The 60,948-nt window shown below is 40.7% G+C and overlaps 1 protein-coding gene across 1 annotated transcript; it reads right to left on the reverse strand.

The window, feature by feature from the left end:
- Positions 1 to 25,237: 25,237 nt before the first annotated feature.
- cerk (ceramide kinase) lies at positions 25,238 to 60,347 on the reverse strand. The gene is made up of 13 exons (XM_033039756.1): positions 59,972 to 60,347; positions 51,649 to 51,780; positions 50,563 to 50,685; positions 47,286 to 47,411; positions 45,649 to 45,712; positions 44,493 to 44,638; positions 42,553 to 42,627; positions 40,729 to 40,881; positions 37,545 to 37,650; positions 34,574 to 34,641; positions 32,302 to 32,507; positions 30,998 to 31,206; positions 25,238 to 26,601 (listed from the first exon to the last, which is right to left on the reverse strand). Exons 1-13 carry the CDS (start codon positions 60,165 to 60,167, stop codon positions 26,517 to 26,519), a joined length of 1,689 nt encoding a protein of 562 aa, XP_032895647.1. The 5' UTR covers positions 60,168 to 60,347; the 3' UTR covers positions 25,238 to 26,516.
- Positions 60,348 to 60,948: the final 601 nt, after the last annotated feature.

Here is a 60,948-nt window from a genome sequence, read left to right on the forward strand (position 1 = left end):
ATTTGAACGTCCGTTTGTGCACGTCGAGTTGATTGCATTAGTCGAAACAGGGCGGACCACGTGAAGGTTGCAATCATCCACCCCACTAGAGGCTGCTGACTACAGTTATCTCCAATGCCTTGATTTGAGCTACATTAACAATTGATTTATCTTTTAAGGATGTAACGTGGAGAGTTGATGAGGGAAGTGTGTTTTGAAATAGTTTATATGGGTTTTAGCAAGGCTTTTGACAAGGCCACACGTAACAGATGGATTGAAACAAAGCCTAAGGGTTCCAAGAGAATGGCAAATTGGTGTCAAAATGAACTCAGAACCAGGAAGAAAAGAGCATTAGCGGGTAAGTATTTCTTTAACTAGAAAGTTGGCACCAGTGGGATTCCACAGGGGTCAGAGCTCAGCTCTTTGGCCTTGTTGCACAGACTAATGATTTTGACCCGAAGGAGACACAATGAGATGGTTTGCTAATCATGCAGAAATGAGTTGACAGGAAAGTGCAAAGGATCAGAGTTCATGGAGAGAAGGATGATCTGGTCATCTGTGCAGGAGGTACGAAATGCCGAAAGTATGAGGTACACAATTAGGGAGGTGCAACAAGGTAAAGAAAGTTACTGGGTGGTGTTGGAAAATAAAATGAAGATGTCGGTTGATGCAACAGGCAATTTCCTCATGTAGAAATCACAAGGTGCTATCCATCACGTGATTATAATCTCTTTCATATCGGAGAGGTTTTATAACAGAGATATAAAGACAAGGCGTGGTTATTTTAGTTAGCATGGGAAGGATGTTGTGTTATGTTTATACTTTTCCTTTTTGATGAATACTACCTGTGCATCTTTGGAGTGTGGGAGGAATCTGAAGGTCTTGGAGAAAACCCACACAGGCCACGGGGAGAACATACAAACTCCATACAGACAAGCACCCATAGTCAGGATCGAACCCGGGTCTCTGGCGCTGTCAGGCAGTTGCTCTACCACTACGCCTCCGTGCTGCCCTCTTTTTTTTTGTGATCCCATTAACATTTTACCATTCAGTTCCTTTACCTCTCCACATTCTCCTTAGTATGTTCAACAATAATGAGGCAAGATAACAAAATGAATGATTTCTAGGAGGAATGCAATACCAGAGTAGGGATGTTGTGCTTTGGTTATATAGGATATTGTGAGAGGATATCTGGAGTATTGTGCATAGTACTGGCTTCCTGACCTAAGGAAGGATATTAATGTTATACACTCATTGAGTCATACAGCATGGAAACATGCCCTTTGGCTCAACTCATCCATGCTGACCAAGATGCCCCATCTAAGCAAGACTCATTTGCCCATGTGTGGCTCATATCCCTCAAAAGCTTTCCTGTATACTGTTGGAAGAAATTCATGGATGGTTTACTCAATGTACATAATACTTGTACATGAATAAAGAGGATTATAAAGAAAGCAACCAGATATCCCTGTGTCCTTTATATAAGAGAAAACATTCATGTTTGTTAATAAATCGACTATGATAACAGATAAAAGTATCAGAGGGAGATTGTGTAAATCAGATTAAGCGTTTGGGAAATCATTGCCTATTACCAAACTAAAATAGCCCTGTTGATACATGTACATTATCAAAAGACAAAAGACATAATTCTCATTTGTACACCGTTAAATCTCTAAATTCTGTACAGTTTGCTTCTGGTGAACATATATTGCACAATCTTTATAGCTTTCGTTTTTTATTTAATGCGATGTCTACAACAGCACCAACATTCTAGCTGAGACCTGATAAATGTTATGTATGATTCCATTTATATCTTGTTACCTCTATAGATACAACCTCTCTCTTTTATGTTCCTTTTACTCTGCACCTTGGTTTTGTGCAGATAGGAAGAGAGGAAAGCTAAGATGAGAAATCTGCCATCCATTAACGTTAGCTGAATGGTAATCTCCCTCATTCAGAACAAGTCGGGATCAAAGGCTAAATGAGATTTTAAAATGTTAGAGAATCATTTAAGGTGTTTTTTAATTCACACTCTGTTCTTATAGAAATAATTATGCCCAATTCATTTGTCATTTTTCTGCAGTTTTATAGCCTTTGAATATCATAATTTTTCTATTGAAGATTAATCATTGTAAAATAAATATTTTCATGAAGTTTGCACTAATTAAATACAAATTATCCTGACCTGGGCCACACCAGAGAAATGTGGGCCACATCAGAGACATCTCTCCTGGTCTCAGAACACTGATGCAATTATAAAGAAAGCACATCAGCGCCTCTACTTCCTAAGAAGGTTACGGAGAGTGGGTATGTCAAGGAGGATTCTCTCGAACGTCTACAGGTGCACAGTAGAGAGCATGTTGACCGGTTGCATCGTGGCTTGGTTCGGCAACTTGAGCGTCCAGGAGCAGAAAAGGCTGCAAAAAATCGTAACCACTGCCCAGTCCATCATCGGTTCTGACCTCCCTACCATCGAGGGGATCTATCGCAGTCGCTGCCTCAAAAAGGCTGCCAACATCATCAAGGACCCACACCATCCTGGCCACACACTCATCTCCCCGCTGCCATCGGGTAGAAGGTACCGGAGCCTGAAATCTGCAACATCCAGATTCAGGAATAGCTACTTCCCCACAGCCATCAGACTATTAAACACAACTTCAAACTGCTCCTGGACGCTACAGGTCTCTCCGTTGCCGGACCAGCAGGTCCAGGAACAGCTTCTTCCCTGCGGCTGTCACACTACTCAACAATGTACCTCGGTGACTGCCAATCACCCCCCCCCCCCCGGACACTCCTCCCACAGGAAAAACACTATGACTGTATGCATGTAAATAGATTTATTTATTGAAATCATATTCTACGTCGCTCTTCCAGGGAGATGCTAACTGCATTTCGTTGTCTCTGTACTGTACACTGACAATGACAATTAAAGTTGAATCTGAATCTGAAACAAACTATGAACTATACCAACCTATTGCACTTTATCTGTTTACTGATGTGTGTATATATATATTCTATGGTGTATGGACACACTGATCTGATCTGTATTTATGACTACAATATCCTGTTGTGCTGCAGCAATGCAAGAATTTCATTGTCCTATCTGGGACACATGACAATAAACTCTCTTGATTTGTCTTGACAGAGAAATGCTCTTCTGCACTATTTAAGTATTGCAGTAAATCGGAGATGTTCAGTATGTTTCTATTTTTACATGTATGTTTTAGTTTAGAGATACAGCGCGGAAACAGGCCCATCAGCCCAACCGAGTCCGCACCGATCAGTGATCCCCGAACACTAACACTATCCTCAACACACACACACGGGACAATTTACACTTATACTAAGCCAATTAACCCCCCAAATCTGTACGTCTTTAGAGTGTGTGAAGAAACCAAAGATCTCTGATATAACCCATGCGGTTACAGGGAGAACATACAAACTCCGTACAGACAAGCATCTGGAGTTGGGATCGAACCCGGGTCTCCGGCACTGTAAAAGCTGTAAGGCAGCAACTCTACCGCTGTGCCACCGTGCCGCCTGTAAACAAAACAATGTAAAAACAAATGTCAATTAACTGAAATCTTTTTTTCCACGGAGAAGATTTGTGAAATGGTTGGGAGGTTCCAGTGTACGCTAGCCCTTGATAAGTCCTAGTTAGAAGGGAAGGAGATGTTTCTTTAGATTAATGTGATCAATGTGTTTATTCCTTAAATGCAAATTACCTCACATTAATCATGCATCCTGTGGCTCAAAAATATCCTGGTGAGCGTGGCAGAACTACAGAGATGAATCATTGAATGCAGGGAACGGCATCATTTATGTTGCCTCGTACAGACTGTCTAAAGCTTTCAGAAGTAAAAGATACTTTGCATCTAGTATAATACTTCCCATGTACTGTTGAAGAATTAGCACTATTAATCCAGATACAACAATTCCACTCTTAACATGTATACATTGTGAATGTATTTAATGGATTTTACTCTTTTTATTTTAGATTAACGATAGGTATTACAATATTTTTTTCTGCATAACTGTTAAAAACATTTTGATGAGGCTGTGATGACATTACAGAGCAAAGAAAGGGGCACTAGCTGATGAGAGGAGGAGAGAACATGAACACCATCGATGCACTTTGATTCCCGCAACAGTATTCTCAACTGGGGGTGACAGATAGACATAGACTGAAATCACCATGACATGCCACTGATCTCTCAAAACTCTCCACAAATGGGGGGGGGGGATAGGAATTTCAAACATCTCTTTCAAAGGATTTAAATTTAACCTCTACCAGCAAGTTGGCTCCAAATTCATTGCCTGTAACATTCACATATCAGTCCAGGCCTGGCGAATATAAAACACTGTGTTGACAAGAAGCCATTGCATTTATAGAATGCTGTTTTACAATGAGTTGCAAAATGAGATGCTTTTTAAAGGATTTACATTTCCTTGATTTTTTATTAAAGTGTCCCTTTGAGCTGACATTGCGAAGAATATTTATGTTGCACTTTGCTGCCACGTTGATGTATATAGCTGAGACTATTAATGAAGTCACCACAGCGTGAGAAACAGCTGTTGCAACACAATCTGCACAAATGTTTTATTGTACAGTAATATTCCAGAATCACAATCATTTGTACAGGTTATTTTTTTCTCTTTCAGTTAAATACTCCACCTAACAAACTGAAGTCAACACACTTTCCAAATATAAAACTACTAATGCACAAAAACAAAACAAGGTGAAATACATAGCAGGTCACTCAACATCTGTAAGAAGAGGATTAATTAACACAGCAGATGTGACCTGCATCGGCTTCTCTGTAAGATACTGGAGACTAGCCAGATGAGTTAAACTATTAAAGAGCTTGATTATGCAAACTACTTACTGAAAGCGTTTCTCTCCCTGTGCACCTACTACCAGACAAAGACCGGTTCAAATCTGTTCAACAATGAACATAGTAAAATTTTAGAAAGGTACTTTGACCAATACACATTCATGCAGTGGACAAAATGGTGCTGATATACATGTAATAGCTCATACAAAGGTATTGGCTGTTGTACATCTTTGTTTTTGACTTTGTAGAAGTTTTCCCCAAAGAATGGCATTCATAGTGACTGTTCCTTTGGTTCAGGTTCAGGTTCAGACACAATCTCTTCTGCTAAATACAATGGCCCGGAATTTGTTTGACTCTTCTCTAGCAGTAGTGAATTGGAACTCTATCAAAAGTATAAAAATGTACTGGAAGGAGAATTATTTTGCCAGCACGAACAAACTCAATAAATCAACGTGTCTCTAAAAGGCTAATTAAACAAATTAAAAGTGCAGTTAAGAAGATACCTTGTGCCCTATACAGAAATAAGGGAGAAGGGATTCAATAAAATGAGCCAACATATAAAAAAGGAGACCAGAAAAGGGGAATAGTAACAAATACAAACTATGCTCATGTACTAATAGTTGGATTGTACTGGTACGTCATGTGCAGTATGTGAAGAGACTGAACCAGTTTTAATAAAATCCTTGTTTCATTTGCTCGTCATAAATTTCCATCTTGACACCTACGGCCACATTGGTCTCTCAAGGCAAAATAAATACCCTGGTGGATTTGTAAAGCTCAATTAAATGGTTATTCTTCCAGCAATAAGCATGGCTTTTCCGAAACAGAGCAGACCAGTATAGCTGGTAGATCCACTGCAGTCACTCAGTAGGGTATCTACGATTCAAATTATTACAAACAGCTGGAAGCTCATTCTCCAGATATTTTTGACATTTGTTTAGACCTTGAACTGCAGCCTTTAGAGAAGCGGTGGTAGCATCTGTGCAAAATCTAAACCGCGGAGTAATTCCCACTAGGCTTGAAAAACAACCTTTAATACAGTAAGAAGTCAATTGAAATGATAGGTTAAATGTACAAAAGGGACGGCAGATTGCTGGATTTTCAGAGGTCAGACCATTTGCCCTTCAATCAAGTACTTTGTCATCATTCAAGGAAGTTCCTTCAGAGCAGTTCATGGACTTACAAACCAATCAAAAAAAGCTGCAAGGGAAGGTTTATTATAATGGCCAGTTAACGCTGCAGCCCCTCTGGTGTAACTGTAGAACAGCAATGGAAGAGGTGTCTCGTTGCCTTCTGTAGAGAACTATCACAGCTGCTTTATTAGAATCACACAATTATTACAGCTCATCCATCCCATTGTTCTATTACGTATGATTAGTTTTGAGCTTTTTCTACTTCTTCTTCTTGCGTATGGCGTGCACAGCCTAACAAAACACTACATCTATTTTGAACCAGTACATACACACAGCAGAGAAAGGATTAATCAGGCTGTTTGGTCTGTTAAGAGCTTGAATAAGTACAATTCATTGTAACATAAACGTAAAGGTGTGGCAGATCACACAGATCAGTGAATGTCTGTCAACTCCCATTGTTCTCCCAAGCACATTTCATGGAGAAAGACAATCAATGTGATGGGCATCAGGTTAAGGCAGCAAATCAAAGAAAAACGTGCTGCATTAGGGCAAAGACATGTTCAGAAGCAGCACGGATGAGACAAGTGCATTGTCATCTGGATTGGAAAGCATATCATGAATACAGTAGACTGTATAAATAAGAGCTTGGACCAAAAACATTAGCTGTTTTTCCCTCCACTGATGCAGCCTGACTTGCTGGGTCTTTTCAGCATTTACTGTTTTATTTCAGATTTCCACTGTTTGAAGGTTTAAAAAATATATATATTTGTATTTTAATTTCTATACATATGTAACTATCCCTCCCATCCCCATACTGACCTTTCTATCCTGGGCCTTCAGAGTGAGGCCCAACGCAAATTGGAGGAACAGCACCTCATATTTCGCTTGGACATCTTACTGCCCAATGGTATGAATATTGACCTCTAACTTCAAGCGCTTTCCCTTCCTCTCCATCCCCTCCCTCATCCTAGTTCTCCGACTCGTTTCACTATCCTCCTGATTAAATGTTTCTGATTGTAAGCCTCGTTGTCACCTTCCCCATAGCTAACAATGATCCATTCTACATTTTTCTTTACCTTCGTCCCCTTTGATATCTCGTTTTCACACCGTACCCTTCCATATCTCTATGTCTCCCTCTCCTCTTACTTTCAGTCCGAAGAAGGGTCCCGACTCAAAACGTCACCCATTCATTCTCTCCCGAGGTGTTGCCTGACCCGTTGAGTTATTCCATCATTTTGCGTCTATCCTTGGTGTAATTTTATAAATGATTAGCTGCTCATTTGTGAGCAGAGATTTAAAAAAAAAACAGAAAATGCTTGAAGCATTCAGCAGAACAGGCTGCATCTGTGGGAAGAAAAATAGAGCTAACATTTCAACATTTCAGGTCAAAGACCTTCACCAGAGCAGTTTTAATAAAGGGTCTTCAACATGAGACGTTACATCTGTGTCTCTCCGCACAGATGTGGCATGACCTGCTGACTATTTCCAGCATTTTTTATTTTTTATTTCAGATTTCCTGCATGTACAGCAGTTTTTGATTTACACTTTGTAATCAGTGATTGTCTAAAAATGCGTTCATCATTCATTCTATGATCAATATGTTTCATTGTATTTTTTTGTCGTGATTGATTGATAACTGTGCTCTTAAATATGCTTGACGAAACAAACACTGGAAATCCGTATCTATATATTTAGTTCATTTCATTGAGTAGAGTTTAAAGTATTTTTTGGGGGGATTTGAATCAGAGGAGGTGGAGGGAGCATATAACTGATGTGTACAAAATTCTGTCAGCCCTAAATAAAGCAAATGGAACGGATGTACTATCATCCTTAATAAAGGGGTGATAAACAGGTGGCCATTTCAATCAGTAGTAAACTAACCTGCACCCCATGCTCAATTTTCCCACAGGTAAATGAGAGTGGCCCCTTATTTGCAGTGTTCTAGATGTACAAATTAAACATACATTTAGATATCTTATGTAGACAAAAATGCTGGAGAAACTCAGCGGGTGAGGCAGTATCTATGGAGCGAAGGAATATGTGACGTTTTGGGTCGAGACCCTTCTTCAGACTGACATGGGGGTGGGGGGGGGGGGGGGGGGTTGGCGGGAAGAAGAAAGGAAGAAACGGAGACAGTGGGCTGTGGGAGAGCTGGGAAGGGGAGGGGAAGGAGGGAGAAAGCAAGGAATTAGAGAAGTCAATGCTCATACCGCTGGGATGTAAACAACCCAAGCGAAATATGAGGTGTTGCTCCTCCATTTTGCGGTGGGACTCACTCTGGCCATGGAGGAGGCCCAGGACAGAAAGGTCGGATTCGGGATGGGAGGTGGAGTTGAAGAGCTGAGCCACCGGGAGATCAGATTGGTTAATGCGAATTGTGCGGAGGTGTTGGGAAAAGCGATCGTCAAGCCTGCGCTTGGTCTCACCGATGTAGAGCAGTTGACACCTAGAGCAGCGGATGCAATAGATGAGGTTGGAGGAGGTGCAGGTGAACCTCTGCCTCACCTGGAAAGACTGCTTAGGTCCTTGGATGGAGTCAAGGGGGGAGGTAAAGTGACATGTGTAGCATTTCCTGCGGTTGCAAGGGAAAGTACCAGGGGAGGGGGTGGTTTGGGTGGGAAGGGACGAATTGGCCAGAGAGTTACGGAGGGAGCGGTCTCAGCGGAAAACTGAAAGGGGAGGAGATGGGAAGATGTAGCCAGTTTAGATATCTTATAGTGTAAAGCAGGATTGTAGCCCTTTGCCAAAGATAGACATAAAAAGCTGGAGTAACTCAACGAGTCAGGCAGCATTTCTGGAGAAAAGAAATAGGTGACGTTTCAGGTTGAGACCCTTCTTCAGACTCTGTTCGAAACGTCACCTATTACTTTGCTCCAGAGATGCTGCCTGACCCGCTGAGTTACTCCAGCATTTTGTGCCTATCTTCTGTTTAAACTGTAATTCCTTCCTAATCATTGCAGTCCTGGCCTAATCATTTCCATTGAGAAACCAGATGCTGCTAAGTGGTACAAATGTCAAACCAATAACATCAGATAAATCAAATTTATATACATTTTTCTTAGAATCCCATCTTCGAAGAGAGCAGGTGAAAGAAAACATAAAAACAAATAGCTATAAAAATATAAAACAGAATGTGGCAACATTAATGATAGCCAGTGAGACCGAAAGAGTTTAAATGTTCTCTTTGGTAGCAGATTGCTCACAACACTGTGAAAACAGGTACGGTAGTTCCACATCATGTCCAGTCCACCCTGATGTTTTCAACATTTTACTTGTTGGTGCTTAAGTTGAAATTTTATTTTTCTCGAACAGTAAATATTTCTTTAAACAAAGACTTTTATAGCTTTAACAATAGATTTTCTATGGTAAGTATTTTGCTTGGAGTAAATTAGAATGTGTCATGTTTATGTAATTCTCATCAAAGATACCAGTAGAAACGTATTATGGACAGTAGGTTAGCACTGGCAGACAAGATCTGCATATGTCTGCAATTAAATTTATCACGCAAATGAACAAAATTCAATTTAGCAACAATTTCAATGTAGCTAGAATCTGATTTTATCAATTTACATATACTCTGTGGATTTTGGCAAATATTTCAATGTAATGTTACACCCTGGGTGAAAATTACTTGCCCATAAGAAATAGCAAATGATTTCTTAATTGATAGGATTATATTTAACTGGAGATAGTGAATTATTTTCCGAACAAATTGATTTGATGTCCGATCTGCAGAAAATGAAACTTTCAGATGCAGATAGACGTCTGGCGATGGTTGCCTTCTCTGGCAGTCAGATGTACTTTGTAAGCATGAAAACCAGAAGGAAAATGAAGATGAAAGGCTCATCTAGAGCCCTAATTGGATTGTCTCCTGGAATTGGAATGTTTATTCATCTTGCAGTGTGAGGTGGCTTTACTTGGATTTCATACCCCCGCTGCAATAAATCACCATGCACAACCATCAGCTCCCATTGCGTAAGAAATAGTGATTTTGAAGATAAACAGAAGAACAAAAGCACGTTTTATATGTCAAGAGCATCCATTGCTGATTGCTTTGATTCAAGGAACATTTTACAACAAAAGGAACAAAATAATGAAGATCGATTAGCGGGCTGCATCTAATGCTTGAAATATTCCAACCATCACTAAAGTACTGCAGTTAATAAAAGTATTTTATTGTACAGCAGATGCCAAAAATTGCTATTATTAACTGGTGCAGTTAGGCATAACTGTCTATAACTATGCTTCTAAAAATATTATAGGGCAATTATTCACAGTCAAATTGCTCAGGATAAGTTTGATGATACTTTTTATTTAATATTCACAGTCTTACTTGCATCTTTTGCAGTACTTGCATTGGGATTGAATAGTTAAATGATGACAATCTCCATAATTGGAATAGACAATAGACAATAGACAATAGGTGCAGGAGTAGGCCATTCGGCCGTTCGAGCCTGCACCGCCATTCACTGTGATCATGGCTGATCATCCCCAATCAGTATCCCGTTCCTGCCTTCTCACCATATCCCCTAACTCCGCTATCTTTAAGAGCTCTATCTAACTCTCTCTTGAAAGCATCCAGAGAATTGGTCTCCACTGCCTTCTGAGGCAGAGAATTCTACACATTCACAACTCTATGGGTGAAAATGTTTAAGATAATGTGTAGTAGATAGAGGGTGGGGGTCATGACAAGAATGTTCAGCCCATGAAATACGAGTTTCCACACAGCATCTCGCTGGGGGTACTGCTGTGCTGTGCTTTGCTATTGAATGATACAACTGCCAACATGGCACTAGGCAATGGCACTAGTGGCACCAAGGCGGTCCATTTGAACAGAGATCAGCTATGAGTGTCGAACCCCTCGGCACAGGAGTGGTTCAGTCCGGAGGCGGCCCTTAGCCGGAGGCTTTAAAGGCAGGGGTTTGGGTGCCATCTTCCTCTCGTTTGGTCTTCCCTACAACCGGGAGGAGCTGAATAAAAAGTGTCTCTCAAAACACGACTTCGTGCTTAATTCCGAGACCCACGCACTACAACATTTTATTTTTGATTTAACTTTTTGATTATTTGTCTATGTCAAATAAATTTACAAACATGCAATTTCTTTGATGGTTTTGCCAACCAGTAAGCCTGGAAGAGAGGCGTCAATGCATTTTTCATGGTGCTTGGCGTTGGAACTTAAAAGCCCTATGCTAAACAGGGCTTTGTCACCCCTTATTTGTGGAAGTTTTCACTTGCCACACTTATTCCTGCGATCTGGTCCAGGTATGAATGGTTTGGGGCGGCACGCTGGCGCAGCAGTAGAGTTGCTGCCTTACAGTGCCGGAGTCCCGGGTTCAATCGTGACTACAGGTGCTGTCTGTACGGAGTTGTATTTTCTTTCTGTGACTGCGTGGGTTTTCTCCGAGTGCTCCGATTTCCTCCCAAGCGCCAAAGATGTTCAGTTCAGTTTAGTTCGTTGTCACCTGTACTGACGTACAATGAAAAGCTTTTGTTGTATGCTGACTTATCGGGTTGTAGGTTAATTGGCTTAGATTGTAAAATTGCCCCTAGTGTATAGTATTGTATTAGTGTATGGGGAGATCACTGGTCGGCATGTACTTGGTGGGCCAAATGGCCTGTTTCCATGGTGTAACTTAAGTCTCAAGTATCTTTAAAGAATGAGTTTAGCAGACAGGTGATCTACAGTAACACCTCTATGTCAGGGCCAGATGTTGGGGAAGTCCAGAACAAGGGATCACAGTTTAAGGATAAGGGGGAAATCTTTTAGGACCGAGATGAGAATAACATTTTTCACACAGAGAGTGGTGAATCTCTGGAATTCTCTGCCACAGAAGGTAGTTGAGGCCAGTTCATTGGCTATATTTAAGAGGGTTAGATGTGGCCCTTGTGGCTAAAGGTATCAGGGGGTATGGAGAGAAGGCAGGTACAGGATACTGAGTTGGATGATCAGCCATGATCATATTGAATGGTGGTGCAAGCTCGAAGGGCCGAACGGCCTACTCCTGCACCTATTTTCTATGTTTCTATGTTTACCACAGTAGTTTTGAAATTCACATTAACTTCATATTAAACCAAGTTAATGGGAGATGATGGTACGAGCAAGTTGAAACTAGTCGAAAGCAAACTTATGACTGAATTTCTGCTTCATACAAAAGATAGACACACATTTTATGACGATTTTGTAGAAATTGATTGCTGGAATCATGTAAAAAACAGCTATATGCTGTCATGTGAACTATAGAGTCTTATTGAATGGATCACAAAAAATAAGCAACATGCTTGCTTTCAAATGCATTTTTAAATATGAACAGTGCAGTCTTGCAGTGGTAATTAATAAGTTGCCAATGTTCCACATTATTTTTATTATTTTCCATATTCCAGTAGGTTTCCATCAATGACTATTGTTCCTATTTGGTCCTTAGTAAATTTTAACTCAGAATTTTAAATAGGAGAGAAAATATTTCCTGTACAACTATCAAAATCAAGACGAAGAGAAGAATATGTCATTCCTTTGGTGCGTGGAAAATGAACAGATGGTCTTATTAAATATTATGTACCATATTTTGACAGATTGTTAGGTTTTTACTGTCTCTCAAGTCAGATGAGAAAACATTTCACTACAGTAATAAGGAATGTCATCGTAGACATGAGGTTATCTGTCTTGTACAACTGCCTTGGTATAGAAAATAGTGAGAAATTATTGAGTGAATGTCTGAGAAGAATATGAATTGAAGGCCAGTCAATGCTAACTGTTGGGACAGATAGCCTTGCCATATTCTAAAACATCACTGTTAGAGAACTGGCTGCAATAGTTGTTTTATGAATGACATGATTTAATATTTTAAAGCAGCTTCCAAGAATTGAAAAAGGTTTACAATTTAATGTCTGTCATAGCCTGTTACAGAAATTACTAAATGTGTCCTTCTCAAAGCAGGAAGAGGCATTTGTCTGCACTGCTTACACTTAACCTGCATCACTCAAAAGGCAAGATGCTATCTGTCTGGAGCAGATGCTGTAGGAAATGGATGGCCAGGGAAACTGAAGAATCAGAGATCATGGGAGAGAGTGGGTGACATTTTGAGACACCATTTATGCCCTTGTTAGAGAGGATGCAGAGCAGAAGAGAAATCCACCATTAGGCAGAATGCCCCCCCCCCCCCCCCCCCCCCCCCCCCCCCCCCACCCCACCCCCAGATACCCACTAGCAAGCAATAGGAGCAGATGTCCCAGTTCAGTGTTGCAAGGTCTAATGATCTCATGTATGGTCAAGGTCAGGTGTGGCATCTCCCAATGTCAAATCCTACCATGAGACACAAATACTCATGCCAACAATAACTCATATCGAATCTTCATTTGCTTCACTTCACCCTCCCATACATTGTGGTGTTGTGACCTCATTGCTTATTGCCTCAATGCAGGCATCTGAACCAGACGATGGGACACAGGGGGCAAGTTCCAATAAACTGCATGAGAATAAGGTGTTGATTTTTGTTTGCAATGCAGCATAATTTCATTGACAAATTTGGCTTGGATTTGATGGCATTCTTCGTAGAACTCCATCTTGGTAGTAAGAATTATTGCCTCAGAATGGGGGACACAGTACATCATGCAGCAAACTTCTACAAACTTCTAGTAAACACTTTAACTGGCACTCCTCCAGAGCGGCCAAACAATACAAGTGTTGTTTCAGGTGATCACTGTTGGCGCAGTTTCAGAATGCTCGCTCACATTCTGTGAGGCAGTTTGCCCAGTGCACCACTGCCAAATCCAGAAGGCAGCACAATTTAAATTCAATCTGGAGTAGGAGTGAATGGGTCCTTTTCAGAATGGCAGGCAGTGGCGAGTGGAGTGCCGCAAGGCTCGGTGTTGGGGCCGCAACCGTTTACCTTCTATATTAATGATTTGGAAGAGGGAATTAGGAGCAACACTAGCAAGTTTGTGGATGACTCAAAGCTGTCTGGCAGTGTGAACTGTGAAGAGGATGTTCGGAGGTTGCAGGGTGACCTGGACAGGTTGAGTGAGTGGGCAGATGCGTGGCAGATGCAGTATAATATAGATGTGAGGTTATCCACTTACGCGACAAAAATAAGGGGGAAGATTATTATCTCAATGGGGTTAGGTTAGGCAAGGGGGAGGTGCAGCGAGACCTGGGCGTCCTTGTACACCAGTCACTGAAAGTTGGCGTGCAGGTACAGCAGGCAGTGAAGAAAGCTAATGGAATGTTGGCCTTCATAACAAGAGGATTTCAGTATAGGAGTAAAGAGGTTCTTCTGCAGTTGTATAGGACTCTGGTGAGACCACATCTGGAGTATTGTGTCCAGTTTTGGTCTCCGAATTTGAGGAAGGACATACTTGTGATTGAGGCAGTGCAGAGTAAGTTCACAAGATTGATCCTTGGGATGGCGGGACTGTCATATGAGGAAAGATTGAAAAGACTAGGCTTGTATTCACTGGAGTTTAGAAGGATGAGGGGGATCTTATAGAAACATATTAAATTATAAAAGGACTGGACAAGCTAGATGCAGGAAAAATGTTCCCAATGTTGGGCGAGTCCAGAACCAGGGGCCACAGTCTTAGAATAAAGGGGAAGCCATTTAAGACTGAGGTGAGAAAAAACATTTTCATCCAATGAGTTGGGAATTTGTGGAATTCCCTGCCACAGAGGGCAGTGGAGGCCATCACTGGATTGATTTAAGAGAGAGTTAGATAGAGCTCTAGGGGCTAGTGGAGTCAAGGGATATGGGGAGAAGGCAGGCACGGGTTATTGATTGGGGACGATCAGCCATGATCAAAATGATTGGCGGTGTTGGCTCACAGGGCCGAATGGCGTCCTCCTGCACCTATTTTCTATGTTTACAACAACAGGTTTGGAGGGATATTGACCAAACGAGGGCAGGTAGGACTGGTGTAGCTGGGACATTGTTGGCTTGTGTGGACAAGTTGGGCCGAAGGGTCTGATTTCACACTGTATCACTCAATTACTATGACTCCAACAAAAAAAAGTCTAGGTAATGATAACTGCTGAACAATCAGATTGTCATAAAGCTTTGTGGGTCTAGTGTACAGTAGCTGGGACATGTTGGCCTGTGTGCAAGTTGGGCCAAAGGGCCTGTTTCCACACTGTATCACTTCTGTTCTGAAGACTAGATGGACAGACAATAAATGCTGGCTGAGCCAACAATGCCAAAACCACGAAAACTAAATCAGGCAGTCACTTTCTTCATATCACAATCACAATCACAATAATACTTTATTAGCCAAGTATGTTTTGCAACATACGAGGAATTTCATTTGCCAAGACAGTCATACAAATAAAAGGCAACAGAACACACAAAACACATTTTAACATAAACATCCACCACAGAGACTTCACATTCCTCACTGTGATGAAAGGCAGTCGGGGGCCTCGAGCCCTCCGTGGATGGGATGATCTTCACTCCCGTAGCCGGCGGCGTTTTGGGCCCGCCGTGTCGGGGCGATCCAGCTCCTGCATCGGGGGGATGTCAGCTCCCCCGCGCCGGGCGATCGGACCCTGCCTCGGGGCTGGTCGAGCCTATGCATTCGTCGGAGCTCCCGACTAGCCTCTCCCGAGACTGCGAGTTCTTGATGGTAAGTCCGCAGGCCGTGGTTGGACTGTTCCCAGGCAAGGGATCTCCTACTGCAGATCACCTACCATAGCACCAGAATCAGGTTAACAATGATTGTTCCAAAAGTAAAAACTGATAACTCGACAAAGTGTGAAATGAGTGCCATTTTAATTAGAAAAATATTAAGATTCAGGTCCTAAACCTTTACCTTTACCTTTATACCTTTATTGTCATTTCGTATAAAATTTCGTATAAAATATACAAATGAGCTCCTGGAATCACCTGCTGATGTAATTTTGAATAAAAACCTAAAGTAAATGTTAAAGCAACTTTAATCAAATGTACATCCTTCTTCATTGGTATTGTCAAATATGACAACGCAATTATATTGCCATCTGTAGTTTTACTTTGTGAATGTTGGTTCTCAGTACAATACTCTTATTCTGCAACTGTTTATGTTGCTACCATTGAAGACTGAAACCAATGCTCAGGAACAAAAATGTATTCAGACAATGTTTGATTGATTGATTGATGGACACAGCATGGAAACAGGCCCTTCAGCCCACCATGCACCCCATTGATCCACACTAGTTCTATGTTATCCCGGTTTTGCATCCACTTCCTACACACCATGGGTAATTTGTAGAGGCCAATTAACCTACAAATCTGCACAACTTTGGGATGTGGGAGGAAACCATAGCACCTGGAAGAAACTCATGTGATTTAAGAGAACATGCAAACTCCACATATACAGCACCCAAGAATCAAACCTGGGTTTATAATAGACACAAAATGCGGTGTCATCCAGCATCTCTGGGGAGAAGGAATGGGTGATGTTTTGGGTCGAAACCCTTCTTCAGACTGGGTTGATAATAATCTGGCACTGTGGGACAGCAGGCATACCAGCTGGTAGAGACTTGAATGAAATACATAATCAAGAAGAGTTATAGAAAAATACAGAATGTAAGGTAGACACAAAATGCTGAAGTAACTCAGTGAGAGTCCTTCTCTCCAGAGATCCTGTTGAGTTACTCCAACATGTTGCGCCCATCTTTGGTGTAAACCAGCATCTACAGTTCCTTCCTACAGAATATAAGATGATGAAATTCATAATTGTTCAGGAAAATATTCAGCTTTTGAAAAATGTTGCTATTCTGTATTCATTCTACAATGATTTATTATCATTTCATGGTTGTTTTAAACACTATAAATAAAGGGACACTTGCAATTATTCATCTCTCTTGTGGTCTGGACATTTTCTACATTCTTTGTAAAGTGATGCATATCCGTAGGAAACTATTAATGATGCTAACTAATAATGACTTTGGTAAAAGTCACTGACTGCCAGAATAAGATCATTTTTCATTTACTCCCCTAAACAAATGGCACTTATATTACCAGGGTCCTTGGAATAAATGACCAGTAACAGAATTTTAAGTAGAACATAAAACATTGTTAATCCTTGCTCACATCTACCAATATTGTTCACTGTTCCATGAATGTCTTGGAATGCAAGAATCCCACCTTAGAGTCATGGAGTCATACAGCACCAACTTGTCCATGCTGCCCAAGATGCCCATTTCAACTAGTCCCATTTGCCTGCCTTTGACCCATACCCCTCTAAACCTTTCCTATCCATGAACCTGTCCAAATGTCTTGTAAATGCTATCATTACCTTGCTGGTCAAAGAAAATCAGATATTACCCTGTTGAAAATAGTCTAAGACCTGTGTATTGTAGGCATTGGATTTAAAAGATCTGATCAGATGATATTAAGAGGAGCAAGGGGCTTCTCCTATGTCCTGGCAAGAATATTCCAGTTTGAATTTAAAGAATCCAAAATGAATATCCTTACATTTCTCTGCATTCTTAACCATTCACCAAATCTGTCTACATTGCAAGCAGACGTGGTCATAATAAAAACCATTCCGTAATCTAATTCATAATGTATAATCATGAGTTTGGTCCTTCCATACTTCACCATTCGTACACACAACTCCTGCACCTTTTGTCCTTAACCAGTACATGATAATTAACCATTATAAACTTGCATATTAAACCAGGCAAATAACAGCTCACATTTACCTCATCAGCATCTAGTTTTCATCTTTTCAATGTTCTTTGTTAAATGTTCTATTTTCTCCCAATGTGGTTTTAATTCAATCCTGTATAATTTCAGTTATTCTGAAGCTAGCAACATTTAGCTGAAGTTTACTTGGGAAATATTTCCTGCTCCTTTGAGTTGGTTTAAAAATGCAATCAATCAACTTACTGAGCTAACTAAAGCCTAACAGGCGATAATACAATCTCTATCTCTCAAAAAGCAAAGAGACTACTCTGATGTTGCAATGACTAATGGTATTCATTTATCACAGCTATACTGCAGAGAAGTTAATGCAGCTGATGCAGCTAAAGTATGGCGATGATTAAGGCTGTCAGATGGTACCACAAATAGAGCCTGATGTCCTATTCCATGAAATCAGGAGGATAATCAAAGAGCAGAGCAAATTCCGAGCTGACAAATATCCACGGCTTTCAAATGCAGCACAGTGATTATTCACCAACAGTTATGGACCTGCATAAACAAATTGATAACAATTCTGTTGGTACAACATTTCTATTTTACCCAGTACATGGAGAATTTGAGGTATTTGATATTTTAGCAAATATATAGAAATTGGGTGAAACAATATAACATTGTCCATACCTGCTATATTAGAACGTAAATCAAAATTAATCAAAACAGCTTGGTTGTCAAAAGATGTGGAACTATTTGAGAAGCAATCGTAGATAGCCATACCAATGATCCTGAAATTGATCAATTGTAATAAAATAACAACCCAACAATGTTCTTAAGGGAGGGAAAACTATCTTCCTGGAAGGTGAAAAGATTGGGAAGCAGCAGGAAGTGTTAAGCTGCAGATTCCTATTTTAAATACGTGATGCAGATAGAGGCTGAACTTGAGCACATTTGCCAAATTACAGACACCAGCTGCTGACACTGAGAAAACAGTTGTATATGGAGGAACTGCAGATGCTGGTTTAAACCGAAGATAGACACAAAACACTGGAGCAACTCAGCGGGACAGGCAGCATCTCTGGAGAAAAGGGATAGGTGACGTTTTGGGACAAGACCCTTCTTCAGACTGGAGAAAAGAGTTAGTGTGTGTTCAAGGGATGAGATCACTTTCAGTCTAATACATATCAATATTACCATGTGACATCACAAAGTGATGTGCATAGTTCTGTCCTATGATATATTGTATACAACTATAACTGAGTTCTGTCTCTAAATAATGGTCTTGAGATAGTAGAGCTTCAGGAACATTCCTTACTCAGAATGGGAGGTGCTGTAGACATCTTCAGTCTCTGGAGGGAGGGAGCTATATGTTCAATGCCACATGGATTTTGACAACCCCAGCGACTGCCAAATCGGCTCTTGCCCTGCTGAAGGATACAGGTGCCACGTTTTAGTGAGGTTGTGCTCATTAAAGTATAGTAATTCAACACTATGTTTCTTGCTCAGGTTAAAGGGCTGGTCCCTGAACACCCTGAGCTAACAAGTCTTCTTCCCTCTACTCAATCTTCAGCAGCTTAATTTACACTGAATGTTGTCTTTTATTGCCCCAGTCATGCTCCCAAGGGCAATGCCACCTAACGCCTCTAAGCCTGACGAGAACCAGTTTGTGCACAAACCACAAATTGAGGACAAAAGCTAGCAGCGTCTGACACAATGCTCTGTGGACATTTCTGTAACTGAGAACTGCTCTGCGATGGAACACCTGTAGGATAATGGGTAGAAGAAATCAATTGGCAATTAACGTGCAAGTGGCTGGTGATCCCTAAATACCGTAGTGTTAATTAGTCCTTTTTGCTGTTAACAAGTACTCAAAGGTGGCAAGCTATGAAGGGATGACCATCGTAGTACAGCCATGTTGTCCTACGGTCAAACCCCTATGTCACACCGCATAGCATTCATCCTGATATGGCTGCTTTGTGCATTCTTGGTGTGTGCTCTCTGCATGTGTGTAAAGGAGTTTCTGCCTTAACATCAGCATGATTTGTAACAGAACCAGGAGATTCAGAGTAGCATGTCATATACACCGGGGTGCAATGACATCCACTGTTCACATGAAGCTCACTGAGTAAATAGTATTCATACAGTAATGATAAATACAACAATCCATACAATGACAAGTATAAAATGATAAAATACTGCAAGATTGTAGTGCAATCTAAAAGTAGAATGAAAAATATTGGCCCAATCATGGAATTGCAGAATGAGTTGGAGTTAAGAATAAGAATACAGGGTAATACCTCAGGGAAAGGGGTATGGGAGGGTTGATTGTTCAGAAGTCAGATAATAGTGGGGAAGAAGCTGTTCTTACATCTGGATACATTTTCTTGACCAGAATCAAATACACAGGACAAAATGTTAAGAAGTCCCTTGTGCCAATAGGTGGGGAGCATTTCACGACATTCGTTGATTGTTGAGAGTGGTAGACGCTCAACATCTGTGGGGGGGGGGGGCGGGGGGGGGGGGGGGGTGGGGGAGTGGATACGTATATCTTGGCCTGGGTAACCTTCAGGACAGTTGGGCACAGGACACATCATCAGTAGTGTACCCTTGCATCACTGGGTGTTTCGGCCTTTTAACACTATACACCCTCCACAAGGGCGGCCCGCAGTATTCATACAGTAATGATAAATACAACAATCCATACAATGACAAGTATAAAATGATAAAATACTGCAAGATTGTAGTGCAATCTAAAAGTAGAATGAAAAATATTGGCCCAATCATGGAATTGCAGAATGAGTTGGAGTTAAGAATAAGAATACAGGGTAATACCTCAGGGAAAGGGGTATGGGAGGGTTGATTGTTCAGAAGTCAGATAATAGTGGGGAAGAAGCTGTTCTTACATCTGGATAAATTTTCTTGACCAGTACATTAGTGCGCAGGGACCAAGTTAGCTTGTCAGTGACATGGATGCCTCGGAACTTGCTCTGGGCTGAGTGCAGCTACGACTAAAGTACACACACTGTGCAGCGCAAATGATGACCAGAGTGCCAGCTGGACTTTAAATGGCAAGATTCCATATGGAAATCAATGCAATTACATTCCACTTTGGAAATAATCAATTTCCATGCGTGTAATCTTGTAAAATGTGATCTGCGTAGTTAGATTCATATAATAGTACAACACAGAAACAGGCCCACCACATCCACGCTGGCTGTTTCACCAATCTACACCAATCCCATTTACCTACATTGGGCCCATACTATTCCATTACTTGTCAATTCAAATACTCGTCATGCTTCGTAACTGTTGTGAGAGTATCAGCCTCCACCACGTCTTCAGGCAGCACAATCTGGACTCCAACCACACTCTGTAGAAAACAAAAACTCCTCGTTAGATCCTCTAAATTCCCTACCTCTCAACTTAAATCTATGTCCTTTTGTGAAAAGACACTCCCGCCATGAGAAAAACTTTTTATTATCTATTCTATTTATCCCTCTCAGTTTTATAGACTTTTGTCAAGTCACCCCTCAACCTCTCTGCTCCAGGGAAAACAAACCGTAAAAGGAGAGGCTGAAACCTTCAATCTCCTTATAACCAAAATGCTCTAGACTAGTATTATGATTAAAACAAGGTGCTTACAATGGTCAGGAAGACTGGCAAGCCTGGGAATGTGTTTAAGGAAACCTTAACTGGTGGCTAACGTTTTTATTTGTAAATGTTGTCCCTATGGACTTCAGCAAAGCTTTTGATAAGGTAGGCTGTGCTGGAAGGTTGGATCCAGGAAGAGCAAGCCATGTGCATAGAGAATTGGCATCATGTAAGGAAACAGAGAGTGATGGAGTTTTATAACTATATTATAAAGCTATAAGTTGTTTTTTGGCCTGTGATCAATAGGGTCCCTCAGATTGGTGCTGGGCCCATTGCTGATTGCAGTTTATACTTTAGATGAGAACGTACAAGGCATGATAAGTAAGCTTGGAAAGTGGGTGGTATCCTAGATAGTGGAGGTGGTTATCAAAAATGACAGCAGGATCTTGGTCAGCTGGACAGGTGAACTGAGGAATGGCGAATGGGAGTTTAATGCAGATAAGTGTGAGATATCATATTTTGTGAGGTCAGTCCACGGCAGGACCAACACAGTTAATGATAGGGCCTGGGGAGTGCAGTACAGCAGAAGGTTCTAGGTGTACAGGTACATCATTCCCTAAAAGTGGCATCGCGGGTAGATAGCATGGTCAAAAAGGCTTTTGATACATTGGCCTTCATCAGTCTGATACTGAGCATTACAGTTGTACAAACACATTGGTGATGTCACATTACGAGTATCACGTTAAATTTTGGTCACCCTGCTATAGGATGTTATTAAGCTGGAAGAAGTGCACATAAGATTTATGACGATGTTGCCAGGCCTCGAGGGCCTGAGCAATAGGAAGGCTGGGCAAGCTAGCACTTTATTCCTTGAAGTGCAGGAGTCTGAGGAGTGATCTAATGGAGATACATAAGATCTTGAGGGGATTAGACAGGGTGAATGCACAGAGTCTTTTACCAAGAGTAGGGGAATCAAGAACCCGAGGACATGATAAAAGTAACAGGAACCTGAGGGGCAACTTTTTCCACACAGAGGGCAGTAGATATATGGAATGAGCTGCCAGAAGAAGTAGTTGTGGCAGGTACTATAATGACTTTTAAAATACATTTGGCCTTGTACGTGGATAAGAAACGTTTAGAGGGATAGGGGCCCAAACATGGGCAGGTGGGATTAGTGTAGATGGGGCATCTTGGTCAGCATGGACTTTTTTGATTGGATTGATTGATACAGCATGGAAACAGGCCATTTGATGCTCCAAGTCCACACCTAACATCAATAACCTGTTATCATACTTTTGCATCCACTCCCTAGACACTACAGACAAATGTAAATAGGCCAATTAAACTACAACCCATGAGATCATTGGGATGTGGGAGGAAACTGGAGCACCAGGAGGATACCCATGTGGCCAAAGGGAGAACATGTAAACTCCACACAGACAGCAACCCAGGTCAGTATATAATCCGGGTCTCTGGCGCTGTGAGGCAGCTGCTCTACCAGCATCAAAACGGGAAGACTGACACAATAAACAAGTTCAGTCACAGAAGGGAAGAGGGGGGGGGGGGGGGGGGGTGCGAGAACATAGAAAACAAGGGTTTGGAATACAAGGGTTAGTCCTTTTTTTAATCTCTGTTACTCCACAAATATGGCTAATCAATTCTGTTTCAATTCGTCCATTTTTCTTTTCTGTCTCCAATTGGTGCTTTTTGGAAATAATTGGTTACTTGGACTGGACTGCAACATGACATTCCCTTTATTCTTGCCATCCCATCACTTGCTCTGAAACTGAAAACACACTTGACTTTTTACTTTTCCAGTTCTGATGAAGGGTCCCCGACCTGAAATGTCGGCTCTGTTTCTGTCCGATCTGCAAAAACAAGACAGAAATTTGTACAAAGTGAGTAGAAAAAATAAATGCTGGTTCAATAGAGAAAATGAAGGATGAAATGACAATGGGAAATAAAATGGCTCAGACACAGGCAGATATTTGTGTCTATCTTCTCCACAGAGAACACAATAAATGTTGCTTAAATGCAGAGTTGAAACATGTAACAAGGCTATCCGTAAAAGGAACTGGAAAAATAATAAACTACTGGCCAGTTATCTGCAAAATGCTGATAAGGGGAATGTTGTAGATACCAATTTTCAAAGGCATTTGATAAGATACCAGTTAAAAGGCTGTTCCATGAAATGAAATCTCATGAGAGTATGTGCAACATATTAGCACAGAAAGGGAATTTATGATAAGGATTAAGATCAAAAGCAGAGCAGATTGCCGTTCAAATGCTTTCCCCCTGTTCAATACTCTCATGGTGGATCGAACTTTGGTTACAACTCAGTTTCCCTGCCTGACCCTTTTTCGCACTTGATTTTACCCATGATCCAAAAAATCTAGCCTTGGATAGATTTTTGAATATCTTCAACGACTCAGCCTCTAGATTCCTTGTGAAAAATATTCCAAAGATTCATGGGAGAGACAAAATTCTTCTTCGTCTTCATTTTAAATTGAAGATTTCATATTCTGAAATTTTGTTCCATTTCTAGATTCCACTTCCACGTTCTCTCTTTATTTGTCACACTTAGTCTGGTTTTCATCATGGAGTGAAGGTACAGTATTGTTTTCATGATATTACCTCTAACATCGTCTTCCTCCCATTTTCCCACTTGACCAACCTTCCTTCAGACACTTTGCCCATTTGCCTTAAGGGTTCAAGGTCAGTTTATTGTCACATGTATCAGTTAAGGCACAGTGAAATGTGAGTTACCATACAGCCACACTAAGTAAGGGTTCTGATAAGATCCGTTATGGTAGACCAATCCAGAAAATTAAAATGTATGGGATTCATGATGACTTGGTCGTATGGATTCAGAACTGGCTTATTCATAGAAAAGGGTTGTGGTGGAAGGTAGATATCCTGGCTGGAGATCTGTGGCCAGTGTAGTTCTGCAGGGCTCTGTGCTGAGACCTCTGCTGCTTGAGAGAAATATAAATGACCTAGACGTAAATGTGGATGGGTTGGTGAGTAAGTTTACTGACAACACCATAATTGGAAGAGTTGGAGACAGTGCCATATAGATCAGCTGCAGAAATGGGCAGAGAAAATGACAGATGGAATTTAACTCAAGCAGGTGTGAGGTTTAGCACTTTGGGAGGTTGAGTGTAAGGGGAAAGTATACAGTTAATGGCAAGACCCTTAAGAGCAATAATGTACCCAGGCATCATGGAAATTAAGTTCATAGCTGACTGAAGATGGTGGCATAAGTAGAGTGATAGAGAAGGTGTATAGTATGTTTCCCTTCATTGACAGGTGCATTGAATGCAAGAGACAGGAAAACACAATGCTGCTCTATAGGACTTGGGTTAGGCCGTATTTATAATATTGCGTGCAGTTCCTGCTCTGTACTGTTCTATGTTATCAACAACTCCCATGGACTGCTCGTTCCATATACGCATCAGGCTCTGTGTGCAAAGTTGACCCTCAGATCCCTTTTAAATCTTTCCCCATCACTTTAAACCTAGGCTCTTGTGTTTTAGACTCTCCTATCTAGGCGACAAGACTGTGGCCATTCATCTCATTTAAGCCCCTCATGATTTTATAAACCCCTAAAAGGTTACCCCTCAATGACCTATAGCATGGCGGCCATACTGTGCACAGTACTCCAAAAATGTAGCCTTACCAACGTCATGTACATGTCATGTCATTTTTTGTTGGAAAAGAAAATGTCTTGCTGAGATTTTCAGGGTTTTGAGAGTCACAACTGGCACAATTGTATTTCTTTTCCTAAAGAGCCTTGAAGTTCCATAAATCTGCAGAGCTGGTTAGTGGGATTAACCCAAAGTCTAATTGTAGTTGGCACAGACATGGTGGGCCAAACAGCTTTTCTGTACAATAGATTTTAATGATTCCATGTACTGGTTAGCACAATTAGAGTAGTGAAAATACAAGGCATGTGATTTTTTTTTTCCACCAGGATGTATTAAAGCACTTCATTTCTACTAATTACACCTAAAATGTGTAAAAAAAGAAAGCAGATTTTCCAGAAATGTAATTAAAGCAAGAGAGAAAAGGAGGAAGCAAATCAATTACACTGTTTGGTTAATTCAACTACTTTGTTTAATGCATTTTGTCCACTCACAAATTCCTAACTAACAAATTAATTTTGATCATTTTCACAAGAGATTACATTCACAAAGTTATTTGGTCTGGATCTTAAGCAGGTCAACAAGAAATTGCCTGCTGACAGAAAGCTTCCCTGAATAGGAAATATATTAAATATCAACAAACCAGAAAATTTATTGATGGGAAAGGAATAAAAATGAATTCACATCCTTCAAGGACATGGCAAATCATATTCATTCTGTCTATTTACATTAGTTATGCACATTTAAAAAAAAGTATACACATAACTAAATAATCACAACACATATTAATAGCTCGTCAAATATTTTGAAATGAATAATCTAAGAGCATTTCAAGAAACAAAGATCAACAGCATCAGTAGGTTTTTCTGTGCCGTGTTCATCAGTTTTGAAAAGTTTTACAGGAGGAATGTAAAATACAAAAGACGGGGTGAGTGCTGCTTTCTGTTCATTAGTGCATTAACATGACTGACTACAAACTATTCACATAGTGAACACATACTAAGCTAAGCAAAATCTAGCTTAATCATGTACAATAAATATATTTTTAAATTTGTTATGTACAAACTCAAATATTCAACAATGTTATTTATATAGTTTCCTCTATTAACATTTATTAAAATAAAGAACTGTTCTCAAAATATAGCTTCTTTTATCATTGCGTAGAAATTACAAATCAGATTGCATTGATAAGTTGCAAGGTGCAGGAAAAGAAACTGGAACAAAACCTAGATTTTTATCTTAAAATTAAGAATGTAATTACAAAGGCAATTTGATATCTATGCTTAAAAATAAGTGGAATCTATCACCCATCTGAAGTAGCTTGCACATACTTCAATTTAAAATGAGGCCGATACTTAAAAACGAGTCTCTCCGAAACTCTGTTCCACAGTTTAAGTGGACTTTGTAAAAAAACATTCTGCCAATTTCTAAAGGACAGCTTCTTGCAACACACCAATGAGCTTAATACTTTAAATCTCAAATACCATGAATAAATAGAAACATTAAATTTGAAATTTAATCTACAAAGCAGATCCAGAAACAATAACATTAATTTTGTTTGTTGCTTTTTATACTTACACTGTGTGTAATAAATAAATACTCATAACTGTAATCATTTTGGAAATAAACTGAGAATCACAAGTTATAAAAGTACATTTCACAACTTAGACATATGATTTCAATCTTCAAAAGGAATGGTTTCTGGAATCCTGAGATCTTGGAATCTGCTTAATCAACTGAATTGTCAATGTCGTTTTCTGAAGAAAGCATTTCTATTCCTCTTGCAAAAAGTCTTAACAACTGGCAATGAACTCTAGAAAGAAAAGAAAATAAGTAAGATTGTGTTTATTTATCTTTCAACAAAAGTAATGGGCGAATAGGAAAATGACAAAAAGGAAAAAAGACAGTGAGATAAAGATCATTGACTGCAAAACATTGCACTGAAGCATGTTTTTGTTTTAAGTGTCATGGATATCAAATTAGTTCCAATATGGTAATTGATGCAAACACCAACTCATTCATTACACATAACATGAGTGTCATACTGTCAGCAGGCAATGTTCAAAGTTGACAGAATAGGCAGATTGCAGTTTCAGTGTGCAAAACAGATCTATGTCAGCATAAACACTGTCAAACTCGGTTAAATAAATGTTCAGCAACAGGAAGGGGTCGTCAACTATCAGTGTCGTTGTTGTGGCTTGATTTCTACTATCTGTTATCTGTTACTATATTGGTGATTTCCAGGCTTGTTTCAAGCTGCAGGTATCTGTAGATAAGATGTGACAGGTACTGAAAGATACTGTACTGACCTCATGGCTTTTGCCCTATTAAGATATCCCTACGGATGGGCATTTCAGTGTGTGGCTGCCCTTCAGGCACAGCGTGATTTTGGAGAGTGAGAAATTAAAGAGATGGGAAAGAGAGGGGGACAGGGGGAGAATGGCACTTCCGGCCAGCCTGATCACAGAGCACCATTCCTACCTGTAGATCAACAAAGAACAAGGTATGTTTCCTACATTTCAGCAAGCATGTCCTCACTGAAATGTACAACTGCTCCAGACACAACTACAATTTCACAGAGGGTGGGGTGATATTGTCAATGGCTGTCACGTTCCAAGAAACTATTAATACATTGGTTTCCAGTGGGGAGCTGGAAAAACCAGTATATCTTCATTGTGCTGGACTGCACATTGTTGCTGTTCTTTATTTCAAGATAAATGATCACATTTCATTTCTTCTTATGAGTGAGCAGATGCAGCAAACACTCCGTTTTGCAAGGACCATGGCCTTATTATAGTACAAGGTGTTATTGAATACATAGGCACAAAAAAGCTAGTTAACTCAACGGGTCGGACAGCATCTCTGAAGAAAGGGCTCAACCCAAAGTGTCACCTATTCCTTTTCTCCAGAGACACTGTCTGACCCGCTGAATTACTCCATCTTTTTGTGTCTATCTTCCATTTAAACCAGCATCAATAACTGGGTCAATAACTTCAAATTCCTGGGCATGCATATTTCTGATGATCTTTCCTGAACCCAGCACACCGATGCAATGATAAAGAACATCAGCGACTCTACTTCCTGAGAGGATTATGGAGATTCGGCATGTCAAAGATGATTCTCCTAAACTTCTACAGGTAGAGAGCATTATGACTGGTTGCATTGTGGCCTGGTTCAGCAACTTGAACATCCAGGAACGAAAAAGGCTACAAAAAGTTGTGACCACTGCCCAGTCCATCACCGGCTTTGACGTCCTCACCATCAAAGGGATCTATCGTAGTCACTGCCTCAAAAAGGCAGCCAAAATCATCAAAGACCCACACCATCCTGGCCACATTTCACCATTGCCATTAGAAAGAAGGTACAGGAGCCTGAAATCTGTAACGTCCAGGTTCAGGAACAGTTTCTTCCCTACAGCCATCAGGCTATTAAACACAACAACGAATAAGCTCTGAGCTCTGAACTGCAAAGACCATTATTATTGCACTATATTTGTTATTTATTGAACTTTTTCTTTTTTTCTCTTCCCCGGTTATGTACTATGTTTACATATTCACATATTCTGTTGTGCTGCAGCAAGTAAGAATTTCATCCGGGATATGACAATAAAACACTCTCGACTCTCTTGATCTAGTTCTTTCCTGTACATCCTTAGATGTTCTAGACAATAGGATTCCCCAACACATCTTGCACAGTAGTTCAGCATTATTAATGATCCCTCATTTTATCGCAATATATTTGAGCCACAAAATAAATTGCCTAAAATTAGGGAACAATAGGTAGTTTTATGACTCGGGAAACCAATGTGTGGGTGTTTGTATATATATATGCACCAAGGGGCTGGCCTCACAAAATAGGACAGAATTTATTTTGATGAAACAGTCCACTTATTGCAATACATTGAAGGATTGAATAAATTGTGTGTCAGGACTTGTAGGGGTCTGTAGCATGCTAAACAATCTTGCGATCATGTGGATCTTGGACAGTAGGGATTTTAATTTCATCCTAAAATTACCAGAAGAAGGTTAATTTTAACAATTAAAAGAATGTTATTTACAGCAATTTTAACTTAAAAAAAAAAATACCACTGAATATCAGAACTACTAAATCAGAAGTGTTGATCTTGTTAGGATTTCTGGGGATGAACCTCAACAATGTGCCACCTTTGGCCAACCTGGTGCTGCCCAACTGCTGGGTGCAGAACGTCTGCTAGAAAGTGCAGGACATGAAGCAACGAGCCAGATCTGGCAGAACTAGGTCCATATTTCGATGCATGCCGTATTACATAAAAAAGTAAACTAATTGTTTATGTGCATTTCCTTGGAGCCCTGTCTCTGTTGAACAGCTCCCATACAATGATGCCTAGGTGGCTGGAGTTGCCAAACTGAGCCCATGTGCCTTCTCCAATTCTGTGTCTTCTTTCCCTTGAGAGGGATGCTTGATCTCGAGTATTGCTTAAAGGGCCTGTCCCATGAGCATGTGATTCCATGCGGCAAGCGCGACCTATAGGGCCTGTCCCATGAGCATGCGACTGCATGCAGCAAGCATGACTAAATCAGAAGCGGGGGCCGCGCGGAGGCCGAGTGTGTGACATGAAGTTCGAGCGAAGTCCGTGGGATGTTCGCGCGTGACGTATGGCGTCGAGGCGGCTGTGGGCCGGCAGGCCGTTGCCGCGCGGAATTTTTGAACACGATCATTTTTTCGGAGCCCCGCGCGATGTCGGGACCAACTCAGCACAACTCCATACGGCTCCGGCGATCGAAGTGGGACCAGCCCCGCGAGGCCGTACGGCTCAAGCGACCACGTTAGGTCGCGCTTGCCGCATGGAGTCGCATGCTCGTGGGACAGGCCCTTTAGGTCGCTTGCCGCATGGAGTCGCATGCTCGTGGGACAGGCCCTTAATGATGCAAGTGGCTAAATCTTGCACAAATGTGTGCAAGCTGGCAGATGCAATACTAGAGCCTACAGCTAAATTAAATATGTGACAATATCATGGGACACATGTATATTAGATATGAATAATGATTTATAGTAATTGTTTTATAGCTATATTTAAGAGGGAGTTAGATGTGGCCCTTGCGGCTAAAGGGATCAGGGGGTATGGAGAGAAGGCAGGTACAGGATACCGAGTTGGATGATCAGCCATGATCATATTGAATGGCGGTGCAGGCTCGAAGGGCCGAATGGCCTACTCCTGCATCTATTTTCTATGTTTCTATGTTGTTGGTAGGGATTGCTGTGCATTGTTTGAGACCAATGTGGCCTTGGGGAAGGATTTGGGTTTAAAGATCAATTCAATGACGTTCAGCATAGGGCAAGGTAAATAAATTGAGTGCATGTCTTTTAATTTCACAAACTGGCTTTGAATTCCAATATTACTTGCCATAGCAGTGTTCATCTGGGGGTATCCTTGTCCCTTACAGTTAACACCCATTTTCCCTACGTTGCATCATTTGCAACAATGAGGAAGGATATTTAGAATGTCTTAGAGTGACTCTTACCAATTACTACAGATGCAGCTTGAAAAGCATCCTATTAGGATGACATGGGCATGAACATTAAATTCTCCCAATTTTGTTAGCCCTTCCTGTCTCCTTCCCTTCCTCAGCCCTCGGGCTCCTCCTCCTCCTTTTTCCTTTCTTCTCCCCGCCACTCCCCATCAGTCTGAAGAAGGGTTTCGGCCCGAAACGTTGCCTATTTCCTTCGCTCCATAGATGCTGCTGCACCCGCTGAGTTTCTCCAGCATTTTTGTGTACCTTCGATTTTCCAACATCTGCAGTTCCTTCTTAAATACTGATTTTAGATGATCAGCCATGGTCATATTGAATGGCGGTGCTGGCTCGAAGGGCTGAACGGCCTACTTTTTTTACAAAGACATAGCTCTTTCCAATCGACGTCATATGGTATGCAAATTGCATTCACTCCTTATGCTTAGATCTGAAACCTCATCGCAAAAAGTCATGTACTCATTTCAGTTTATTTCCAGCTCACACTGATAATTTAGGCACAAAAATAAAATAATAATTTTAAACACCAAAAGTTTAAATCGCCTCTTCCGACGTTTATGAAGACCAGAAATATTCACCACATTGATTTGTCAGAGCATGACACATTAGTGTAGAGTGCCAAATAGATTAATTTCTAATGAAGACAACCACCCATTTGTTTGGTTGACTTGGACAATGTAATAGGTAAAAAAGACAGCATACCTCACTTCAATGGCCGCATGCTCAATTATCTCTCCATCGCAATTCCAACTGCTGGCGAGCTGCACAGAGCTACAGGTGGGATGGTCTCTACAGAATTGTCCAAAAAGATTTTTGCTAACTTCCTGGATATCACCATCCTCCTCATCAGAATATTTTGGTACAAATTTGAATCTCTTCACTCGGTAAACCTCCACAAATGCAAGGTCAAACTGAAAGTACCAAAAATAACTTCTGTTCAACATATTAAGACGTTGTAAGTCTTATTGCGACCCATTTCTCATTATATAGCACAAATAAATATTGAGGCAAAATGGTGGTTAAAAACATTCATTAAGTGGTGTTTCAGCATTTCCTTATGATTAGATCCTTTATTAGATTAGATTAGATCCTTTATTTGTCGTTGCCTGCAGCCATACATATAATAATAAACAACAAAACACACAATAAATGATATGAGATTACTTGGTATATATGAGAATACCATATATGAGAATACCAAGTGAAAGGCTTATATAGAGAGTGGATGTGGAGAGGATGGTTCCACTAGTGGGAGCATCTAGGACTAGAGGTCATAGCCTCAGAATTAAAGGACGTTCCTTTAGGAAGGAGATGAGGAGGAATTTCGGTAGTCAGAGAGTGGTGAGTGAAACTGTGGAATTCTTTGCCACAGAAGGCTGTGGAGGTCAAGTCAATGGATATTTTTAGGAGATACATTTTTAAGAGATAAATAAATTCTTGATTAGTACGGGTGTCAGGGGTTATAGGGAGAAGGCAGGAGAATAGGGTTAAGAGGGAGAGATCAGCCCTGATTGGATGGCAGAGTAGACTTGATGGGCCGAATGGCCTAATTCTGCTCCAATCACTTATGACCTTAATACCATGCAGTTAAATGTTGTAGAATTGATAACCTGATCCAATTGTCTCATTGGTAAACTGTAGATCAAGAATTTCATACAAGAGAATTGAAATCCTGCAAGTGTATTGCAGGTCTTTCAGCAAGTGCAAAAAAGTGCTTTGAGTAAAAGGTAATTTTGCAAACCCCTAGACCCTTCCTTTGTCTTGATTAAACTAACTGGTGATTCAGGTTTCAATTTTAAAAATGTCTTTGTATTTTAGTGTTCATTTGTCATGATTTATTCTCAGCTGTTAATTCTGTCAGAAGAGCATTAACATATTTCCAATACTCCCACATGAAAACATAAAATGTACAATGTTAACTGCATCTTATTTTTGAATTATAGAGTTATTTCAATTTCATACTGTTTTGCACATAATATTAAAAGGAAAATTCAATAGATCTGTACCTGATCATTGCCATTTGTGTGCCTGATGAGATGCCTCAAGAAACTGAATCTTGAACATTTGCGGACTAAAATAAGGTCCATCGTCCCATCAGCTAGGTGTGCAGCGGGTGAGAGGCCCTTTGGAGATTTTGGACATGCACAACTCATATTTGCTAGGTTTATAGCCAGGAATTTTCCTTTAATCACTTTCCACTGTTTTTGCTCCTCTAAAACAAAAGAAACCAGAGTTTGCATAAATTACAAAGATGCAGATTACAATCTGATCAGGATGCTTATATTTTGCAGATAGTAATCAAGTGACTAGGATAAGGAAAACCTCTCGTCTGAAAACAATAATGTGTCTGGAATGATCAGAAACAATTTTTTTTAAATTGTTTGATAAAATAATAGCATTGGGCAAAATTCTCTATGACCTACAATGCCCTCCATAACTATTGGCTTTGATTTGAATTTTAATATTTTATTTGTCATTTTTATTTCTCAATCCTATTTCAATTTTTTATTTCATTTTCTCTTACGAACTTGTTTGGAAATATTCCAATTTACCAGGTTTAGATTTTGAATTATTGATTTTAAAATTCCTAGCTTAATAACGGTGTATAAAGAAATACAGTTATTCTCACATTCAGTTCAGCTGCAGCGTCGTGACCTGAAACGTTGACTATATCACTACCTCCACTGATGCTGTCTGACCCATTGAGTTCCTTCCAGCACCTTGTTGTATGATCCTTTCATAGATCCCATATCGCATGTAGAGGGCATCTACTGCTTTGACCTTCCAATAATTAAGTCCCATATCAAATGTAAATATAATAACTGGCTAGTGTTGTTTGTTTGCATTTGATTGGGTCATTATATACTATCACTGACTTTAGAAAAGCACATGTTATGGAGATGCAGATTTTACCTTTTTGTTGTTTGATAAAGTGATTATTTCAGAAAAGCCAATATTATGTTGTATTTTTAAGAATTAATAAATCAATTGTTTTTAATCCATTTTTATTATTTTCGCAACCAAAAACCTGACAGATTTGTTAGTTAACTGAAAGCAATTCATGAATGGAATTGGAGTAAAGAAATTGTAATTTTTTGTTTAGTGCTATGTGCAGGTTCAGCTATTAGAATGGAAGTATACCATCAATGTATTTTATTATACAGGTTGAACACCAATTTATCGGCGCAATCTGTTCCAGAGCCTTTCTGGATTATCTGAATTTCTGAGCCAGAGGTCATGTGATTAATGAAATGACAATACAGGCTTCTAAACTCTGAGTATGTGCTGTGGCTGGTACACAAAGTCTGTTCTGGGAGTTTATGTAATGCAAGGGTCAGCTTTTACAAGCAGTTTAACATATATTCTTAGGGTGAGATGAGGTAAGGTAGGTGCTAATGGAGCACATTTAGATCCTCTGCAGAATCTCCACAAGAGTAGAGTTGAATGTTACATGTAAACTGTAATATATAAACTGAATGTGAATGAAATAACCTGCCAACTCATCCCTGGCTCCCACCGTCTCCCTAGACGTTTAGCGCTCTGGTTTCCGACCCCACTCCTGACTAGCAAGGTGCACTCACCACACGGCTGTTGTTGCAGCTCACATTGTAGACCATGGGGAACAGCACTGCCAGCGGTGGCCTTGTCCGCTCCAAGCTCGACCGCTATGGCCTGCTTCACCTGTCATCCAGTTGGCCTCTTCCCACCCCGCCCCACCACCACCGCCTTCTCCTTCTCCCCCGGAGTCGCCGACACACTGCACCTTGGAAGTGATAGCAGGTGAGAGGGGAGGGAGCCCCCACGGTGACTGAGCACGTCTTGTCATTGGCAGCGGCCTGAAGAAAGCATGTCCTGTCGGGGTCTACAACGTGAGCCACAACAACCTGAGGTGTGTGAATCGGTGAAGAAGGGCTCGCTGGTGCAGTCCAGTGGAATCTGCACAAGTTTTAAAGTGAAACGACACAAAATGCTGGAGTAACTCCGCTGACTGAATCAGTCTGAGGAAGGGTCCCGATCCATGTTCTCCAGAGATCCTGAGTTGCTGAGTTACTCCAGCACTTTGTATCCTTTTGTCTATTAACCACTATCTGTAGTTCTTTGTTTCAAATACATCCGATGATAGTATCTTACTCGATTATAATGGACAATCAGCAGTAACAGACACCACTCCCTCCACTATGGTCCATTATAACAAGGGTTTACTGTAAATGGACCATAGTGGAGGGATTGGTGTCCATTATTGCTGATGACTGCACTCAAAAACATTTTAAATCTTACCACTTTTAAGAATCTTGTATTCCCTTGCTTTTTGTGATTGCTCTCCACTGTTCTGGCAGATAGCACATCTGAAATAAGAGCATCAATATTAAGATCAGTGTTTTTTTTACATACTTGGCATGGGAGAACACATTGGAGCAAAAAACTGTTGAAAGAACTAGGCGGGAGGGGCAGTATCTGTGGAGGTAAATGGATAGCCAGTCTGAAGAAGGGACCCAACTCAAAGAATGGTTCATCTTTCAAACCCGGAGTTTTCCAACCTCGCACTGGCCATTTCTATCTCCTACTTAAAACTCATAACAGGACTGCCCTGGCAGGTACAATGTTTCCGTCCACTCTCGACGCAATGAACTCATCGCTTCTTACTTGGATTCTATCTTATCCTCATTTGGACAGTCCGCTCCCACCTATACCCAGGGTGCCTCCCATTCTCCACCACTTCAAGAACTTCCCTTATTTTTACACCCTCCCACCATTTTTCCCATGCATGTCTAGTCCCTTTCATTTCCCATCAGGAAGGTCTGAAGATCTTCTTTCCTGGATCTTGTTTTCCTGGTACAAAGAGCCAACCAGTTCCCATCAATTAACATTCACCTCCACCTGGCATCATTTGTCCTTGCCCTCAGCAACTTTTCTTTTGATCCTTCTTACTTTCATCTAACCAACTTTCACCCTGCCTTCAAATTCATTTGAACCATCTCAGACATCTTCTTTCTTAATCTCCTCGGCTCTATTTGTGGGGACAGATTATCCACAGTCTGTAGAATGTCCGATCCAAAACTCTTCACAGATGCTGCCTGGCCCACAGATTTCCTCCAGCAGTTTGTTTTTACTCAAGATTCCAGCATCTGCACTCTCTTGTGCCTGTATCTAGGAGCAAGCTAGGACTGTAGTTTGCATCTCACTATGTATTTCTATCAGTATACACTGACATTACGGTGCAAATCTGGCAGTAACTTCTAGATTCCAACATGGTAATCAGAAAATGAATGTCCAAATGGCTTGGTTTCTCACTATGTTTTACTAGATTGGTATCCCAATGTGCGATTTGGCATTCAAATGTTTATGGGTATATGTTATTTACACCTGGAACACAGCAAAATTACTTTCCACGTAAGTTTATCTTTAACAATATTATGCCTTGGTTATTGCCAAATAACCCCTCCAGCACCAAACAGTTATCATTGTTCCGGTTCCAACTATTGGCTTTGATTTGAATTTTAATATTTTATTTGTCATATTTATTTCTCAATCCTATTTCAATTTTTTATTTCATTTTCTCTTACGAATTTGTTTGGAAATATTCCAATTTACCAGGTTTAGATTTTGAATTATTGATTTTAAAATTCCTAGCTTAATAACTGTAGCAATGTTACATAATTTTGAGATTTTAAAAATCAAGTCTGCAATTTATCCCATCAGATAAAGCATAAAAATAAGTTTAATTTGACACCTAATTCACTTTCATATCTCAAGTATTTAAAAAGTTATGGCCATTTTCATACTGGGAAATGAGCATCTTGTTCCCTATTGATTTTCTATGGACATAACAAAAAAGCTGTGATCGTGAACAGTCAAAAGCCCATAACTTTCTTAAAAATTAAGAGAACTGAATGAAATTTTCAGTTATCATAGATTGAAGCATTCTGAAACAAATATAAAATAATCTTACTTGGATGACCTGAAATTAAAGCATATAATTAGTTAGCTACCTAATTGTAGCTAATTTCAGACTTCAATTACTAGATCTAAACATCTATCCATTTCTTAATAAATGATTAACATTTTTAAATAGCCTAAATGTCCAAATAATATTCACAAATAATTCACAATAAAACATGATTTTTAAATCTCATTTACATTAATTTATAGACCAAATGGAAGGAATTTAGTGTTCAATTGCTGTAAATAAATGCCCATTTAAATCAGCTTTCTAGTGAGATCCTGTGGAACGCGCTGGTTTAGAACGTTCACATTGCGGTAGATTTGTGCCCTCAAATGCCCAGAAAAATACTGCGGGATATAATAGGCCCAAAATGAGCTACTCGCAATATTAAACTTTGTATAAAGGGATCTTTAGAAGCCCTTTTTAATGTAAAAATATACAGCATACCTTCAGTTATTTGCTTTATGAGACCCTGCGGTTGCTGGCGGTCGCGGGTTTAGAGATTGATTTTTAAACTACTATAACTATTTTACGAGGCCTTTAAAACTAATAATAGCTTTTGCGACGGGGTCTTCCAGCGATTTTTCGTTAATAATTAACTAGGCTGAATATCTTCGATTTGAACAGCCTAGAGAAAATTGCGTTTTAAACCCGCCCCCCTCTAAACGGCGCCAAAATCGCGCACACCCGCAGCGACAGATTTTCCGCGACGCTTCAGGTAGGCTTTGCAACATACCTAAACTGTGTATAAAGAAATACACAGTTATTCTCACATTCAGTTCAGCTGCAGCGTCGTGACCTGAAACGTTGACTATATCACTACCTCCACTGATGCTGTCTGACCCATTGAGTTCCTTCCAGCACCTTGTTGTATGCTCCTTTCATAGATCCCATATCGCATGTAGAGGGCATCTACTGCTTTGACCTTCCAATAATTAAGTCACATATCAAATGTAAATATAATAACTGGCTAGTGTTGTTTGTTTGCATTTGATTGGGTCATTTTATACTATCACTGACTTTAGAAAAGCACGTGTTGTGGAGATGCAGATTTTACCTTTTTGTTGTTTGATAAAGTGATTATTTCAGAAAAGCCAATATTATGTTGTATTTTTAAGAATTAATAAATCAATTGTTTTTAATCCATTTTTATTATTTTCTCAACCAAAAACCTGACAGATTTGTTAGTTAACTGAAAGCAATTCATGAATGGAATTGGAGTAAAGAAAATAAAAATAAAAATGGGCAATATTCATGAACAGATCAGAAACAGATTAACAGAAAATGCAATACAAAACTGCTTACCCAGCTGTACATGGTCTCTGATCTCTTGGACTACTTAATGTATCAGTTGCTGGTAAATAGGAAATTGTTCCTTCATAGCACTGGTGAGTCAGAAACGCCTTAAAACCTATGTAGCAAAATAAGTTAAAGTTTTAGCTTAGATTTTAGGTCGATAGACTAGACTAAGTGGCAATATTCCACCACTCATCCATAGCCCCCAACTGCACAGGCGCGGCTGACGGGTTCCGGTTGCAATGCTCCTGATCCCCCCTCCTCCCCCCCCCATTCCGCCCCTTGCCATTTCCCCCCCTCCCTCTAGGCACTCACTTCACCCCCCCCCCTCAACACCCTCCCTCCCCCATCCACTCTTAGCAGCTCCCCGGCGGCGCAGCCATTCCCGCCCATTGGGTTCCCATTGTGACGTAGAACACGCAGGCATTACTGCGTAGGCACTGCTGATGGGCACGGCAAGTGGAAAAGGGATTTATTAAAGCTTAAAATGTGAATAACTTAAAATATAACAACAATTTAAACGTTAAAGATGAGATTTATTCAATCCATTCTTTCATGTTGCGTCTCTTGTGTTCTGCAGCTGGGGGAAGGGGACGACTTCAGGCGGGGGCGGTCGGGGGCCGGTGGGGGAGCGTCCTGCAGCCGGGGGAGGGGGACGGCTTCAGGCGGGGTCTGTTGGGGGCTTTCTGTAGGGCTAGTATGGTTGTTGTTGGCCGATTGGACTGCAGCTTGCGGGGGACGGCTTCAGGCAGGGACCAGCGGGGAGCGTCCTATAGCCGGGGGAGGCAGACGGCTTCAGGCGGGGGCCAGCGGGAGTGTCCTGTAGCCTAGGATGGGGACGGCTTCAGGCGGGTACCGTTCTGTATCCAGGGGAGGGGGATGGGTTCAGGCAGGAGCTGGCGGGAATGTTCTGTAGCCGGGGGAGGGGGAAGCTTCAGGCAGGGGCCATCGGGGAACGTTCTGTAGACGGGGGAGGGGAACACCTTCGGGTGGGGGCCGGCAGAGGGTCCTGCAGCTGGGGGAGGGGGACAGCTTCAGGCAGGGGCTGTCGAGGACCGGTGGGGGGGGGGAAGCGTCCTGCAGCCGGGGAAGGGCGATGGCTTCAGGCGGGGGCTGTTGGGGGAGAACATCCTGCAGCCGGAGGAGGGGGATGGCTTCAGGCGGGAGCTGTCGGGGGCCAGTAGAGGTGGGGGGCGCCCTGCAGCCGGGGGAGGGGGACGGCTTCAGACGGGGGCTGTCAGGGGCCGGTGGGGGAGCGGGGAGTGTCCAACAGCCGGGGGAGGAGGGCGGCTTCGGGCAGGGGCTGTCGGGTGCCGATTGTGGGAGGGAGAGCTTCATGCAGCCGGGGTAGGGGGACGGCTTCAGGCGGGGGCTGGTGGGAGCGTTCTGTAGCTGGGGAAGGGGGATGGCTTCAGGCAGGGGCCATCCTGCAGCCGGGGGACTGTGATGGTTTCAGGCGGGGAGCGTCCTGCAGTCTGGGGAGGGGGACGGCTTCAGATGGGGTTCGGTTGGGAGCATTCTGCAGCTGAGGACGGGGATGGCTTCAGGCAGGGGCTGGTGAAGGGGGGGGGAGGGGGATGGAAGCCTCCTGGAGTGGCCTACCGCTCTGGCGGGGTGGGTGTGTGGCGGGGCTGTGTGAGGTGGGAGGGTTATGGGGGGTGGATTTGTTGGTGGAGGGGCGGTGTGGGGGGGGGGGTTGTGGTGTGGGGTGTGTGGGCAGGAGGCATGTGGGGTGGAGGGGGTGTGTGTGGGAGGGGAAGGGGGGTGTGTGTGGGAGGGGGGTGGGGGATGTATGGGCGGGGGGGGTACGACCTCACTCAGCGGCTCTTGGCCCCGGCGGCACTCACCGGCTCCCGGCCCTGGCATCATTCCCCGGCTCCCGGTCGCACTCACTCACTCAATGGCTGTGGCCGCACTCACTCACTCACCGGCTGCACTCACAACCGGCTGCTGGTCGCACTCACTCACCAGCTGCTGGCTCGTCATGATAGCCGACGCAGCTCACTCTCCATACTCTGCTCCTTCAGCTTTATTCTCCTCGCAGCCGGTGATTGACAGCGGGTGCCAGAAGGGGAGGTTTTTACGACATTTAAACCTTCAAAACGTTTGTAATATTCCACCGATCTGAACCAAACTTGCAGCGCAGTAGAATGGCGAGAAAGGTGGCGAAAATTCGTAGAGCTATTGCATACTGTTTTTGCATAAATTTAAAAACAACGCAAACCGAAAGAGGACAAGATGAGAGTTTTAGTTAAGTATAGAAGATTTTGAATGAGGTCGATATAAATGCAGATAATAAATTCCACTTTGCTCCCTTGGCACTAGGTTTCTGGATCAACAGTAACCTATATTTGTTTAATGCCCTAAACACAGCAGAATTATTCAAGTTCGTTGAAGTGAATGATTGATATGGAAAAATGATCAAAATAAGAATTGGAGAATCACGTAGGTAGATTTAATATCAAAAGTAGGAGACATAAACAAATTGAATTTTTTTTTAAAGCGCAGTGTAGAGCTAACGCCCCATAATAACTGAACATACAGTCAAAATAGCTGAAAGACAGTTAAGATAATCAGTAATGTGCAAAAGGCAAGAGATGGAGAATGTAGAGTTAAGGGATTAAACAGGTTACAGAAATAAAGAATAAACAAGACCATGGAGCACTGTGTAAAGAAGGGTAATAATTTTGAAAATAATAATTTGACGCACTAGAACTAATGGCCTATGCTCCCTAGAGGAGCAAATGGCTTCAGAAGAAGACACTAGAACTAATGCGTCAGCAAGAGTAGATGACCAGGATTCCTGGAGAGCATTTGTGTAGAAACCTTGGATGGACTAGTTTATTATTGAATGTGAAAGATAAGTGACCACCCTGGAGGACTTACTGATAGTTAAATCCAGAGATTACAAAAAAAGGGTGCTTCAGCAGCAAGTGTACTGAGGCAAAAGCTGAGTAAAGTGATATGATCCAACCCGGACATTAACAAACGATAAAAATATTTAGCAGTCAGAGTGTATGTGACTGGAGACAGAAAACTAGACAAAAACTACCTTCAGTCAATTAATGAAATTGATGGTTGAACTTATTTTGATACTTATTCAAATACTTATTCAATGTTACAATTTTAAAAAACGGCCACTTAGCAAGAATAATACTTGTATACCAAAATGTAAATGATACATCAAGATTACCTGAGAAATCGTATCTTGATGGACCCATCCAACGGTTCTTTTCACTATCCAATAGTGTGTCGCCATAAAATCCATATCCTAATAAAGATACTGAATATTTCAAAAACCTATTTTTATGGTGAACTGAACTGACATCAATGGGTTGTGAATCACCTACAGAAAAAAACAAAATGCAACAATCATCGCAAATGTTAAAAATGCTCTCAACTTAATGTAGAACAGATTTATTGTTAAATGTTGATGTATTTATTAGTAATATGTATAATAAACCAGAAAATTGGTACCAAAAATTTAATTATTTTATAATCGATTAGAAAAATTAAAACAAAGGCTAAAGCAGGGATAAAACTAGAGATCTTCACCACAGAGCAAGAATCACACAATCAACTTAAAGGACATGTGATGGAGAGACTTCACTGCAAACAGGCCAGAATTGAAATCTAAATTTTCCAGTTCATAGGATATTCAAAAAGTATGGTATACCTGGAAACATACCATTGTTGAAAAGATAATTGTGGCTATAAAAGACAAGAGGGAATTTCAGTATAGTGATAAGGCCATGGCTTGAAGTAAGGAAAGAAGACACAAGAGACAAGGAATAGGGTGACAGGGTTGCTTAGAGACAGGAAATTTCAAGTAGACCCCACCCCGCCTAGTGGTGAGGCTTCACTGCTCCAGCAGATCGGGTTTGATCCTGATCTCGATTGCTGTCTGTGGAGCCTTAGAATCAATCATACAACATGAACACTGGCCTTTCAGTGCAACTTGCCCCATCTACACTAGTCCCACCTGCCTGTGTTTTGTCCATATCCCTCTAAACCTCTCCTGTCCGTGTACTTGTCTGAATGATTCTTAATATTTAGACAGGAGTTTTTAAAGTGCAGCTGTGACCTCAAGTTTCTGGTAGCTGCTCTACTTTCTTTCCAGAGATGTGATAGCAACTTAATGGCCCATTGTAAACTACTCCTTAGTGTTCAGAAACAGAAACACATTTAAAAAGGCAAGTTGATAGGCAATGGTACCATTCCCCCGCTACTTATTGTACTGTAGCGGGGATACAGTTAAATAAGTAATGAGGAAAAGGGGCCAATGTGATTGCTCTGTTGGGAGCTGGTTTGGACCCAATTGGTTGAAGAGTCTCCATCAGTGTCCTGATAAGAATGAAATACAGCTTAATCTGATGGCAGAACTTCAAAGTTTAACAACTGCTTGTATATTTTGACCTCCAGGTTTGAAGAAATAAATTACTAGCTATCCCATTTCCACAAAAAGATAGATATGCTGGACAACTGTTATTGATTTTAATTACTGGTGGAGTGCTATCTGGGGCAATTACCATTGGTTTGACTACTCACAAAATTATGCCATTCCATTTTTATAAATTAGTGTAGTATTAAATGCATTTAAAATAATCTAGACAATTTACACAGCATTCACTGACCAATGCAGCTCCTAAATGCAAGATTTTCAACGATTATTAGGCCAATGAAACTTTTAAAAATGTTAAACTATATTATTCTTAAATATTAATGCATAGATATATTGCTCCATCCAATTAATATATTTTAATTAATTAATAATTGCGGCAATATTTGATTTATGTGTTTATTGTCACCCTTAATAATATTTTAGAGAAGAGAGGAGAGATGCCCTCAAACTCGAGAGTAGAGACAATTAAAACAAATACACTCATGGCCCCAAGTAAGCCCTGGAAGTAAACGTCATATTCAGGGAAATGAATCATTAACAATGCTTTTCAAAAGCTGTTCCATGTTTTCTGTCTATTTGCATTTTCAGATTAAATCAAATAAATTAGACACCAACCCACAATGATGTGTAAGGCAGAAGTCACTGGATCATTTGCTCCAACTGTTGCATAGCATATGCAGTCTGTTGAACCTGAAAGACAATATTATTGGCTTTTTTTAAATGTTACTGTCAAGATTATGTTAGCACGAACAGTGCTTAACTAAGGATTTCTGTCAGAGTGAGAAGATGCTACTCTCCAACTTAAACCAGGAAGGTGAAGTCAGGAAAAAACCATGATAATAGTAGTATAATTTAGGTTAAAAAATATATAAATTTTTGAAATGTGATCAGCACAACTTCTTTGATCAGTATTGCTGACGGGTGGGTCAAATGGAACAAGAATCAGTGGAAGAACGCTTAGGTAGTAGTAGCCATTAGATCAAAATATTTTTATTAATAGTAGAGACCAGTAGTTTGAAGGGCGATGTGAAACTGAAGTGGATGACTTTTAAAGAAAAATATATGTTTTAAATAGTGACTTGGCATATTTCCACAAGGGCAATGGATAACAGAATTAAAGCCAGTGCTCCATGACAAAACAGGAAATTGAGAGGATAATGGATGTGGACGCATGATCAGGGGAATAATTCCCATGAGATCAAGGCTCAAGATTGCAAGCTTGGAGGAAAAATTTAAAGAAAAGCAGAACAAGCAGACCAAGAATATTAGAAGAAATTGAAACTTTATAGAAACAGGAATCTTTAATGGGCACGTAAATACAAGTGGGCAGTAAGGCCGATTAGAGAATTAGGAAAAGTGATCTATTCATAGGAGGAATTTTAAATGTCTTTAAGGCAGAAGATACTGTCAAAAGATTAGTAGAAGGATGGTAAACGGAATAAAACATAGGTTGAAAATTGATATGCAAGAAGAACAGCAACGGCCCGCTATGTTTTAATTAAACAGGTTACCGAGTTGAGATGATATTCATCTAAGCTGCCTGGAGTGGAAGGTGAATGAGTGTTTGCCATAATTATATAATCTTTTCTAGAATAGTTGCCAGGGGCATGGAAAATGGCAGCCATATTCAAAAAGTGTGAGAATACACTTGCAAGCATGTATAATCCCAATTCTGGGAAGGCTTTTAGAAACAATAATCAGAGAACTTAAAGTTTTAGCTAATAATAGACAGATAGACGAAGTCCATGACAAATCTATGTTTGACTAACCTGACTGAATTTTTGAAAGCATTATAGTTAAGGTTGATGAGAGAAATATAGTAACTGCTGTCTATATTCATTTTCAGAAGTGACTGATACACTTTGATAAATTCCCACTCAAAGGTTTATTAGCAAAATTGAGGCCTGTAGAATTAAAGGATTGGTAGCAGCATGAATAGTAAATTGCCTTAAAGGCAGAAAACAGGGTTGTGGCAAAAGATGTATAGAAAGTATTTACTGGAAAGATGGCCATACAGTACAACTGAAGGAAATGGGATGGTCCCATTGGAGCAAAGAAGGGCGAGGTAAAATTTGACAAAGACCCGGAGCAACAAACCCTGAGACTGCATGGGTTTTCTCCAAGTGCTCTGGTTTCCTCTTACATCCCCAGTGTGTAGGATAGAACTTGTGTATGGGCGATTGCTGGTTGGCGAGAACTAGGTGGGTCAAAGGGCCTTGTTTCCACACTGTATCTCTAAACTAATCAAAACATTACAATGCTCAAAATAGCATTTGGGCAAAATCCAAGAAAACCCACAGCAGAAAACATTGAATTTAGTCCAGAATGGGAAGAATTATATAATACAAACATAGTCCCTTATTTTCTAGCTTATGATTTGAATGAAAACGTATGGAGGCAAAATTTTTGTGTATAAATTTATCAAAAATGTTTTAACAGTTACTTTGCGGAAATAAATCAACTAATTTGTTGATGTACATTACGTATTCTGCAATATACTTTAAAATAATATTTTGACCTTTTATGCTGCCTTTTTAATAAAATATATTTCTCACCTGCTGGGATAATTCCAATCCTCAAATCACATGGACCGAGTTCAGCATCGGGATGATTTTGATTAATGCATGCATTATTTTGTATCCGACCTATCACACCGTGCATTACCTCACTGAACATCCCATCTCCACCAACAGAAACAATCCTGACAATAAGGTAAAATATCCATGAATACTTTCATCAAACATTGATCAATATTTCAAGCATAATTTAAAAAATATACCAAATCTAATTTTTCTCCAACGCTTATGAATTTGAAAAAAAACAATAATTAAATTTCCACCATAAATACTTTGATAACTTGACTAAATCTCACCCAAGTGGCAACTTTAATAATAGAATAGTGAGCCGGTAACAACATTGTGAAAGTAGACATTATGAGAGGGACAAGATATTATTTTCTAAACATTTGAAAAACATAATTTACATCAGATCTGAGTAATGCACAATACAACAGCAAATAAAAATAAATATCTTCCCATTTTATTTTTTGTCATCCTTTTCCTTACTCAATTGGTCATTGAAGGTTATTAATTTAACTTATGGGCTCAACAGACGTTTTAACCTAATTGAATATATGTTGTAACCCCCCTACCCCTCTCCCCCCCTTTCACCCCTCCCCACTCTTCCCCTTCTCTCCCCCCTCCCCCTCCCCAACCCCTCCCCTATCCACCCCCTTCCCTCCCCACCCCCTTCCCTCCCTACCCCCCCCTCCCCTGTGTGTGTGTGGGGTGGTTAGTGTGCGTGTGAAATTGCAGCCCCCCCCCCCCCGCAACCGCATGTTGGGGGAACAGACCCAACGGGTCTGCACTTGGTCTAGTAAATGTTAAAATTTGACCAGCCTAAGAATTTAGCCAGTCACAAAACAATATTTATTTTAGATTAAAATTAACACATTTAGTGGGCATGTATAATGAACAAATCAAAACAGCACCTACAAAAATAGTAATGTCAGCATATGCAGATGTCTACAATAAATCATTGCTTTTGAAAATTCTGGATTATTTAGCGGGAGGAAAACTGAAGCTTTTTGATTTTGCAACAGTTTAGAATAGTTCTTGAACATGAAATATAATTAAATTCGTATTTACCTTGATTAAAAAAAACTTAAAATCCTTAAATAATTGATTAAGTTGAATAAGGATAAATACTTACCCATCATATTTCTCCAGATCAGCTTCCAACAAATAATCCCAGGCATGATTAGCACGCTCAGTCACTGGATAAAAACAAAAGGCTGATGTGTCAAATTACAATAAATTGAACATTTTTGTTCCATTTTTTTCAATACAAGCTACTGACAAGTTGAAATGGAAGGATACAGGTCCATAATTCAAAGACATTGCTCCTAATGTTTAACCTGATCATGGAGAGAAGATAATTTGTGAAGGTGAGTTTGGCCTAGGGTCCTGGATAGAGAGATTGCAGCAAATAATCTGGGAAAATGTGTTTGGTATCCAACGATGACATCTATCTACCATTTTGTAAACAAGGATCCACAATAACTGGAGTATTCTCTCTGATTCACCTTTAATAGAGTTCTGGGGCTTATCAAATTGCTGCTTGGGGCCTTCAAATTGATCTTGGCAGTTCAATATAAATGAGGATAGAGGTCCAATATCAGATGCATCTCTGATCAATCACCTGGAGTCTCACTAGCGCTCAAGATCTGTTGCCAGGAATGAGACAGCTAATGGAATCAGTGCTTAATGGGGTCACATGATTCATATTTGATGTTATATTTTTCAATTATATGGAACTGGGAAAAAAGCCACATGTCTGAACTTTGGGCCAGTAAATTTAAACCATTTTTTTCTGGCAGGATTCATTAGTAATGCAACCTAAAACAAGGCAGAGCAACAAACCAGCAACTCTATCACTTGTTATGCAGAGGGAACAGTTTCCTTTCTCTTTGTGTAGCATCTGCCCATATTTCAAAATTTGTTCAGAGTAACTAATTTATTGTGATAGGATATCTTCTGCAAACCATAAGCCTCAAGTACACGTAGTTACTCATGTTTCTCATACATTGGGATCTCTCGTGGTTACAGCTGACCTGTCTGTGTATTTGCAAACAACACCCAGAGTCCTCACTTTCTCAACAATTGTTATGAAACACAACTTGATTCAGAGCAACAGGTGACAAGCCTTGTCAAAGCGTATGTTTTAAAGAGCAACTTTTGAGAATAGGAAGATGGGTAGCAAGCAACAGACGGAGGAAACTTGCTGAATGCTGAAAGGTAGAATTAGAAGGTGACAGGCATTCTGAAAAGAGGGGTAAAAATCAGATGTGGAAGTGCAAGGCCATGGGCCACTAAGAGCAATTCACAGAAACCAATTAACCTACAATCCTGCACATCATTGGAATGTGGAAGGAAACCGGAGCACCCGGAGAAAATCCATGCGGTCACAGGAAGAACGCAGAAAACACCACCCAAGGTCAGAATCAAGTGAGGCGACAACTCTACTGTGGTGCCCCTGAGCCTCCCAAACCTTTCTGATCAGCCTACAATGAGTTCTTTATCATATGTCTTATGTAGACAACATCCACCGCCTATCCTCAATCGATCACCTTCATCATCTCCCAAAAACACTCAATCAAGTTAGTAAGACATGACCTGCCTCATACAAAGCTATGCTGACTGTCCCTCATGATCCCATTCTCTTCAGATCAGAATGAAGAGGTATTTTGTCATACTGGATAACATCTGATATTTCAGCCTGAAAGTAATCATTAACCTAGTTTGTCCACATATTACTGCAAAGTAGTACTTCGTGCAACAGTAACTTACCAATCACTTCAGTGGTAATGCAAGCTAATTGAAAGAGAGGGGCCACCTTTTCATCATATATTTGTTTTCCAAGTCGTTTCCCTCCAAAAGGATTTATGAATACAATCAAGTTCTTTGGTCGCATAGCTATAAAAAAAAAACCCATAACTTTGTGACTCTTTCAGTTAACTTTAAAAAGAATTAGAGCAAGCCAAAATATATCAAAAAATGTAAAACAGAAACATAGGTTATTGGGATTTCTTTGTTACAATCTTCAAGCTAGTGTCATTCTCTCACTCTTATCCAAATAGCTACAAAATATTCAACAACCAAAATAAATGTGGGTAAACTTCTGATTTAAAAAAAAAAAATTCATGACATTGTAGTTAACAGGTGACTCATGAATTGCAAGAAATATAACACAATGCCACTAATGAAATCTGAAGTATTATATAAACTGTTTCTGATTCAAAGACTGCAAAGTAATCATCCAGCAATTTGTTGACTCAGTAAAAGACAGAAACATGTACAGGAAGTCACCCATTTAGAAAGAGGTGTTCTGGTAAACATCTTGGCGTAGTCAGTCAATAAAATGCTGATAAGATTGCGCAGAACTGTCAGCATTTCCTGATAGCAATTGAGTTTTTGACCAAGAGGGCATTTATTTTTTTTAAACAAGCTTCTATCATTGGTTGGTGATATAATTGATTCTGAATAACTTAACGTCAGCAAAAACACAATGGAATAAGTAACATGAAGCTAACAAGTTATAATTTGGCTTTATTTGGACTTCATGGTACACCTAATAGTACATTTGGGGGGGTGGGGTATTTGATAAATTTCCATATGCTTCAGAACATATGCTTCAGAAGAGTTATATGAAGGAACATGAAGCTCTCAACCGACTCCACTTTATAGGTATGTTGCAAAGCCTACCTGAAGCGTCGTTGAAGATCTGCCGCTGAGGTTGTGCGAGATTTTGGCGCCGTTTAGAGGGGGCGGGTTTAAAACGCGATTTTCTCTAAGCTGTTCCAATCGAAAATGTTCAGCCTAGTTAATTATTAACGAAAAATCGCTGATAGACCCCGTCGCAAAAGCTATTATTAGGTTTAAAGGCCTTGAATAATAGTTATAGTAGTTTAAAAATCAATCTTTAAACCCGCGACCGTCAGCGACCGCAGGGTCTCATAAAGAAAATAGCAGAAGTTAGGTTGTATATTTTTACATTCAAAAGGGCTTCTAAAGATCCTTTTATACAAAGTTTAATATTGCGAGTAGCTCAATTTGGGCCCATTATATCGCGCAGTATTTTTCTCGGCATTTGAGGCACAAATCTACCGCAATGTGAACGTTCTAAACCAGCGCGTTCCACAGGGACCCACTGGAAAGCTGATTTAAATGGGCATTTATTTACAGCAATTGAACACTGAATTCCTTCCATTTGGCCTATAAATTAATGTAAATGAGATTTTAAAATCATGTTTTATTGTGAATTATTTGTGAATATTATTTGGACATTTAGGCTATTTAAAAATGTTAATCATTTATTAAGAAATGGATAGATGTTTAGATCTAGTAATTGAAGTCTGAAATTAGCTACAATTAGGTAACTAACTAATTATATGCTTTAATTTCAGGTCATCCAAGTAAGATTATTTTATATTTGTTTCAGAATGCTTCAATCTATGATAACTGAAAATTTCATTCAGTTCTCTTAATTTTTAACAAAGTTATGGGCTTTTGACTGTTCACGATCACAACTTTTTTGTTATGTCCATAGAAAATCAATAGGGAACAAGATGCTCATTTCCGAGTATGAAAATGGCCATAACTTTTTAAATACTTGAGATATGAAAGTGAATTAGATGTCAAATTAAACTTATTTTTATGCTTTATCTGATGGGATAAATTACAGACTTGATTTTTAAAATCTCAAAATTTTGTAACATTGCTACACTTTATCAACTACCTCACTTTCAAAAGTCAATGACAACACTTTCGTTTTATTGACATTGAGGGCGAGGTTGTGGTCTCAACTCTGAGCTACTAAGCTCTCCATCTCCTTCCTGTAGATGTTCCTTGTCAGCTCGCAATGGTGATATCATCTGAAAACATGTACCAGTAAAGGCAGAATTTGGCTGCATATTAAGAGTGTAAAGAATATTGTAAGGGGCTGAGAATGCGAGGCAAAATTTTAGAGAATCATTAAAGAGGATGTCTTGCCACCTATTCTACTGAAGGGTCAGGAAGTTGAGGATCCAGGTGTAGAATGGAATACTGAATCCTAGTTTCTGTTTGTAGGAAGGGCGTAGAAGCACCGCCAATTGGCCAGATTTATCTGAATGCAGTCGGTGGATATCAGCTTTGGTGGTTGTGTAACAGTGGTCAAGGCCGTTTGGTTCTCTGCTGGGGTAGGCGATGCATCGGTGAAACGCTCCTGATGTAGGTCTGCTTGAAGGACAATCACTAAAAATATTACATGTGCTGATATTACATGTGTAATGACAATAGATCTAGTATTGAAATACATTGGCAGGAACCTCTGGATTCCTCTGGTGCAGAGTAAACTCAGTTGCTGTTATAATAACCTGCTCCTCTATAGGGTGCACTATTAAATTCCTGCTGGTGTGAAATCTTACTGAAAATTGAATAGCGGAGCAGGCTCATGGGACTGAATTGCCTCCAGCTACTTTTTGTTTCTTAAATTTGATGGACTAATGTAACCAATGTTTTACTTGCTATTCACACTATGAAACTCAGTGTTAATTAGCTCTGTACTTCTGTGTATCTTAAAAATGACTCATGTGCCTCAAGTAAACCCTCCACTGAACATCTGTGAGAAAACAAGTTGCAGGGGTACAGGGAAAGTATGGAGTGTAAATGGGACCATTGTGATTGCTCCACCGGATCTGGCAAGCAGTCATGATCTGAATTGTATCATATGCATAATTGAAGTTGCAAGAAGATACTTCAGCTTCCACCTTGGTTTCATTTGAGTGCTCTCGTCTTTATTTAGATCAATTCAAAATAAATTTAAAAATCAGTTAGAAATGAGAACTTCATTTTCTGATTTGCAGGCTCCAAAATACTTCAAACAACAGAATTAAATTAATTCCAGAAAATGGCAAACCCACATCACAAAGCTGGCTACGTGTGCACTTTTAGATCACAATTAAGTGTTGTTAAGCATAAAATTCAAGCAAGTATGTTTACAGTGGAAATAGTGGTACCTCAGATTTAGGTAGCTTGAGTAAGCATACATTAATTTTATTGTTATTCTACAGAAACATAACAGTACCTTGCAAATCCAACTGTTCCTCAAGAGCTTGTACCCATTGGTTACAGAGTTGTTGATCACTGCAGCAAAAGGTTACTTCCCTGCACCACCAGTGGTGCTCTTTTGATCTCTGCACATGATATACTAAAATATGATGAAAGAAAGGTTATGACCTCACCTGTACACGATTCAACATGTTAAAGATCATTTTGTACAATTACTTCTGTGGCTGGATAAATATTTCAAATGACTGAGTGAATTCAAAGCAGATTGTTGCATTTCAATATTTAAAGATAAACCTTACAATGAAAGTAAAATAAAATAAATTCATACTTCTGCACAAAATAAATATGAAGCAATACAACTTGTGATGTAAATATTTATAATGCGGCAGATAATTTACTGAAGCTCTACCATCCTTGGCAGAAAACCTAAACTCCAGGAATTGTTGATCTGGCCCTGGTATCTCTGGACAAACCTGGTGCAAGTACCACAAAATCAATGGGAAGAAGCAGTTGTTCGGAGAGCGGCAAGTAGACACGTTAATTTTTATTTAGTTAGATTGAGTGTATTTAATTGTTTATGTACGAGTGAATGCTACTGGTGGAAGAATTACAGATTTGGGTCCACATTTGAATGCCAAGTGCAATGCTGTACTGAGGCATAACAAATTCCAGAAGCCAGCAGTTTTATTCAACTCTGCTGACTCTACATTAACTGAAGGTGCTTATGTCCTAACTCACAGCAACACCAATATATTTTCATTCCACAAGCACTAAAATATCCAACATCTGTTTCAATGGGTTCGAAAGTAAAAGTTGATGCAGTGTTTAAGGGATGCATGCCTGATGCTTTATACAATAAGTTTTATATCTAAAACTGCTTGCACATTATGTGTCAGTGTCATAAATGCAAGTTACAAAAATTTAAGAACGTTAAGTTTGATGCAGATGCAAATTGACAAATTAGGGACCCACACATTCGGAAAAAAAAAAAAATTATAGGAGAAGATAAATCATGCAAAAGTGAAACAATATCAGGGAAATTCAGGACAATGGGACAAGCGAAACTAGATAAAGGCATTGAGTGAAATAAGAACAGTTATACCTGTGAATGTATGCAAAATTGATTCGGAGGAAACAGAAGGCATTTTCTGCCATCTTCTGCATTCTTTATTTATCTCATCCACGTCAGGTTCACGAACAGCAATAATTTCAGCGACAGACACACAATGTTTCTCTGCATGAAAATGAGTGAATAGATTTTGTTAAAATCCCTTTTCAACCAATAACACAATATGATCACAAGTGTGTATTAATTGTAATATATTTTGCGTAAATCAGTATGGCCAAAAATCCAAATGGCAAAAAGAGTTTGATTACAGATGCTCCATGCACAAATGTACATTTAATCAGATATTTAATTATTTAAAGATAAACAAAAGCTGTCTCTAACTACTATAAGGTGGGGCTAAACCAACAATTCCACCTAGGGATGGGTTTTAACAGCCAAATTGCAGATTAGTGTAGCACATTCTATTAATGCACATGTGAAGCAGTAGCAAAACAAGGATTCAAATGAAAAGCAGAAAATCTCTACTGTATCCTCAATGTGGTGAGGCTGCATTTGGAGTGTTGTTATCGGTTTTAGTCGCCCTGCGTTAAGGAGAAATTAAGCTGGAAAGACTGCAGAGGTTTATGAGGAGGTTACCAGGAACTGAGCTAGAGGAAGAGGTTGAATAGGCGAGGACTTTATACCTTGGGGCGTAGAAGGCTGAGAGATGATCTATGGAGGTGTTTAAGTAGACAGGGTGAATGCACAGAATCAAGGTTTAAGGTGAGAGGCGCAAGATTTAATAGCAACCTGAGGGGATACTTTTCACTTAGAGGGTGGTAGTTGGAATGAGGTGCCAGAGAGGGTAGTTGAGGCAGGAACTATATCATTTAAAAACACTTGGACAGATACATGGATAGGAAAGGTTTAGAGGGATACTAGACTAAGTGGGACCTGTTCACACGGGAGGGCTGGTCCCCCATTGCAATATTCCACCTCTCCACCAATTCCAAAATTGGTGGCCAGTGGGGCGGCTTTCTGGAGTGCTAGCATGGGTGTTGTGGGCCGAAGGGACTGGTTTCCAAAGGGCTAGTATAGTCATTGCGGGACGAATGGATTCTTGGCTGGCAGCTCAGTCACTCAGGCCTTGTGGGTTGGCAGCTCAGTCACTCAGGCCTGGTAGGCTGGCAGCTCAGAAACTGCCAGAAATTCTGCCCAAAACAGATGAGAGGCTCTGTGAGAGAAAAGGGGGAGAGGGTAGAGAATCAATTTTAGACATTTTTCATCTATTTCTGCAGAACACAGCAATGAAGGAGTGAAGTCTATCCTGGCCTGGATCTCACAGGGAGCCAATGAAGGGAGGGAGAAAAATACTGGGGTGAGGTTTAATACTTGCAGGGCGAATACTTACTGATGGGCCGAAAGACCTCCTCCTGGGCTAGTACAGGCCTGATGGGCTGAAGGGACTATTAAAAAACAATCTGAGTGAAATCTCAGTGAAAGGCACTTTTTCTAGACTTTTCCTGGCATGGGCCAAAATGTTTTTCCTGGGCTAATATGGGCATTTTGCGGGAAAGGGACTGGTTTCTCGGCTAATAGGGGCTTTGTGAGCCGAAATGAGTGGTTTCAGGCAGACCAAACAACTCATTTCATTTCATTTCCATTGCCATTTCAGTTCCAAGCACAGGGCAGGCCAAACAACTCATCTCATTTCCATTTCATTTCATTTCCATTGCCATTTCAGTTTCAAGCACAGGGCAGGCCAAATTCTTTTCATTATGGGCTAACAAACAATTTATTGCAAGTACATTGCAGACTCACAGTTCAGTAGACTCACAGTTCAGTAGACTCACAGTTCAGTGGACTCACAGTTCACTTGACTCACAGCAGAATCAGAGTTGTGGCCTCTCCCTCGCTATCTTCCAGAGTGACTGACTCACGACCAGGCATCCGGGGTTTTATAGTCCTGCCCCCCCCCCCCCCCCTGGAAGGGGCGTCATCATGGTGATTGACGGGCGAGAGGACCAATCAGCTGATCTCAAGATTTTTTTAAACACTCATAACTTTTTTATATTTCACCGATCGGAAAAATCCTCAGGGCATGCCTCAGCGGGGGAGGACTGTGAGTAAGATAGCCAAAAATCATAGCGATATATGATAGCATTTTTTCTAAAATCAATATACAGGGCAGACTGGAAGTGGTCAAGTTGAGCCTGTTAGTTATATAGATGGGCATTTTGGTCAGCATGGACAAGTTGGGCCAAAAAGCCTGTTTGTGCTGAGATTCTTTCCAAAACTATACATCCAGCAAGATATGGAAAAAAAAACCTCCTAGATTTCCACATCCCAACAAATCCTTGACCTCAACATTTTCATTTCTAAAAATTTACTTGTAATCCGCTCCATCTGTTGTTAACTACTTTGTACAGGCTCTCTCACATCAGCCATCAATTGACATTTTCCAAAATTGAATCTTCAATCGCATTAGTTTAGTTTCAGAGAATGTCCTAGATTAACCTTTATGATCACCACAGGATCACAGTGAAATTCAGATAATTATTTAGAAATCCTGATGGTTTAATATCTAGCGCACCACACAATGTGCTCACCGCCCACTCACCAGCCCCAGTTCCTGTACTCCCTTCCCAAGTACATTATAATGTTGTGTAACATCAAAAGAAAGTAAACTATCTGTGTGTTAGGTTATTAATATAAATAACACCCAACAGACATAAGAATCTGCCAGAACAACACCAAAAACCCCAAACTGCCAGATTATAGTGTTAAATATATGTCACATGCTATATTTAAGGCTGCGGCTTAAAAAAGAGTTTCTTGCATCTTCTGTAGTATTCTGATGTCAGGAACCAATTTCCTTACTATCCTCAAAGCTTCAAGGGATTCAATGTCACCTTGTAGCTACAGAATAGGCATAATCATGATACAATTTTGTTTGCCATGAATGTTAAAGACCTGGTTTGACCTATGTAAATAACTAACCTAACATGAGGAAATGGAGGAGAAAAAAAGTTAGATGGGCAGATGTGAGGTCCGCCCATCTTTATGAATAACGACAACAAAATTAAACTTGTGTATTAACCTCTCCTGGGCAAAGAGTTTGAAAGCAGCTGCTTTCCAGACTCAACAAGGGAGAACATTCTAATTGCTATGGGTAACGAGAGGTTGATACTGCAGATGTCTTCTGTTCCTCAACCTGGGGAGAAGGGGAGACTCTTTCTGACAAAATAAATTGCTACCTTGTTTAACTGAACGGCAACTAGCATTGTTTTAGTTTAGTTTAGTTTAAAGATACAGCATGAAAACCGGCCCTTTGGCTCAATCGAGTCCACGCCGACCATTGATCGGCTGCTCACAATAATTCTGTTATCCCACTTTCACATTCGTCCCCCATACACTAGGGGCAATTTAGGGAGGCCAATTAACCTGTAAATTCATGCATCTTTGGGATGTGGGGGGGAACTGGAGGATCCAGAGTAATTCACAGGGATCTGCGTCACACTGCAACTCGACAGAGATGGTCCTAGAGGTCAGGGTCAAACCCAGGTCTCTCGCATTATGAGGCAGCAGTTCTACAAGCTGTGCCGTGGCGACACCTCATTGATAGAACAACTTTCTCCAAAAAATCTAAACAGTACTTAGTGGAACTACATCACATAAAATCTGACATCTCTGATGCATGCTGAAGAATCTGAGATGTTATTGGATAATTTCTTAATTGTGTTTACAAATTAATATGACTAGTTTGGACCAATAGAAAACAATGTACAAGTATTCCACATAATATCAGTCCATACTTGAAAGAGGTGGTGCAATTCCAAATTTAAGCAACTCAGAAATGGAAAAAAGCTTTAATTCCAAATTTTTAATGGGGAAAAAAAGCTTTATATGTACAGACTAGTCACCGAATGAGAAAATTAAAATCCAATGTCAATCAAAGCAGTTCCGTTTATGGTGCATTGCCCCAAATCCGATCACACCAGTCCCCATGTTTACTGTTTGTAGTCGTGCAGAACTCTCTAGCATTTTTACACTAAGCGAACATTACATCCAAATCTGACCAAAGGTCACAGAAGCAAAATGTTAACTCTGTACATGCTGTCTGGTGAGCATTTTCAACATGTTCTGTTTTTATTTCTAATTACCACCATTTACAATTATTTTGCTATAATTTTGTCCTCCTCCACATGAAAGTAACTAGAATATAATGACCATTGTTACTGAATGATTCTCATAATTAAATGAAACACATTGAATACACGAGTTGTGCAGCATGCTAAACTAAATAAACAACTTCTGAAAGCGCAAGTGAGAAAATATTTAAATCACTATGCCTTTGAAGGTAGACACAATTGTTTGACACACGTCGTCATTCAACTCATCTCCTCCATGCCAGTTCCTTCCAAACCAATCTATCCATTCCCATGACTTTTCTCCATCCATGCAGCCAGGTATTCTTTTTCTCCCTCAATGCCTATCCAAAGCTGAGACCGCTTCCACCACCCTTTCAATTTTTCAATGGGCAGCAAGAATTTCATTGTCCTATCTGGGACACATGACAATAAAACTCTCTTGACTCGGACTTAAGCAAGAAAGAGTTCTTGGGAAAAAAAGATCTACCTTAAATTTAGTTGCGTCTGGTTGGGTAACTATGGTAGGGTGAAGACTATTCCATGCTTCAATTGTGTGGGGGAACTCCATGGAGCAGCCAGCATTTCTGGATAGAAGAAATTGGGTGACGTTTCGGGTAGAGACTCTTCTTTAGACTCCCTCTGGTTTTAGTGTTTTTAGTTTAATTTAAAGATACAGCGTGGAAACGGGCCCTTCGGCCCACGCCGACCATCGATCACCCGCACACTAGTTCTATCCCACACATTAGCGATGCTAAGTCAAGAGTCAAGAGTGTTTTATTCTCTCACGTCCCAGTTAGGACAATGAAACCCTTACTTGCAGCAGCACATCAGTATATGTAAACATAGTACTCTGTAACAATGTTATAAACGAGAAAATAAAACAGTGTATATTTATATATGAATATATAACTATATAATATATATGTTTGTGTGTGTGTATAATATATATACCCACACACACACACATAATTTCCCTCCTGGGATTAATAAAGTTCTATCGTATAGTATTGTGTGTGTAGGAAGGAACTGCAGATGCTGGTTTAATCTGAAAATAGACACAAAAAGCTGGAGTAACTCAACAGGTCAGACAGAATCTCTGGACAAAAGGAAAATATTACGTTTTGGGTTGGGTCTGAAAAAGCCTTCACACCTTTGGAATGTGGAAGGAACCAAGAGCACCCGGAGAAAACCCATGAGATCAAAGGGAAAAGGAGGAAACCATACAGACAGCACCCATATTCAGGATCAATTCCAGGTCTCTGGCACTTTTAGGCAGTAACTTTATGGCCAATGTACTGCCCCATAGTCTTGAACTGAATTAAACTATACAGTAGCTGTCACATAGCGTCACTTAGAGATTTAAGACTGAAAATGGATAGCTTCTTTTTATTAATAACCAAAGTTATCAACTTATATTTTTTTATGTGTTGGAAAACAAAATATAGTGGCACAGCAGGTAGACTTGCTGCCTCACACGCCAGAGATCTGTGTTTGATCCTGTCCTCGGGCATTGTCTGTGTTGAATTTGCACATTCTCCCTGCAAGCGTGTGGGTTTCCTCCCACATCCCAAAGACGCATTGGGTTTGTAGGTTAACTTGTCTATGTTAAATTGCCCCTAACGTGTAGGGAGCGGGTGAGGAAAGTGGGATAACAGAACTTGTGTGAATGGGTGGTAGACAAAAAAGCTGGAGAAAATCAGCGGGTGAGGCAACATCTATGGAATGAAGGAATAGGCGACGTTTCGGGTCGGGACCTTTCTTCAGACTGATGTCCGAACATATGAGGTGCTGTTCCTCCAATTTGCAGTGGGCCTCACTCTGGCCACGGAGAAGGCCCAGGCCAGAAAGGTCGGATTCAGAATGGGAGGGGGAGTTGAAGTGCTGAGCCACCGGGAGATCAGGTTGGTTACTGCGAACTGAGTGGAGGTGTTGTGCGAAGCGATCGCCAAGCCTGCGCTTGGTCTCACCGAGGTTGATCATACGCTAAATAATCCAACCACATTTTTGTTTGGAAGTGGAAAGAAATAATAGAAATTGCATTCATTGCAACGTGTAGAAAGAGTTAAGATACTGTATTGTAATTTTGCTGCATGTCATTGTGGTATATATCATGCCTTGATTGGTGAATATGTTTAGTTTGTGACTTTATTTGAAGCAGAAATAATATGTGAATGCTTCATTAGCATAATTCTGACTGGTAACTATGGACTTCATCAGAGCACATTATCACACGCGTCATACAAGCCGTCTTAAATGACCACCTTAACTGCCATTTGGCAACCTATAAAGCTGCCTAGGTTGCCCGGCTGGAAACAGAGAAAAAAAGTTAAGTGAGTGTCAATGACAGGAATGCATAGGTTTAAAGATTTAAAGGATAGGGATTTTTTCTTCACCCAGAGTGTGTTAAAATGTAATGGAGATAGGCACAAAATCAACACTGAGGTAGCATGGAAGCCGTGACTGTGTTCTGGGAGATGATACTTAATATAGGCAGGGTAGATCAAGGCCAGCACATACATGGTGTGGAGCTGTGGCTGTATTGTGTAATATTAAATGTATGAATATTTTAAAAATAGATGAATATCATGCACAGAAATAATTTCACTTCCTCAAATCTTAATGCTGGACAATTTAAAAGGATGCAAAGTACCACTTTAAATGAGCTTTCTGAAAAAAACCTTGGAGATAAATCATGAAAGAATGTTTTTTTTAAACTATGTTATTGAACCTAATGGGGAGGGGGAGATAATAAATTAATATGCAAACCACACTTGCATGGACATCTGAACTTCCACATGGCTATAACCACAAAATGGAAAATACAGCCACTCCCATCCACCACGTAAAATACTGACTCTGTTCAGGCAGAAGGAATTCTTAATTGTTTTCTACTTCTATCTTACCCCAACTCTCTATTAGACAGACACTTGAGTGTATAATGTTGCATTTTAAATAAACTGCCAAGAAATCAAATCTGGGGCCTTGATTAACTATATGGCTAACCATGCCAAATTAATGAGAGTGGTTTCAATCTCAGATTAAAGTGACGTTGATACAAGTTAATCAAATATTTAAAAACTTTGCATTAAACCAACATTTAGATCAAAAGGTATACTAAAACCTAGTTAAAAATATGGCTTTCAATTCACAACACGATTCTACAAATATGTCAAACCCCCTTTATACTGACGTAAAACATATAGATTGATTGGCTACTATCATGACCAAAGCATATAATCTACTAATTAGATCCAATACATTTTCATCCCTTGGTTCTAAAGGTTTGCAACACTTCTTCACAATTTAGGAGACCGACAGTGTTGGGTACATACAGCAGGTCAAGGGATCAAAAAAAGTTAGTTCCGATGGAAAACATAAATAATTACAAATGACAACAATGTGTGATCAACTATGTAAAAAAAAAGTATGAAAAGCCAAACAGAAAGGAAATAGTAAAGAACATTTTTGATATAATCCAAGCATTTTCTAGTGTTTTTTTTGGTTAATTTCATGCAATTACAAGTGGGAAATCCGAATATTCAGTCTGAAGGATTCCGATCCGAAACGTCACCCTGAAGAGTCCAGACACGAAGCGTCACCTATTTCTTCGCTCCATAGATGCTGCCTCATCCGTTGAGTTTCTCCAGCATTTTTGTCTAAACTGTTACTCCAGCATTTTGTGTCTATCTTCAGCTTTATTCGATATGTCTAAGCAAAGTACATCTTTCGAACACAAAATGTAATTTAAATGCACCGAGGAAATAAAAGTAATTTCAAGGGCGTTTTGAGAATCATTTAGAGAATGCTAAAGCCAAGGCAAAAGGTGCAACGAAAGCAGACCAAGAAGGAAGTTAGAGAGTACTCAAGTTCACGGACTAAAGTCCATCCTACTTTTACAGCCCGCTTTCAACACCAACACTCTCGGGTATCTCCATTCGTTAGAAACACTTTAATCGCCTTTTTTTTGTCGATGTTTTGCAACCCGATCCAACTTTCAGCTGTCGCCTCTCCCTCCCTCTCCCCAACATCTTTTGTGCACCAATTGATAAAATAAAACACGGGTTTATTCGGGGGGAAATAAACAAGTGCCCAACTTTAACTATCCTATCCCCCAGCCGACCCTCAGATGTGCAGCAGCTGCTCGTTTTCCTGGCCGTCCCGGCAACCGAGAGACACTGACACCTGCGCCTGGCCCGAAGTGGCAGCGGCGGCGGCGGCGGACTCACCTCCACCCGTCGCCGGGAGTTTCCTCGGCTGCAGCGAGCGCCAGCAGAGCCCGGTCTTGGTTAAGGTGACTTGGAATGGCCGGTTGTTGACCAACAAGTGCGAGAGCAACAGCGCCGGGCGCTCATCCATGGCTCGCCGGCAACGACGATCGTCGCAGCTTTGTGGCCGACGGGACGGAGTGAGTGAGTGGGGCATAAACAGGGACACCGGTCAAGAGGCGATCATGGCGCGGCCGGGTGCGCCATCAGCCCCGTTGCCCCCAGCCTGCTCCTCCTTCCACCAGTTCCTCACCCCGACCGTCCTCTTTGGTCCTCACCGCCGCCCGGCTTGCGTCATCACGCAAAGGGGAGCGCGCCTCACCAACTGTCACCGGGGAGGGAAGAGGGGACGGGCCAGTGCCGGCGTCATGGCTGGGGGCGGGGCCAGTGCCGGCGTCATGGCTGGGGGCGGGGCCAGTGCCGGCGTCACGGCTGGGGTCGGGGCCCGAAAGCTGTCACCGCTGGCGGCGAGATTTGGGTCACCGTTGGGGGCGGAGCTCTCTGTTGTCACCGTTGGGGCGGGGCTTTATGCTGTCAGCGCTGTGGGCGAGGCATATCTGTCAACGAAGGTACACAAAATTGCTGAGGAAACTGATTGATTGATAGATGATCAGTCAGAAGAAGGGTTTCGGCCCGAAACGTCGCCTATTTCCTTCGCTCCATAGATGCTGCTGCACCCGCTGAGTTTCCCCAGCAATTTTATGTACCTTCGATATTCCAGCATCTGCAGTTCCCTTTTGAACACCATATCTGTCAACGATGCGGGCGGGGCTTGAGTTGCAGTCACCGATGAGGGCGTGGCTAGTGCCTGGCACCAGTGGGGGCGGGGCTCTGAGCTGTCACCAGTAGGGGCGGGGCTCTGTCCAACAGTGGGGGCGGGGCTAGGAAATGTCACCAGTGGGGGCGGGGCTAATGTGTGGCAACAGTGGGGGCGGGGC

Source organism: Amblyraja radiata, chromosome 21, assembly GCF_010909765.2.
Source record: "Amblyraja radiata isolate CabotCenter1 chromosome 21, sAmbRad1.1.pri, whole genome shotgun sequence".
In the NCBI taxonomy this organism is placed as follows: Eukaryota; Metazoa; Chordata; class Chondrichthyes; order Rajiformes; family Rajidae; genus Amblyraja; species Amblyraja radiata.

Excerpts from the sequence above, each read along its gene's own strand:
- cerk (XM_033039756.1), bottom strand. The coding sequence starts at position 60,167 with ATGCCCCACTCACTCACTCCGTCCCGTCGGCCACAAAGCTGCGACGAT. Across the intron at positions 47,412-50,562 it reads GGAACAGTTGGATTTGCAAG|CTATGCGACCAAAGAACTTG; the intron begins GTACTGTTATGT and ends TTTTTTTTATAG. Across the intron at positions 31,207-32,301 it reads ACACAAATGGCAATGATCAG|TTTGACCTTGCATTTGTGGA; the intron begins GTACAGATCTAT and ends TGGTACTTTCAG.